General features: G+C 43.4%; 3 protein-coding genes and 1 long non-coding RNA gene across 4 annotated transcripts; all 4 read left to right on the forward strand.

The window, feature by feature from the left end:
• Positions 1-9,432: 9,432 nt before the first annotated feature.
• On the forward strand, positions 9,433-13,745 carry LOC308102028. Its single transcript, XR_013934606.1, has 3 exons — positions 9,433-9,645; positions 12,912-12,999; positions 13,640-13,745. It is a non-coding gene; the product is annotated as an uncharacterized lncRNA (long non-coding RNA).
• An 8,189-nt stretch (positions 13,746-21,934) lies between these two features.
• On the forward strand, positions 21,935-37,432 carry rwdd (RWD domain containing 4; the record flags this gene model as incomplete). Its single annotated transcript, XM_080451013.1, has 6 exons — positions 21,935-22,139; positions 23,459-23,539; positions 27,008-27,117; positions 29,974-30,124; positions 32,366-32,474; positions 37,302-37,432. The coding sequence occupies exons 1-6, from the start codon at positions 22,116-22,118 to the stop codon at positions 37,430-37,432; spliced, it is 606 nt and encodes a 201-aa protein (XP_080307139.1). The 5' UTR covers positions 21,935-22,115.
• Positions 33,179-35,606, forward strand: LOC308102171 (mRNA export factor GLE1-like; the record flags this gene model as incomplete). Its single annotated transcript, XM_080451772.1, has 1 exon — positions 33,179-35,606. One exon carries the CDS (start codon positions 33,179-33,181, stop codon positions 35,594-35,596), a length of 2,418 nt encoding a protein of 805 aa, XP_080307898.1. The 3' UTR covers positions 35,597-35,606.
• A 23,113-nt stretch (positions 37,433-60,545) lies between the features above and the next one.
• Positions 60,546-69,607, forward strand: LOC308101593 (NACHT domain- and WD repeat-containing protein 1; the record flags this gene model as incomplete). The annotated part of the gene is made up of 6 exons (XM_080451014.1): positions 60,546-60,677; positions 62,066-62,336; positions 63,439-63,697; positions 64,892-65,031; positions 67,706-67,834; positions 69,390-69,607. The coding sequence occupies 6 exons, from the start codon at positions 60,546-60,548 to the stop codon at positions 69,605-69,607; spliced, it is 1,149 nt and encodes a 382-aa protein (XP_080307140.1).
• Between the last annotated feature and the right edge of the window lie 2,482 nt (positions 69,608-72,089).

Genomic DNA, 72,089 nt, shown 5'->3' on the forward strand with positions numbered 1-72,089 from the left:
GACATCGTAGAAGAGAAAGAGAACGAGGGCGACGATGATGAGGACGAGGACGATGAAGAGGACGAGGAAGAGGAGACACCAGCAAACGACAAGGTTGTGAGAATAGAGTCGCCAACTCCCCAGTTGTCAATGGGCAGTGTGGTGGGGCTGTTTAGGGAGGAGCGGGCTGTGACAGAGCAGATCCTAACTGCGGAGGAAAAGATCAAACACCTGAAGGACGAAATGAAGGCAACAGAGGTCAATGTGGTACAAATGGAAACAACGATCGCAAACATTAAGCAAGAGAGGAAAGATGAGGAGGACAAATGGGAGGAGGAGAGACTCCAGCTCCAAGAGATGGAGGAAGAGAGGGTGGAGGAGAGGAAGAGATGGGAGGAGGAGGAGTTGGAGAGGCAAACAGAGGCCGGAAGTCAGGTCCTGAGCATCAACCAGATGGAGGCTATCTTCAGTCATTACTGTCCACTCACACTGGACCCTAACACTGCAAACAAACACCTCTTTCTGTCTGAGAACAACACAATGGCGACACATGTGAAAGAGAAGCAGCCGTATCTTGATCATCCAGAAAGATTTGACTACTGGTCACAGGTTCTGTGTCGAGAGGATCTGACTGGACGCTGTTACTGGGAGATAGAGTGGAGAAAGCAGGTGTCTATAGCGGTGGCATACAGAGGAATCATACGGCGAGGACTCAGTGATGACTGTCTGTTTGGACACAATGCCAATTCCTGGAGTTTGGAAGGGTATGATGTCCCAACATCTTTGTATGGTCTCCAGGGTGCAAGGTACATTGTCCGTCACAACAGGAAGAAAACTCAACTCCCTATCTGTCCCTCTGGCTCCAACAGAGTAGGAGTGTATCTGGACTACCCTGCTGGCAATCTGTCCTTCTACAGTGTCTCCTCTGGCACACGGACACACCTGTACACCTTCCAGACCAAATTCAGTGAACCCCTCTATGCTGCGTTCTGGTGCTGGTTGGATGACTCCTCAGTGGCTCTGTGTCCGAAAGAAGACTTAAAGTTGAAATGATAGAGTTATCTGGATGCGTGAATATGTATGCAAGCATGCATGCACACACACACACACACACACACACACACACACACACACACGCACACACACACGCACAAAGTCTCTCTTATACTCTCCGGAAGAGATCGAATACTGAGATAAACTTTCTTTAAATGCAATGATTGCAAAAGAATATTAAATCAATATACACACAGTATCTGATAGATACTTAGGCCATTTGAATTAAGACCTCCTCACAGACCAAGATGAGGCCAAGTCAGCTTCACTTCTCTCAACTGCTGAGAGCCTGAAGTTTGTGGCCCGACAGTAGCATCCCAGACGAAGGGGGGCACAGTTCTTGACCTGGTCAGATGCAGCAGCCAAGCCTGACTCTACACAGGACATGGAGGAGGAAGTGAGAAGCAGACTTGAAGTTCAGCCACCTGTGTGGTTGCTTCTCAAAACAGAGCTCCAGAAGCATCCAGGGGCTGGGTACTGGTATTGAGGACCATTGGTAAGCCGGCCCTCCTTGGACTCCTTGTCTACAAGTGGTTGAAGTGGAGGAACAGGAAGGCAGTTCAAAGCAGTGTCCTCATCCTAAGACAACATGTTCTGCTTAACAGGACAATGACAAGAAAAATACCCCAAGTGCTTTGTTGTGCTTATGTTCTCGTTTTCTAGTTCTTTTCTTTTTTCTTCCTTTTTTATATTATAGTATTTTTGCATTTCTGCGTTACTTCTGCTAGTGTGACCAATGCGAGATATACCGTATACAAAACGCTGGTGAGGTGATGAAATGCATCAATGAGCATTGGGTCAGACTATAATGGAATGAGTATAATGGTGGCCATAGCTGAGTAGAGAGCCCGCCTGGGGTTCCCAGGTTCGATTCCCCCGGGAATGTGTCGAGGTGTCCCTGAGCAAGACACCTAACCCCCCCACCCTGTGCTCCTCTGTGGGCAGCACTCAGTTGGGTGAAGCTCCTCTGTGGGCAGCACTCAGTTCGGTGAAGCTCCTCCGTGGGTAGCACTCAGCTGGGTGAAGCTGAAAACTGAAATTCCCCCACGGGATGTTGAATGGGCCTTTATAAGGTCAGCGTTAAATTTATTTTTTTATCTCCGTCACACGGGGGGGGGGGGGGGGAGCTTTGGCCTGGGACAGAGATGATGTCTCTCCCCGGCTATTCTCATAAAACCCTGCACTGGTCGTCGTCAAGCTTTTTGTGGACACAGCCAGTAGGCCAAGGAAGTCACTCCACATCAAGACTTTTCAAATCGGCCTCATGGTGACACTGTACTAGCCTACTTTAGGTGTTGGCCTATATCTTGAACTGTGCTGTACAGTAGGTCATCAAATTGACATTTCTTTTTCCCTGGATTCCGTGGATCGTGACACTTCTCCCCGTATGTTTAGACCACACCCATTTCCACCGAATTAGATTTACCTCCACCATTTTGCATTTTCTTCAAAGCACACTTTTTGCCGTTAACTCCCACAGGTTTTGTCCAGAGCTCACATAAATCCCTGCACACCATTTTCTCTGGAGTCATGGAGATGAACAAAGTGTGAAACAGACTTTTGATATTGCGTACCGTTTTGGCTATAATTGGCTTCCAGTTTTTTACAGCCCTATTTCACAAAAATAAACAAGCGATCGACCCCACATTAGAATCACATATTGAGGAGCCTCTACACAACACATATCAATTTGACTCAGACCCATGGGGGGGGGGGGTGCTACAAATGCAACAAATGTCACTGTCTGTTGCAAAAACAGGATTTTTTTTTAACCCATTGCCAAATTAGCTAATATATCAGTGGCGTCTGGTCAGTAGAGGGCGCTAGGGTGCCGCCCCCACCGTTCGTGTGTCGTTGCTGTCGGGCAGAAACCTTGTATCTCCATATTTCAACTTTTTAAAACAGTGTCACATTAAAGTTGCAAAAATAGCTGATCTACTGTAGATCGCTTATGACTAAATAATAACTACATTAGATCCATTTAAAGGAAATGGGGGGGAAAAAAATCCATTTTAAGGAAATGAAAAAAAAAAAACATTCCCCCCCATTTCCTTTCAAAGTAATGGTTCTGGACATACATGGTTTCTACCAGCAATAGTGATGATGTAGATTTTAAATGAGCAAACTTGCAAACTGTGGATTGCTACTTAATTATACTGTACCACTATACTATTATCTTTACACTATTATGTATGTATTATTAGTGTTATTGCTACTACTTGTGGTTGCTTGTATCTCCCTCTCTGTCTCATTATTCTCTCTCTCTCTCTCTCTCTCTCTCTCTCTCTCTCTCTCTATCTCTCTCTCCTCTCTCTCTCTCTCTCTCTCTCTCTCTCTCTCTCTCTCTCTCTCTCTCTCTCTCTCTCTCTCTCTCTCTCTCTCTCTTTCCCCCGACACTGTCGAGCAGTGGTGGAAAAAGTACTCAAATGTTCTACTTATTAAGTAAAAGTATCTATACTGCAATGTAGAAATACTCTGTTACAAGTAGAAGTCTGGAAGTCAAAATGTACTTAAGTAACAGTACAAAAGTATTGGTATCAAAATGTACTGAAAGTACCAAAAGTAAAAGTACTAAAATGTTTGGATGTAGCAGATCTACATGCTCTCAACGCGTTGTGAGCTTGAAGATCGGCTATTTTACTTTATAAAATTAATCAATTATGATAAAAATCAATTAATCAAATGTAATTGAATTACTGTCCGTCGCGTGTTTACAGTGTTGGGCGCTCATCTTTGTCCATTGAGTAATAATTTGTACAACTACATAGTTGTCTGTAATTTACATATGTGCACATTAATCTCTCTATTCAGTACAAGAGAAGAGATGGATGTCTCATTTCTGTGGAATGCCAATTAAGTCTCAAGTTTGTACATAGTTTGTGTGCGCACATCCCCAAGGAATGAACTAGCTATAATATACAGTATAACTATTATATTATAAAGCAGGGGTCTTCAACAGGGGGTCCGGGGTCCTCAAGGTTACTACAGGGGGGCCCCCAAATCTTTGTGTGATAGGATCATGTGTTTTTACATTAACCACTTGAACCCTGGCATCGCTATTCTGAGTGAAACATTAGCCAAAAATATCAGATCTACAAGCTCACAACGCCTCACGCTGCGAGGCATTGTGAGCTTGTAGATCTGCTATTTTTGGCAAAGAGGTTTGGTGTGGAGGGGGGGGAAAAAGAGCAGACTAAGTAGTGACGGTTCAAGTGGGTTAAATGTCTGAAAATACACATTAATCCAACATACACTGATGATAGTGCTGTCAAAGTCTATGAAGCTGTCACAATTTTATACAATATGTAGTGGGGGGCCCCTGCTTCATCTCTCTCTCTCAGCTAAGGGGTCCTTGGCCTGAAAACATTGAAGACCCCTGTTGTATTATATACTTTCATTACAACATTCAGCTCAGCAAATACAACTAAAAGCCTTTCGCATTAATTGAAATACACTGGTTATTGCTAGTGACTAGTGTATTTAAACTAATACAGTTTAGTTATTATTTTGTACATGTTCATGAGACAAATCCACCAGGAAGTGGAACTGGAGCAGGACTCCATGTGTATCAGAGGATGATTAGATAGATCGATAGATCGATCGATCTGTTTGATGAGTGTGTGCTGGCATTCAGGCGGTACTACTCTATTTGACGTGTGGGCGCTGGTATTCAGGCAGTACTACTCTATTTGATGTGTGGGCGCTGGTATTCAGGCGGTGCTACTCTATTTGATGTGTGGGCGCTGGTATTCAGGCGGTACTACTCTATTTGATGTGTGGGCGCTGGTATTCAGGCGGTACTACTCTATTTGATGTGTGGGGGCGCTTGTAACTATGAGAGTAATGGTCGATTTGGACACCTGGTGGCCCGCGGACCTTACGCTAAGAACCACTGCAACAAAACAATCTCCAAACTCCCAGTAGAGATACATAACGGAGTATGTTTGATCTCTATTGCCATAGCAACCACAATGTCGTAAAAATAAATACTCCAAACCTATTGGACTTTGGAGAGTTGAGGGACATAAATACATGTGTCAGCGCGTGCACTGAACCATTTGCTCTGGTACCCAAATAGTAGATGTTTTGATTATAGTTTATAGATTATGATGTTTAACGTGAAAGAGGTCGGTGTTGGTGTCGCCTCGGTGGCATCGGCAGTCATGGTCGGTTACTGTTACATGCAAAAGAGAGATAAAAGACAGAAAACCCTCCTGAAGGCCATGGAGGACATTAACCGGGTCTTCACCAAGGAGAAGAATGAATGGGAGGAGACGAAAGACAAAGTGCTTGAGAGGCTCCTCTCGCAAGAAGAGAAGGTTCAAGACATGGAGGAGGAGAGGAAGACCAGAGACGTCAAGCTCCTGGGAATGGAAAAGAGGCTGGAGGAACTGGAAGCAGAGGAGAAAAGGACCTGCCAGGTGATTGCGGCCCTCAAGGAAGAGAGGACGGAGGAAATGAACAAATTGATTGCGTCCCTCCGGGAAGAGCTGAGGAGGGAGAAGAAGGAGAAACAAGAGGAGAGACTCCAACTGCTCCAAGAAAAGGAAGCTTTGGCTGACAAATGGGAGGAGGAGAGACTCCAGCTTATTAGAGACAAGGAGGGTTTGGTGGAACGGTTCCTCTACGCAGAGCGGCAGAATGAAGACATGAGATACCAGGCGAAGATGATGGAGACCCATGCGCTGGAAATGGAAGAGAAGATCAAATGCCTGGAGGACGAGAGGAGCACATGGGAGGAGGAGAGGCTCCACCTGGTCTCTGCAGAGCGCAACGATGAGATGAACACGATGAAGACAACAGAGGACAAGGTCCTCCTGCAAACGGAGAAGATTGAGAATGTTCAACTGGTGAACAACTGGACAACTCAGTTCTGTGAACTCACGCTGGACCCAAATACGGTGAACGGAAACCTCTCTCTGTCTGAGAACAACAGAACTGTGACACGCGTGGAAAGGAATCAGTCGTATCCTGATCACCCAAACAGATTTGACATCTGTAAACAGATTCTGTGCGCAGAGGGTCTGACTGGACGCTGTTACTGGGAGGTCGATTGGAGCGGGTCCATCTCCATAGCGGTGACATACGGTGGAATTAACAGGAGGGGACGGGGTGATGACAGTCTGTTTGGACACTATGACAAGTCCTGGAGTCTGGATTGCTATGAAGTTCCCCAGGGTAGCAGTTGCAAAGTACCCGACAGTCTGAAGGTCTGTCACAACGGGAAGCCAACTATCCTCTGGACTCAGCAGGACTCTGTCCATCCCTGCTCCAACAGAGTAGGAGTGTATCTGGACTGGCCTGCCGGCACTCTGTCCTTCTACCGAGTCTCCGCTGACTCGCGGACACACCTGTACACCTTCCAGTCCAGATTCACTGAGCCGCTCTATGCAGGGTTTGGGTTCAGGCCTTATTCCTGGTGTGACTCCTCAGTGTCTCTGTGTCAGATAGAGGTACAGTAGGTAAAAACAGCAGCATCCAGTGTCCTGGACGAATACATAGTGCTGCTGAAACCATAGTTCACTCTGTATAGGGATTTTAATGCGCCCGTGCGCGCGCACGCGCGCACACACACACACACACACACACACACACACACACACACACACACACACACACACACACACACACACACACACACACACACACACACACACACACACACACACACACGTTTGATAGCTGAAAATGTTATTATTTTTTTTATAAAAACACAAAACAAACCAAACAACAAAAACGATAACTTACGATACCTGACTAAAACAACAAACAGAGGAAATGTCCTTACCTTAGTTTTCATATTTTTCTTCTACAATCTTTGTCACAGTTGGATACGGAATATATCTTCCAATTCCTTTTAGCTGTGCCAGTTTTGCTCTCGCTTGCCCCTGACAAATGTCCCATATCACAAAAGAAGACTAAAATTAACTAATACAAAAGGAAAACCTGCAAACCTTGCACTTCTCATCTCTATTAAACCTGACCTTTTCCACAACATGGCACTACTCAGGGGCCAAGCCGCCTAGAAGAAACGCGGTCCAGGAAGTAACTCCCCAAATATTTTTTTTTCACATATATATTTCACAATAATCATTATTATAATTTTCTTTTTTAGAACTTTCCATTTCATTATGTTTGACTTTACTTTCTGTCTGTCCACGGCTAATGTCGCCGTGGACTCCTAGACCGATCAGCGGCAAATTTCTTGTGCAGTCTGCCAGTCGGTAGGCCAAGGAAATAAATCACCCCACAAATATTGTTGTTTTGTGTGAATTTCTTTATCTATCTCTGAAGTGGCTAAGCTGTCTAAAAGCGGGTTGGTCAGGTGTCTGTCTGTCCTGTCCATCTGTCTGGATCTAATCTCACAAGACGCTGTACCCGTCTGTGCCACATTTTTTGGGTACACTTTTATGACACCTTATTTAACCAGGCAAGAAAAGATTAAGAACCGATTCGTACAAGGCCTTTTGAGGGCAAGGGGAAATAGGGCATAAAACAGGGGTCTTCAACAGGGGGTCCGGGACCCCCAGGGGGTCCTCAGAGTTACTACAGGGGGTCCGCCAAATCATTGTGTGATAGGAACTTATTTTTCCCCCTTTCTTCTTATTTTTTTTTTACAATAACCACTTGAACCCTTTAGCATCTCAATTCTGGGGGTAACATTTGCAGATCTACAAGCTCACAAGCTTGTAGATCTGCTTTTTTCGGCAAAGAGCTTTGGTGTTGAGGGAAGAAAGAGCAGACCAAGTACAGAGTACTGAGGGCTTAAGTGGTTAAATATCTGAAAACACACATTAAAATGAATCCAACAAATGAATAGAAAAGATCATCAAAGCGTGAACAAACAAACAAACAGACAGACAGAAAGCATTAATTTACACAACACTGATGACAGTGCTGTCATACAAGACTATGAAGCTATCTATGACATCTATGAAAAAGTTTAATCTGCAACATAATTTTATACAATATTATGTAAAGGGGGTCCCTGCTTCATCTCTCTCTCAGCCAATTAAGGGGTCCTTGGCCTGAAAAATGTTGAAGACCCTTATAGACAATTGACATTATAGATGACTGATGTCACATGTTGGCACAGATCCACCATTCCACCTAGCTCTGATCCATAGCGTTAAAGAGATAGTTCACAATTATTTTTTTTGGTCTTTGTCGCATTCCTAAGCCAATAATTTGATGACCAGCGGACCGGTAGGCAGCAGTTCCGGTAGGAGACACAAAGGAGACTCTTTGTGTCTCCTACTGGAACCAGAGCTACGTCCCACCCAGGTATTCTCAATACCTTTTTCATTTCAAGGACCCCCAATTTGATACAGTATGCATTAGTCCACAAACCCCCCTTTTAATAAACATGTTTTTATAAATCCCCAGTGTCCCAATTTAACTCTGAGAGAAATACATGGCACCAAAAGGTCCTATTGGTTCCATCTGTAAACTCTCAGAGGTACAGACCAGCTAGGTCCATTTGGTTCCACTTTAAACTGGGTTCCATCTTAAACTTTTTTCCTCTTTATTTTTTTTTATTGTATTGTGATGTATGTGTTTTATACTTCTTACTTTTGTGGATTTTGATCAATAATGGTTATCAGGTTTTTTGTTGTTGTCATACTTCATTAGGAAACAGTTGTAGTTTTTAAACGTAGCCTCAATATTTGAAGATCATTTAGAGCATTTGGTTTTCTTTTTCATCTTTAAATATTAAAGGAATACTACTTAAATTTGATTTGCCTAATGATGTAAAATAAGCCAGGAACAAACTAAGTGGTGTTTTTTTTTGGAAAGAGACAAGATTATGCCATAGAATTTATTTTTTTTGTAGTTTTTTTTATCCTCTTTAAATATTACTAAAAAATTATTTAACCACTTAAACCCCAGCATCGGTATTGTGGGGAAAGCTTTAGCTGAAAATAGCAGATCGACAAGCTCACAACACGACGCGTTGCGTCGCGTTGAGAGCTTGTAGATCGGCTATTTTCAGCAAAAGCATTGCCCACTATATCAGAAAATACACTAGTAGTGAGCCCTGAGGGACTCCAGTTACCCCTATGGGGTTTTTAAGTAGTTAGGTATTATTCCTCTATTTTGCTTATAAATGCATGTTAAATAGATGGGTTTCCGCGCGACGTCATCACAGAGCAGAGTGCGTCATCTGCGCATGCGGGAGGTAGAACGAACCGGAAGCGCCATTGACACTGTTGTTATTTTCGGGATTTAGATAGGCATAATGCTGCTATTTTAGGCATAATAGGCATAATGCTGCTATTATATACAAACAGATCCAACTTCCGACAAATCATTTTTATTGAGTAAAGAAGATATTACAAACTGCATCATTTAATCTACTTTCATTAAACATCTGTTGTTGTGGTCGGGAGTTAAATGCCGTCGCTTCGAAAACAAACATGACAAGAAGTTGTTGTGCAGTAAATTGCGCCAATAAATCAAAAGATGGGTGGAAAATGTTCAATATTCCGAGGGGATCACACCCATTTGCTAAACACAGAAGAATATTATGGCTACAGGTCATTAAAAGGGCGGATTGGGGTTCCAGTGGCTCCAACGATGGTGAGAGTTTGTGCAGCGCCCACTTCATATCTGGTATGTTTGTTTTCTAATATTATCTTAGCTAGGTATGCAATGAGTAAGTTGACACTGTGTGTGATTCATTGAACTGACATATTAAATAATAGCAGGGGTCTTCAACGTTTTCAGCCCAAGGACCCCCTAGCTGAGAGAGAGATGAAGCAGGGACCCCCTAGCTGAGAGAGAGATGAAGCAGTGACCCCCTAGCTGAGAGAGCTATGAAGCAGGGACCCCCTAGCTGAGAGAGAGATGAAGCAGGGACCCCCTAGCTGAGAGACAGATGAAGCAGGGACCCCCTAGCTGAGAGAGCTATGAAGCAGGGACCCCCTAGCTGAGAGAGAGATGAAGCAGGGACCCCATAGCTGAGAGAGAGATGAAGCAGGGACCCCCTAGCTGAGAGACAGATGAAGCAGGGACCCCATAGCTGAGAGAGAGATGAAGCAGGGACCCCCTAGCTGAGAGACAGATGAAGCAGGGACCCCATAGCTGAGAGACAGATGAAGCAGGGACCCCTTAGCTGAGACAGAGATTAAGCAGGGACCCCTAGCTGAGAGACAGATGAAGCAGGGACCCCCTAGCTGAGAGAGAGATGAAGCAGGGACCCCCTAGCTGAGAGACAGATGAAGCAGGGACCCCCTAGCTGAGAGACAGATGAAGCAGGGACCCCATAGCTGAGAGAGAGATGAAGCAGGGACCCCCTAGCTGAGAGACAGATGAAGCAGGGACCCCTTAGCTGAGAGAGAGATTAAGCAGGGACCCCTAGCTGAGAGACAGATGAAGCAGGGACCCCCTAGCTGAGAGAGAGATGAAGCAGGGACCCCCTAGCTGAGAGACAGATGAAGCAGGGACCCCCTAGCTGAGAGACAGATGAAGCAGGGACCCCATAGCTGAGAGAGAGATGAAGCAGGGACCCCCTAGCTGAGAGACAGATGAAGCAGGGACCCCATAGCTGAGAGAGAGATGAAGCAGGGACCCCCTAGCTGAGAGACAGATGAAGCAGGGACCCCTTAGCTGAGAGAGAGATTAAGCAGGGACCCCTAGCTGAGAGACAGATGAAGCAGGGACCCCCTAGCTGAGAGAGAGATGAAGCAGGGACCCCCTAGCTGAGAGACAGATGAAGCAGGGACCCCCTAGCTGAGAGACAGATGAAGCAGGGACCCCCTAGCTGAGAGACAGATGAAGCAGGGACCCCATAGCTGAGAGAGAGAGATGAAGCAGGGACCCCCTAGCTGAGAGACAGATGAAGCAGGGACCCCTTAGCTGAGAGAGAGATTAAGCAGGGACCCCTAGCTGAGAGACAGATGAAGCAGGGACCCCCTAGCTGAGAGAGAGATGAAGCAGGGACCCCCTAGCTGAGAGACAGATGAAGCAGGGACCCCCTAGCTGAGAGACAGATGAAGCAGGGACCCCATAGCTGAGAGAGAGATGAAGCAGGGACCCCCTAGCTGAGAGACAGATGAAGCAGGGACCCCCTAGCTGAGAGACAGATGAAGCAGGGACCCCATAGCTGAGAGAGAGATGAAGCAGGGACCCCCTAGCTGAGAGACAGATGAAGCAGGGACCCCTTAGCTGAGAGAGAGATTAAGCAGGGACCCCTAGCTGAGAGACAGATGAAGCAGGGACCCCCTAGCTGAGAGAGAGATGAAGCAGGGACCCCCTAGCTGAGAGACAGATGAAGCAGGGACCCCCTAGCTGAGAGACAGATGAAGCAGGGACCCCATAGCTGAGAGAGAGATGAAGCAGGGACCCCCTAGCTGAGAGACAGATGAAGCAGGGACCCCTTAGCTGAGAGAGAGATTAAGCAGGGACCCCTAGCTGAGAGACAGATGAAGCAGGGACCCCCTAGCTGAGAGAGAGATGAAGCAGGGACCCCCTAGCTGAGAGACAGATGAAGCAGGGACCCCCTAGCTGAGAGACAGATGAAGCAGGGACCCCCTAGCTGAGAGAGAGATGAAGCAGGGACCCCCTAGCTGAGAGACAGATGAAGCAGGGACCCCTTAGCTGAGAGAGAGATTAAGCAGGGACCCCTAGCTGAGAGACAGATGAAGCAGGGACCCCCTAGCTGAGAGAGAGATGAAGCAGGGACCCCCTAGCTGAGAGACAGATGAAGCAGGGACCCCCTAGCTGAGAGACAGATGAAGCAGGGACCCCCTAGCTGAGAGACAGATGAAGCAGGGACCCCATAGCTGAGAGACAGATGAAGCAGGGACCCCATAGCTGAGAGAGAGATGAAGCAGGGACCCCCTAGCTGAGAGACAGATGAAGCAGGGACCCCTTAGCTGAGAGAGAGATTAAGCAGGGACCCCTAGCTGAGAGACAGATGAAGCAGGGACCCCCTAGCTGAGAGAGAGATGAAGCAGGGACCCCCTAGCTGAGAGACAGATGAAGCAGGGACCCCCTAGCTGAGAGACAGATGAAGCAGGGACCCCCTAGCTGAGAGAGAGATGAAGCAGGGACCCCCTAGCTGAGAGACAGATGAAGCAGGGACCCCCTAGCTGAGAGACAGATGAAGCAGGGACCCCTTAGCTGAGAGAGAGATGAAGCAGGGACCCCCTAGCTGAGAGACAGATGAAGTAGGGACCCCTCAATATTGTATAAAATTGAGTTTCTGCTTTACTTGGTCTGCTCTTTTTTCCGTCTACACCTTTACTTCTTTGACAAAAATAGCTCACAACACCTCGCAGCGCGAGGCGTTGTGAGCTTGCAGATCCGCTATTTTTGGCAAAAGTTCTCCTCAGAAAAGGGATGCTAGGGTTCAAGTGGTTCATGTAAAAAAAAAATCATATCACACAAAGATTTGGCGGACCCCCTGTAGTAGCTTTGAGGACCCCCTAGGGGTCCCAGACCCCCTGTTGAAGACCCCTGAATTATAGGATTGTTCAGTTGGTGATACATGGTACATTTTGGTGGAGTGTCTTCATCAGCTGATATCACATGTGTTGTACAAGCAATGTTCTTAAACTGTGGATAACGTTAACCAGTGTGCAGTTTGAGCTGGCTGAGCTCCTGTTTTTTAAAATGCTGAAAATAGCCGATCTACAAGCTCACGTCTCTTTGAAGTGAAAGTAGTTAAAGGGTCTGTTGGTCTGAGCCTTTCCTGTGAGCCAATTTGCACCGACTCTTTTTGATGTTAATGTTAATTAGTGTCATTGGTAATACCTATGAATGATGCAATGATTGATGCTAATGTGAATTAAGTGTATGTATGTTGTATACACATAGGCTGTCGCTGTGAAAAAGGCCAGTCAGCCAGTGTAATCTGTCCTCTGTCTCTTCATCAGGAGCACCGTCCATGGAGTATGACAGTCCAGATTTTGTTCCATCAATTTTTTCCCACAACACCAGAGACAACACAGCAAAAGTGGCACGGTCAGTGTGATACTGTATATTGTAACAGTTTCAACTGACCAGTCATCAATTGTAATATTGTAATCTGCCTTTGCCCTTTGTTGCTTGTTTAGTATGTGAACAAATAATGTCAGTTTTTGGTCTTGTTTGTTATTGTGTTCTTTAATATGTTGCTAATTATTTAGTACAGGGGTCTTCAACCTTTTCAGGCCAAGGACCCCCTAACAGAGAGAGAGATGAAGCAGGGACCCCCACTATACATTACATAAAATTGTGTTGCAGATTAAAGCTTTTCATAGATGTTGGATTCACGTTAATGTGTATTTTCAGACATGTAACGACTTAAACCGTCAATACTTCAATAATAAACTTTCACTCTGTACTTGGTCTGCTCTTTTTTGCCCTCTTTGCCGAAAATAGCAGATCTACAAGCTCACAACGCCTCGCGCTGCGAGGCGTTGTGGGCTTGTAGATCGTCTATTTTTGGCTAAAGTTGTCCTTACAATAGGGATGCTAGGGTTCAAGTGGTTAATGTAAAAAAAAATGATCCTATCACACAGAGATTTGGCGGACCCCCTGTAGCAACTCTGAGGACCCCCCCTTGAAGACCCCTGATTTAGTACATTAACTTTACCATACTGTACTGTTTTTATTTTTCTAGATATAAAAGAAAAAGAAGTCGGGATGAAAACAAGGGCCCTCTTACAAGACTGGATGAGAATATAGCTCCTGTTCCTAGCCCCACAGGCCAAATGGACACAGATCCTCATGTATCCCCTGAAGGTACGTATGTGCAAGGCAAGCCATAACTGTTTACTTGGTTTTGTTGGTTGGTGGGTGGGTGAGTAATTGTATAGTGTTGTAGAGCAGACCTGCCAACCATTCTGTTTTCACCAGGAGACTCCTGTTCTTCCATTTCTCCTGTTCTTATCCTGTTTTGGGGGATTCCACCCTTTTTATTTTTGTGTCGCCCCTCACTAATATGCAGCCACGGCCATTCATGTTAATTAGCTAGTTCCATGAGTTTTTGATATGCAAATCACAATGGCAGTATGTAGTCCAGGGGCCAACACTGATATTTTCACAAATTGGTACCACCTAAGGTGACCGTAAAGTTTTTGTATTTTTGTCTTCCTACATGTCTCTAGTTTATATTTTGGTATGATAGCCCTTCCAATCTTGTAGCTTAATGGCAGTTATCACTACCTAACGGCTAATGTATCCGGTAGGAGACACAAAGTAGAATCTTTGTGTCTCCTACCCCGGGCATCAAATTATTGCGACAAAAAACAAAATACATCCATGTATTCAAGGCTTCATGGGGTGTGCAATTGATAACTTCTCAGATTTTTTTTTGCAAAAAGACTGCTTTCCATAAGCTTGTAAAAGTTGACCCTCCTTCGGTCTAGGGTGGTCATAGCTGAATGGGTAGAGAGTCCCCCTGGAAAACTTAAAGGAGGAGTTCACCCAAAAAATGATTTATTTTCTATCAATTGCACACCCCATGAAGCCTTGAACACATGGATATATTTTGTTTTTTGTCGCAATAATTTGATGCCCGGGGTAGGAGACACAAAGATTCTACTTTGTGTCTCAAATATAAACTACAGACATGTAGGAAGACAAAAATACAAAAACTTTACGGTCACCTTAGGTGGTACCAAAATATGGCTTGGCCCCTGGACTAATGTGAGTGGGCAAGGTGTGAGTGGGCTCTCTCTCTCTCTCACATTCTGGCACACACACCCCAAAAAAACTCTTTCTGAGAGAATGGGAATGTTACTGTTTTACTGTCGCTTTATGTCTGGATAAACTCCAGTCCAATGCAATTTTAAAGAGATAGTCATTTTTAAGTAATTAGGCTAGTGGTTATTATTAAATATGTCTCTTTTATTACTACTTTTAACTTTTTAATGGATCCTATGTAAGTAAAGGCTGATAAAAGTGTCAAACTCCCAAAATCCACCAGAATACTGGAATTTACATCTACTCTGTTCTGTTTCTACCTATACGTTGTTATACCTTTCAATCCGGATGCCACCTCTGCGTCTCATTAGTTGTTGCTATAATATAGTAACATCATTTGTTATTTTTTATTTTTAGTAAGAATTTTAACATTTTCAGAAAACCATGGTTAGGTTTTAGAAGGCGTTTTTAGAATCGGCCTCAGGTCTAAATGGCTTAAAAACTTCCTGGGGGGGACCCCCAGACCCCCTGCTTGTGGGCGTGGTCAGTATGACCCCCCCCCCCTGGAAAAAAATCTCCTGTTATCGGACGGTCTGAGGTTGGCAGGTATGTTGTATAGACATGTAGATATTCTGTGTGTGAGAGAGATGTGTGCATATCTGACTGGTTCTTGTGATGTGTTGCACAAGAACATCTACTGTATGTAATTGTTATACTTTTATGTTGTAGATAACAGAGTTTTCATGCTCCAAAAAGAGATGGACCAACTGAACCTGCAGTACAACCAGCTCCGTCATGACTGGCAAGCTCTGAAGACAGAACTGGAGGCCACAAAGGAAGAGAATCTGAAACTGAAGGAGCAGCTACAACTGTCCAATTTTGGGTTTGATTCTATTAAGGACTCGGCCTTTAAGGTGCGTTTTTTTACTGGTTTACAGGAATTACAGGTTTTCATTTGGCTGTTGAATATTATACAAAGAAGCTCACTCGTGCTTAAGGGTGGGTTAAGCTGGGAGAACCACTTTCTTTTGGTCCTAATGAAATGTAGACTTGGACTGACCAACAGAGACCTTGCCTACAGATTTGGGCTTTCATTTTCAACTGTATCAAAAATCTTAAGAGAGTGGATACCCCTGTTGTCCGCAATATTGAAGCCCATGATACTATGGCCTAGTAAGGATGCAGTGAGGGCGAACATGCCAAAGAGTTTTAAACCAAAATTTAAGAACTGCCGTTGTATTATAGACTGTACAGAGATTTTTATTGAGAGAACATACAATCTCAAAGCAAGAGCTGAAACCTGGTCAAATTATAAGCACCAAAACACAATGAAATATCTAATTGGAATAACACCAGCAGGAGCTATATCTTTTTTGTCGGATGGGTGGGGAGGCCGTGCCTCTGACAAGTTAATAACTTTAGATTCCAACTTTTTGAGAAAACTTGATTATGGGGATGAGGTTCTTGCAGATAGAGGTTTCCTTGTTAGAGAGGAACTGGCCAGTGTAGGAGCAACGTTAAGAATCCCAAGTTTCACTAAGGGAAAATCTCAGTTGCCTGGTTCTTGTGTTGACACTTCACGGCAGTTATCAAACGTCCGCATACATGTGGAAAGAGTTATAGGTCAGCTTAAAAGATTTCAGATACTTAACACTGTGATACCCATCAGTCAGGTAGATATGTTAGATGACATTGTAACCATATGTGCTGTTCTCACCAACCTTAGGAGGACTGTGGTGGCCCGACGATAATGATTTTTCTCTTTTTTCTTTTTTAAATATACTTTATTTTTTAAGGTTGAAACAAACATGGGACACATTAGAGATACTGCAGCACACTGCATACTGTTTGACTGTACTGTGTGAGTTAAATGCCTCAACTCCTCCAATTCCAAGTGCTTGTCAGGGTGGTGGGGGTCCCCAGAGAGAGAGAGAGAGAGAGACTGAATAAGAAGAGTTTGAAATGATCTAAGACAGACACTGTCGGTACACTCGCAGTAACAAAGTGGAAAGAACTTTAAAAATATGCATATTTTACATGGACAGAATAAATGCTGGTCTCGACACAAACACCTTTATACAGAGAAGATGTACATGAACATAAAACGTTGTGGTTTATGTCTGTTGAAGAAATTATCTATTTTTGATCATTTGATTTATTTGAAAATCTCACTTTAAACCACACCATAAAAAACAACCCTACTATATATGTTTTAAATAACAACAGCTGATCACATTAAATATATTCACAGCCACTCTGTTCAGAAGCAGGTCATTCAGTGTCGCCAGTTCTTATCAAACCACGTGTTGTAACTCTCAGGTGGTCCTTAACTTTCCACTGGGTACAATGACGTGCCCAATATTTGTTGCCAGTGTGCACATGTGTGTGACAGCTATGGGTCCATTTGGTTCCATTTGTACATTCTCAGAGTTCAAATAAAATACGTAGGATTTTACAGTGTAGACTGAGGTCCCAGGGATAAACATCTTATGAAATTTGGGTCTGTGGTTTTATGCATATCAAACTGAGGGTCCTTGAAATTCAAAGGGTTGAGAATGACTGGTGTAGAATACGTAGAATATGTAGAATATGTAGAATATGTAGAATCCCAGACACACTGCATACTGTTACTGTACTTGTGCTGTTTCTGCATTTCTGTCTAATAAAATAATCTATCAAAATTCACCAGGCCTGTGTTTGTCCTGTAATATAAATTCAAAGTCCTCTTTTAATGTGATTCAACACTACAGTATATTTATTTATTTGGGATCTATTTGCAAGATCCACACTTCCATTCTTTGGACTTTCTGGTTATGTTTACACATACATAGTGGAAGTGCTGGCAGCATTTTGTGCATGTGATCATTTTGCCAAAGCTAGGCCTTTTGCAATGCAGACATGAGATCTGTTCAGCCAACTTGGGGTCTTTGCGGCGGCAGAGGAGTTCTGGGAGGAGGTGCTCTGTGAAGAAGACTTCAGCCCTGGGAAGTGTTTGTTGGAGAAAGGCTTCATCTCTCTGCAGCCGGGAAATAACACTCCCTGTTTTGGTCCACACCATGAAGTCACACATGTCCATTTGACTAACATACATTTCGAGTTGAATCTGTGCATAATATGGGTGGGTTGTTCGCAGATCATAGTTTTTATCGAGGCAAAATGATGTGTCCGACTCTGCTCCCTCTAATCCCTCCATGTACTTGAATGGACATTTAATTTCCAGCACACCTGTTCCACAGCAGTCGCAGGAAAATACGCCATCAGGAGAGGCAGCCAGATATGGTTCATCTGCTTTCACAGTTAGACCGACTGATTTGATCTTGAAATTAGCATGGATCTTCCTCATTTCGGTCTCATACATTTGGCGTGCAGTACCTTCCATTTTTCTGCCCCACATGATCGCTGGAACAGTGGAGAGATCCGTGGACTCGTACTGCATTAGCTCTTTAACGAGACTTTCAATTGAGGAATCCTTGCATTTGACAATTTTGTGAAAGGTACTGCCTGTTACACGACCAATTCTATGAATGTTCCAGGTTTCACACTCTGCCTGCTTTTTTGTCACATCCTGTAGATAGTCCAATGTGTTAGTTGTACATTGCCATCTCATTTTGTCATAGCTAGTTTTACACATCTCTTTAAGGTCAGCTGATGACAGGTCTTTAGCATCTGGATCATACATAGCTGTCAGGGGCTCAGGGAGTTCACATTCTGTTTCTGATGCTGTATCTGTGTCTGAGTCTGCAGTTGTGTTGATGGATGTAAACAGGACAGCGCTTGCATATACATTTTCCAAAGCCTGGATGTCTTCTGCTGTTATTGCTGTGTAATATATGTAATATGTAAGAAATATTGGGGGGGGGGGGTAAAGAAAGACAAAGAACATTTTAATCACAATCAAAATTACACAGACATTGATATTGTTCTCAATGTTGAATATCAATGTTGTTCTGCTGACAAATTAGTTGAATTATGTAGAATGTAAACAAAACCAGGCCTCTGATTTTGACTAGAAATACATTACATTGAAAACTATAGAGATATGGCTGGTTTGCAATATCTTGTCTCTGTGCTAAGTGCTATTGATACTCAGAAATGTAATCTGTCTGCAAATGTTCACACCACTGTATGCTCCCTGTAGCCTAATTCATAGCATTTTATTTCATAATTAAGAGTCTGCACAAAGTGCATTAAGGGTAAAATTCAGACCTGCCAACCCTTCTGTTCTCAGGAGACTCCTGCTATTTGACCCCATCCCCTGGACGTCTCCTGTTCTTCCATTTCTCCTGTTCTTATCCTGTTTTGGGGGATTCCACCCTTTTTGTGTGGCCCCTCACTGATATGCAGCCAATGCCATTCATGTTAATTTGCTAGTTCCTTGAGTTTTTGATATGCAAATCAGTAAAATCACAATGGCAGTATTTGATTGTTCTTTTTGTTGGAAGGTGAGTGTTCTCTCTCTCTCTCTCTCTCTCTCTCTCTCTCTCTCTCTCTCTCTCTCTCTCTCTCTCTCTCTCTCTCTCTCTCTCTCTCTCTCCACCCAAAAAAAACTCTTTCTGAGAGAATGGGAATGTTACTCTTTTACTGTCGCTTTATGTCTGGATAAACTCCAGTCCAATGCAATTTTAAAGAGTTAGTCATTTTTAAGTAATTAGTGGTTATTATTAAATATGGCTCTTTTATTGCTACTTTTTAACTTTTTATTGGATCCTAAGTAAAGGCTGATAAAAGTGTCAAACTCCCCAAATCCACCAGAATACTGGAAATTACATCTACTCTGTTAAAAATTTCCTGGGGGGGGCCCCAAGATCCCCCGCTTGGGGGGGGGGGGGGTCAGTATGCCCCCCTGGAAATAATCTCCTGTTATCGGACGGTCTGAGGTTGGCAGGTATGGTAAAATTGGATGCTTCAGTCAAGCTTCGGGTGCGCGTAATGGTTAAGTATCAGCGCGTTACGCACGGAGCTCATCACAGGTGACTGATTCATACCTGGTACATTTTGGGGTGCTGGTGCATGACGGATTAGCGGCAACTCTGTCAGATGCCTCTTTGGTCGGCTGAAATTGATGTCCAACAACTTTTGTGGCTCAACATTTTTCCTGGACATATCCTTCCACTGGTTTGGTTCGGAAGTACAGGCAACCTCCTCCTCGGTGCGTCTCCGTCCTGACATCTCAACTTGGCACATGATGGCTGCAGCATGGCTGCAACAAGAAGCGAGCCTGAAGCCATGGATAGATTATTACTTTTAGCATCCGTGAGTTGAATTATGATCTCAGATGATCTGCTGCTGTGTTTCTTACTTACCCTGCCATACATGTGCAGTTCGCTGTTAGGATGTACCCAAGGCCCTTATGCACGTAAATCCAGGCATCATATGGTTTTGTCTTCTGGCCTTGTCTCTGGCTTGGTAGGACATTCGCCCTCAAAACGCAAAAATCTGATCCTGTGTCATACAACTTTATCTCGTGCACATTACCGCTAAGTACATAATTATATGCATCCAAGGATTTGTATGCACGTAGATTTTCCCTTGTGTACACACTGGGCTTCTGTATGAGATACAGGTAAATCTCGGGCCATGTGATGGGTGGCCATTTGGACATATCTACAATCCAGTCGTTGTCTGGAATGTTGTATGGATCTGGTAATGTCTCTCCATTACTAAGAACCAATTTATTAATATAGTCGGCTCGGTCAGAGTTACTTAATTGTGCAGTGTAATCGGATGCCATCTTCTACCTTCTTCTTCACTGACCACTGACTGATCACTTGTCAAAGATGAAAACAATGAAAAGGTGACGTGACTACAGGTCGCAGCAGGTCGTAAAGTATTGTCATCTGTCATCTGACCACTGATCACTTGTCAAAGTTGAAAAGGTGACGTGACTACAGATGGCAGCAGGTCGTAAAGTATTCTTGTCATAAACATGTTTATTTTGAACAGTGGCGGAAAAAGTACTCAATTTTTTTACTTAAGTAAAAGTACCAATTCTACAATGAAAGTAAAAGTCCGGTATTCAAACAGTACAAAAGTACAACATAGATAGTAACTAGTAACTAAGTTTTCATATAATTGTAGTGGAGTAAAAGTACAATATTTAGATCCAAGATGTAGTGGAGTAGAAGTAAAAGTATTGGAAATAGTAAAGTAAAGTACAAATACCTCAATTGCACTTAAGTACAGTACTTAAGTAAATGTACTTACTTACTTAGTTACTTTACACCACTGATTTGAAAGCCCCTGATATGACCAGGAGCATGATCAAATAACGTGAGGATTGCAAAATTAGGATGGTATATCATTCAATGACGTCTTGAGCATTTTAATTATAGGCATAATGCTGCTATTATATACAAATAAAAGACAAACAGATCCAACTTCCGACATATCATTTTTATTGAGTAAACAAGATATTACAAACTGCATAATTTAATCGACTTTGATTAAACCATAGACTGGATTAAACCCGGTGAAGACCATTTATTTTATAAATGTAGATTTGACCAGAGATGCTGCGGGTAATAGCGCCCTCTACAGGCTCACTCACCCCCACCTGCGCGCGCATCCTCTCTTGTTTACAAACAGGAAACCCATCTATAATCCAGGGTACTCCTAATGTGCTACTAGTATACTCCGGTACAGTAGGCGGCGGTAGGTCAGCAGGTATGCAGTATCTAATATGGTTGCATCCGGCCGAAGCCAAGGAAGTGAACAGCGTTGCCACGTCTGCTTATTATAAGCGACTTAGGGCTTGTTTTTCTGTAAAGTGAAGTTGCTTGTAAATATTTGCGGTTGTGTTTTTTTTGGGGGCTTGTTTCTAAAGTGTAGTTGCTTATTTGGTCTTGTTACTTAATGTTGTTTAAACCAGTGTTTCTCCAACATTTTCATGTTAAGGATGTATTTGTCTACAGGGACCCCCCCATACAAGATTTTTGTTAAAATGTAAAAAAAATACTACTAGTTAAACTAGTTAATATGGCGTCACAATCATTTTAACCACTTTAGCCATTATTTATACTTCGGCCTTTCAAAAATAGCAGATCTACAAGCTCATAGCACGGCACTCGGTGCCGCGCTATGAGCTTGTAGATCTGCTATTTTTGAAAAATCCCTGGCACAAAAATGTTTTTTTTTTAGACAGGAGGTCCGCAGCCAAACATTTTGGGGGTCCTTGACATGAAAAGGTTTGAGAACCCATGTAACATAGACCTTTCTGGTTTGCTTATTTCTCTCGCAGAATCTGGCAACACTGTAGAAGCGAACCAGTACGCATGCGTGGAACGGGCCGTGGCATGGAGGCGCTCTCGGTGAATCAGCTGCGTGTTTGTTAACGTTGATCCATTATGGTTTCATTAAGTTTAATTAAGCGCCTTAATTAATTAACGTTTTTTTAAGTCACAATGACCGTTTAGACACACAAACACACACACTACGACTACACACAGGGACTCATGACGGCCAACGAGGACCAAGAGGTGAGCAGAGAAACAAACTCACTAAAACCACACAAATAACAGCTAGGAGAGTAGACTGGGTCCGAGTTGTTTGCAGGTTGCCGCATCCGGTCTGAGTCTAATACCGGATACGGAAACGTTTCTGGCATATATGTGTGCGGGGCAAATGACCGGATACAGTAGGCGGGCTCTAAACCGGATCACACTGGTTGACTCCTAATCGGAACCAGACTTCCCACAGGGTGCTGCGGGAAGCCTGGTGAAGCGAGGTTTAAATAGCTAGAGATATAGCTGAAAATAGCAGATCTACAAACTCTGAGAGCTTATAGATCTGCTATTTTCCTTTGCCCCATGGTGGTGGTGTCATCATACCACCGCCAAGGAATATAAAATCCTTGTTCTGGGGTAGTGGAAGTAACTAAGTGCATTTACTCAAGTACTGTACATGAGTAAAATAAATTAGGTTCCTTTTACTTTACTTATTACGTATTACTATTTTCAATGTTCTGTACTTTTACTTCTACATCTCGGAGGCAAATATTGTACTTTTACTCCACTACAATTATTTGAAAACTTTAGTTAGTAGTTACTTTGTAGATTTAGATTATTATTACAAAACATACATTAACCACTTCAGCTCTGTATACATTTAGGACGTTTTAAAATAGCAGATCTACAAGCTGACAATGCGACACATTGTGAGCTTGTAGATCTGCTATTTTCATAAGATTTGTATAAATAAGAGCGTACCAAACGCACTCTTCAACAGGTCTGTTTTATCAAGTATAGAGGGTTTAAATTGTACTTAAATTGTATTTGCAGCTCAAACACATGCTAATTCATCCTATATTGTATGACAGAGGACAATTTCACGATAAATTACATCTCTGCGATACGATTATTGTGAGCGTTTTATTATCACGATAAACGACAACGATTGTCGTCCCGTATCCCTAGTCTAGAGCAGTGGTTCTCAAACTTTTTCATGTCAAGGACCCCCAAATTGATACGTATTTGGCCGTGGTGGACCCCCTTCTGACAATGTTTTGTGCCAGGGACCCCCTCAGACGCAAAGATTTGAGTTAAAAATGTTCGCTTATATATTTTAAGATTTGCAAACAAATTCTGGATTTTTCAAAAATGGCAGATCTCCAAGCTCATAGCGCGGCACAAAGTGACGCGCTAGCTTGTAGATCTGCTAACTCTAGCGCTAGCTTGTAGATCTGCTATTTTTGAATAGCCAAAGTATAAACATGGTTAATAGTGGTTAAAATGTGTGTGTGTTTTTCACCAAACCATGTGTTCTTCTTGTAATCTTTGTGTCATATTATCCTCAACAGATGGAGCTGGAGGCTCTGCGTTCCATCTACGAGGGAGACGAGTGTTTCAAGGAGATCAGTCCTGTTTCCTTTCAGTTCAGGGTGAGATTTACACCTTTTATTACACCTTCAAGGGTTGACACTAAGGCAGCGGTGGGGAACTTTGACGATGGAGAGGGCCACTATATTTCCACACTCTCTCCAGAGGGCCACGTTGCACATACTGTCGGACAGACACCTCTTATCTCCGTATTTGCAACTTTTTTTCGTAAATTAATGCTGTACTTTGTCATTCTAGTATGTCACACAAAAGTAGCAAAAATAGCTGATCTGCAAGCTCAAAACACGTCGCAGTATGGCGCGTTTTGAGTTTGTAGACCTGCTATTTTTGCTATTTTGAAATTGGAATCCTGAATTCTATTTTAGTATTTCCTGAAAAGTAACATTTTTATTTAATTTCAAATGCATTTAGCTATACTTATGTTAACTTTATGAACTTAAATACAAATATATTGGACATAAAAAAGTCATTAAGCTACTAATATAGACTGAAGTAATTATAGCGGGTCATGTTTGCATGTGTGGAATTGTAACAGCTGAAATCAATAATATATCACTATTCTGATATTAACCTGCAGGCCGCATTAAGTGAAGGTGAGGGCCTCATGGGGCCCCCCGGCCGCCAGTTGCCCATTTATGCACTAAGGTCTCAGAGGCACTTGCCTGTCGGGCAAGTACAGGTCATGTTCCACTTGCCTAAAAGTCTTGCCCATTATAAAATGATAGGTAAAATTTGAGTTACCGTTCAATTTAACACTTATTTTTATTACCTTCTGGGGCTGTGAGATTAAAACATGTCATACCTCAATTGTTATGCCAAATACCTACATAGCTATGAATGTGACTATGGGTTCACATTTGTTATTTTATATTTTTAAGTGTAGCAACAGTGAAAACAGCACATTATAGGTAAACAAACAGTGCTCTTATTTTACATTCCACAGACCAGAAGACAGAGAGCTCTGGCCACGTTCAGATGTTTTGACAGGTATCTCGTGTTGTGTTTATAGACGGTTGTGTCCCCTCTCAGACGAGCACTTGCCCGGTCGGGCAACCCTTACAGTGTCAACGCCTGACCTTTATTATAACATTCAGTGTTTAAAGGAGATCAGTCCCGTTTCAGTTCAGTTCAAGGTGATATTTACACCTTTTATTACACCTTTATTATAACATTCATTGTTTAAAAGGAGATCAGTCCTGTGTTCTTTCAGTTCAGGGTGAGGAGAACAATTACACCTTTATTATAACAATCATTGTGGATTTGTTTATGTCTAGGTGTTAGTTTAAAGGCATATTTAGTATTTGCATGAACACATAGTACAGAGAAAAGTGGACTCCGGTCCACATAACCGAGTCCTGGAACACCTTGGTAATAGCATCCTCTGTAATAGCATAACTGCAGAGTGGCGACGGTCACTTTGAAAGTCTGAATGAGCACAACTGTTACTTGTAAAACGGTATTATTTGTTCTTTCATGAATATCCAATAATATTTAATGAAGACGGTTGGCTTGCCCATTTCAAGCGCACTTGCCCGTCGGGACACTTAACCCATTAAGACCTGAGATACGATTCTACAAATGTCTTCCAAATCCCAACAGTATTCTGAAAAAACGTATGTTTCTATATCAGTGGTGCTCAAACTTTTTCATGTCAAGGACCCCCAAAATGATATGTATTTGGCCGCCGACCCCCATCTCAAAATATTTTGTTCCAGGGACCCCCAGAAACAAAGATTTTAATAAAAAATGTTTGCTTTAAAAATATATATATTCAAAGATTTGCACACATTTTCACGATTTTTCAAAAATAGCAGATCTACAAGCTCCTAGTGCCGCGCTAGGAGCTTGTAGATCTGCTATTTTTGAATAGCGAAAGTGTAAAATAATGCTTTTTTAGCTCAAATCAAAAAGTGACACAGATGCATTCCAGGTCTCAATGGGTTAAAGCAAACTCCACTTGCCCAAACGTTTTATTTACTTGCCACGGGCAGTCGGGCAACCATTAGTGTCAACCCCTGAAGTAGGACATTCATTTACGAAAGAAACACAAAGTGAGAATATGGAGATAAGAGGTGTCTGCCCAACAGCAACAATATAATGTATTGCACTTTATGTATTACTGATGAATTGAGTACAATGGGCCACAATGGAAGCGAGCCCCCTGGGGCTTTTTGTTGTATCCCTTTTAGCGTAACCTTTGACTGTACTACCTGTACTGTTAACAAACCTGCTAATAAAGTATTCAATCAGTCAGGGACGTGCAGAGGGATTTGGAGAGGCAGGGGCTGGAATTTCAAAAGGGCACCTGTTGCCGGCCGGCTCGAGGCTCGGCCCGAACAGTTACCATACCTTTAGGCCCGAAAACCTGAAAAAAACAGAAAATGTGTCATTGCGTACTTAATGTCCTCAAAGTCACGCATCCAACAAGCTTTGAACTGAGCAGATTGGACCTTTCGTTCCAGAGATAATGGCCAAAACGTCTTGAAAACGACCACTTTCACAGATTTTTGATCGCCGATTTTCGATTGAGTTTTGGCCATTGTCGCCCGTTTTTCTTTAATAACACAGGCTAGGAAGGTCGTACGGCGACAACCTAGATACCTGAGTTAAGTTTACTTTGAGCTGCATCCAACACATCCACTGCCATTTCCATTGGCCTTATTGTTAGGGGCAGTTGACATTTCTTTTTTGGGGGCATGGAGCAGGCAACCTTTATGCTCAAAAGAGACATTTTTGGCACAAAATATTATTAAAAAATCTGTCTGGAGTGGCTTTTTTTTGTGTGCTTTTTCTGGTATTTCAATATAACTTTTTTTTATTGTTTGCTAATTTCTCAAAGCAGATCAAGTATACCGGTAAGCCAGCAACGTTGGTGGTGAAAGCAAACAAACTAAGCATTAATACATTCTTTATTTTCCTTCAATAATTAGTTTTTTATTTTTATCTGGTGTATGGGCGACACTTTTTTCTTTACAATAGAAGAATGTAAGTATAACTTAATGCCTATTACAATAATAAATTATGATTAAAATCAGATAAAAAAAAACTAAAGAGAACCTCTTACTCCTTTGCATACTTCTTTGCCCAAGCAACTGGGAGCCACGGGAGAGGGCCTAAGAGCCTCATGCGGCTCTAGAGCAGCAGGTTGCCTACCCCTGTTTGGGGGGTATATATATATATATATATATATATATATATATATATATATATATATATATATATATTTACCATATATATATATATATATATATATATATATATATATATATATATATATATATATATATATTATTATTTTTTTCTAGTCTGGAGAGAGCACTTTTTTACCGACGGGTAAAAGGGCAGGGGTGTAAAAAATGGGGTTACAAAATTGTGGGATAAAAATTTAAAGAAAAAAGGGGGCTCAAGCCCCCTTTCATGTCTCTGTGTGCACGTGCCTGCAATCGGTCGATCCACATTGCGTGGAGCAGCTGTTCTGAAGTGAACAATGTGGATTTCTTTCATTGCAGATAGGAGAGCTGGAAGACTCCATGGCGTTCATGTTGGACGTGTCGTGGCCAGAGGCGTACCCTGAGTCTGCCCCTCAGATGTCCCTAGACGGCTTCTTTAACAACAGGATGTAAGTCTCGTGTCCGCAGATCAGGGGTCTTCAATGTTTTTTCAGGCCAAGGACGAAGGACCCCCCCTAGCTGAGAGAGAGAGAGAGAGAGAGAGATAGATGAAGCAGGGACCCCCCTCTATAGTGTATAAAATTGTAGAACTTTTATTTTTTACTTGGTCTGCTCTTTTTCCTCTCTACACATACACCTCTTTGCCAAAAATAGCCGATCTACAAGTTCACAACGCCTCGCACTGCGAGGCGTTGTGAACTTGTAGATCTGCTATTTTTGGCTAAAGTTCTCCTCAGAATAGGGATGCTAGTGGTTCAAGTGGTTAATGCAAAAAAATATATATCACACAAAGCTTTGGCGGCCCCCCCTGTAGTAACTCTGAGGACCCCCTAGGGACCCCCTTGAAGACCCCTGCCCTAGATGCCTTCTTTAACAACAGGATGTAAGTTGCCTCTCATAAGTAAGAGATGATGTTCAGTGAGCCCTGTTGGAAAATACACCCAACTGGGCTCCTGTACTGGGCCTGGGAAATATATCAATATTATATTGATATTGTGATATGAGAATAGATTATATCGTCTTGGATTTTGGACATCGTAGCATTGTGACCTAAGTGTTGTCTTTTCCTGGTTTTAACCACTTAATACCCGCCATGGACGCATAAAGTCGTTCTATTAACACATTAACCGCCAAGAACGTAGTCCTACGGTCCGTTAAATCCAACTGTTAAGCGCCGAGACCGTAGCCCTACGGTCCACGGTCTTTTCGCGCTATAAATGTCCGGGTTCACTTTCGGAATTTTTTTGATCCACTTCCGTTTCCGGTTTGATGACCGGAAACGGAATTATTTGGGATCCGGTTTTGACGATCACGTCCGCTCCCATTCTACAGACGAAACTGAAACTCAATTCTCTTCCTGTAGTTTTTTCTCCTCGCATTTCACTGTTTAACGTAATCCGCTCTAACTACAACATGGATACCCCGTTTGACACGTGATTTTCACTGGGAGATACGTTGAGATGTCGCGGATGTAAACAGACTTTGTACGGCTCAATCTTAAGGATTTTAACAAGATCTATGGCGACATGAAAAAAACAAAAAAACAACAAAAACACCTTGGCACTGGTGAGTACATTATGAGATTAACCTCTGGCGGTCGATGTGTTAAAAGAAATTAGGCACACTGTTTTAGGCACCGTAACACAGCTCTGGGATGATCCATCGTCACTCAGAGAAGAAGTGATGTGACATCATTCCAAAAAACATCACATCCATCCGCCCTGACTATGGGATTTTCAGAAAAACACCTCTAACTCAGTTGCTGTTTTTTTGCATTGAAAACCACCGTTTTCAGCGGGCCAAAGACCCAAAATGGCAGATCACGGTTGGAATGTTGTTGTTCCTCTGAATACACAGATCCCTCCGGCTACCCACGGGGACTATTTTTTGTTTTTGTTTTTTGTACACGATGTCGCTTCTACGGCGTTTCAAATATCATCGGATGAAGGTAATTACGCTGGCAAGAGGATAACAAACGATGTTTAATACCTTGGCGGGTGATGTGTTAAGCCGATAACAATAGCCCATCTACAAGCTCAAAATGCGTTGCGATGCAACCCATTGTGAGCTTGTAGATCGTCGCAATATCGATATTAAGGTATTTGATAAAATACAGTGATATTTGGTTCTGTATTCTGTACTGTGAAGCAGGATCTGGGTAGCTTGAGGTTCAACCCTGACTGAGCTTGTAGATCGGCTATTATTGCAACTTTTGTGTGACACTGTAGTGAAGTGTAACAATTTTTATTAGTCTATTAGAGCAGTGGTTTTCAACCTTTTTCATGCCAAGGACCCCTAAATTGATATACATTTGGCCACGGACCCCCATCTGAAAATGTTGTGTTCCAGGGACCCCCAGAAGCAAAGACTTGAGTTCAAAATGTTCGCTTTAAAAAAAAATATATATGTTCAATGATATGCACACATTTTCAAGATTCTTCAAAAAACAGCAGATCTACAAGCTCATAACACGGCACGGAATGCCACGCTATGAGCTTGTATATCTGCTATTTTTTAATAGCCAAAGCTAAGTGATTAAAATTATTGTGACGCCATGTTAACTAATTTTGCTGGGGACCCCCTGGTACCCCTCCCAAGGACCACTGGTGTTCCCCGAACCACTGGTTGAGAACCACTCTATTAGGGGATATTAGAGTCTCATCATTGGGAGTGAGTTATCTGTGTCAGCCTTTGAGCTCTAAAAGAATAAGACGAAAATTGTCATACAGCTTGCAACACATTGATTTAATAGATGACACATGCAATGGGAATAAAAGGGACAAGAACTGACAGACACAGATCTTCATATATGGGCATATCGGTCTCATCGGCGGTGGAACGTACAGTAGGTGTTGAACTCTAGAGGTGAGGGCCGCGTAGATACTATAACACAGAAGAGCCTGTGTTGCTTGAAACATTGGATTAAATCAAATTCTGTAATCTGATCTCTTTTGGATCCAGCACCTATTGTATTGGACATTGGGTCGTGCTTGTCTTTTTTTTATTGTTTTTTAATTCACACAGTGATTATTAGTATAAATGATTTAGACCTGTTGTGACCTTGCATGTTATACTTTATGACTGTGAATACTAATGCAGCGTAGTACCTTTAATACCTTTCATATTAGAGGTATTAAAAGGTCTTAAAAGTCCTTGAATTGTCACTTCAGAAATGTGCAGATACCCTGTTAAACTGTATGTTGGTCTGTTTACTGTTGAGTGAGAAAAATATATTGTACATTTGTGTGTGTGTGTGTGTGTGTGTGTGTGTGTGTGTGTGTGTGTGTGTTCGTTCTCTCGTTCAGAAACCCGGAGACCAAGCAGCTGATCCTGTCCAAGCTGGAGGAGCAGGTAGAGAGCAACCTGGGCACTGCCATGATGTACACCCTGTTTGAGTGGGCTAAAGACAACCAGCACGACCTGATGGAGAACCACCAGCCTGTCAGCACCGCTGTGGTACGTATGACGTACGCTAGTGATGCGCGGGTCAGGTTTTTTTGCCAGACCCAAGGGGTCGGGCTTACATGAGGCTTTGTATCTGTTTCGTCCATACATGGGCAGGGGCCATTTGTCCTCCGGCCCCAGCCAAAAAAAGTCTGTCCCCCTTTCGTCCATACATGGGTATAGATGGGTTTCCGCGCGACGTCATCACAGAGCAGAGTGTGCAATCTGCGCATGCGCGGGGGAGAACGAACCGGAAGCGCCATTCACTCTATTGTTATTTTCGGGATTTAGATAGGCATAATGCTGCTATTATAGGCATAATAGGCATAATGCTGCTATTATATACAAACAGATCCAACTTCCGACAAATCATTTTTATTGAGTAAAGAAGATATTACAAACTGCATCATTTAATCTACTTTCATTAAACCTGGTGAAGACCATTTATTTTATGGGTAATAGGGTATAGGATATTTTTAGGGTAATAGCGCCCTCTACAGGCTCATCCCGCCACTGCGCGCGCATCATCCTCTCATGTTTACAAACAGGAAACCCATCTATACACAGGCTCAGGCTGACACGTCATGTGAAGTCCGGCTTAGCCGTGACCAGTGGTGGAAAGCAACGAAGTACATTTACTTAAGTACTGTACTTAAGTACAATTTTGAGGTATCTGTACTTTACTGGAGTATTTCCAATTTCCAATACTTTTACTTCTACTCCACTACATCTGAGAGGCAAATATTGTACTTTTACTCCACTACAATTATTTGATAACTTTAGTTACTAGTTACTTTTCAGATATAAATTACAATATTATAAAACATACATTACAATATTATAAAACATACATTAACCAAACATACATTAACCACAACGCGTCGCATCGCGACGCGTTGTGAGCTTGTAGCTTGTAATTTTACTTTTGGTACTTTAAAGGGATATTTCACTTTCAAAAAAACTTTTGGTCATTTTATCGTCTACTCAGGCTTTTGTGAGCCCCCCAGACCGTTTTTAAGTTGCTTGATTCAGTATTTAGATATATTATAATCATTTTATCAGACACGCCCCCTTCCTATACAAACCCATTATAACTTCAAACTCCATTTTTAACCTGTTAGATTCATCAAAAACACCCGTCCTTGGTTCTGCTGACTCACCCTGCCCTCCTAATACGTGAGGGGGCCGTGTTTTTTCGATTACTTTTTTCATTTATTTTATTTAATTTTTTGAATGTATTAAATTTTTTTCATTTTCCCAAAAAAATATTAAAAATTAATGAAAAAAGTTATCGAAAAAACTCGGCCCCCTCGCGTATTAGGAGGGCAGGGTGAGTCACCAGAACCAAGGACGGGTGTTTTTGACGAATCTAACATGTTAAAAATGGAGTTTGAAGTTATAATGGGTTTGTATAGGAAGGGGGCGTGTCTGATAAAATGAATATCAAATACCTAAATGCTGAATCAAGCAACGTAAAAACTGTCTGGGGGGCTCACAAAAGCCTGAGTAGATGATAAAATGACCCAAAGTTTTTTTGAAAGTGAAATATCCCTTTGTACCTGTTTCGTCCATACATGGGCAGGGGCCATTTGTCCTCCGGCCCCAGACAAAAAAAAGTTTGTGACGTCCCCTTTCGTCACGAACTATTCATGACATCATGAACTTCAGTTATAAAGTTGTTTGTAGGTGTGTTACATACTAGGACTTCATTTTGGGTCTGGCAGAACCAGGTCTCCTGGTCTTGTTTCATAGCCCGCCCCGCACGGCAGCCCAACCCGTCACGCAAAAATAAATATAAATCAACGACCCACCCAGCCTCACATATATTCAGCAGTCACAGAATATTTATCTACGGTATGATCGATCCCCTGATGGTTGCTAATCACGGAGGGTTTCAAATGTCTTCCAAATCCTAACGGCTGTTGTTTTTGAGAAAACAAAATCTGTTGCTATAATATCAGTGGTTTTCAAACGTTTTTCATGTCAAGGACCCCCAAAATGTATTTGTCCACGAACCCCACCCCCATCTCTCTCTTTTTCAAAGATTTGCACACAAGTTTTTGTTCAAAAATAGCAGATCTACAAGCTCTATGAGCTTGTAGATCTGCTATTTTTTGAATAGCCAAAGAAATAAAAAAAATGCCCTGGGATTCTGCATGCGTAAAGGAGGGTGAGGCAAAAAAATGTGTGGCTATTATTTTCAAATGCTTTGCGTGGGCGTCGCTGACTGGTGACTGACTGTGGTGTTCACAGACCATCTCTGACAACAACAACCTGACCAGTAACGCCCCGGCGGGCAAGAAGAAGGAGAAGAAAGAACAGCTGTCCAAATCACAGAAGAGAAGGATCACCAGCAGAACAGGTGAATGAATACACTATAAAAAGCCCCTGTTTAAAGCTAGATTTATTTTTGTATTCTTTTAATTGTTAAAACAAAACGTTTCTTTGTAAAAAAAAAAATGAAGTTCGGGCCCCTACGCGGGCCTCACCTTTAGAGTTCGACAGCTACTGTACGTTCCACCGCCGATGTGACTGATATGCCCATATATGAAGATCTGTGTCTGTCAGTCCTTGTCCCTTTTATTCCCATTATGGAAATCCCTGATGTCATCAGTATATGCCCAATTGCCCATATAGGGGCATGCTGATATAACTATTAATATGGCCAAAATATCATTTCACAATTTATTTTATGAAAACTCACGCTCTACGATCGCATCCCAATTGATTTTTCATGTTGGGTTTTTCGTCATGATGATGTCATATGTGTTGTTTCACGTCATTGATGATCTAATGACACGTCTGATGTCAACGTTTTGTGACGTCAGCATGTCGTAGAGAAAGACAAGAACACAGTTCATATCCACACTGCATTATTAATCTCCTCACCTCAGAGTAACAGGAATCAGGTTCCCTAATGTTTTTGTTTTGAAAATGTACAAATGTAACGGGGTCCATTTGGTTGGCTTGGTTACATCTGTAACACTATCAAGAGTTACAAATGGACACAGTGATTAATGATCTTTTATTGGTACATTGAATAGTGGGACCGTTATTAATGTACCAATGTATCAAAAGCCAGCACAGGATGACGTTTTCCCTAAGGACGAGTTTTCTTCATCTGCTGCAAGTCTACTGTGGAAAACGTTAGAGGCCTTGAAAATCTCCTCAAAAGGAAAACTCAAATATAACACGCGCTGGGCCGAGAGGGGCGAGGATATTTTCGCCCGTCAGACCCCTCCTGCACCCGCCATTTCTCTGCCGCCTGCCGGAGCGTCGGCAACGGCGGGGTGCCTCCGTGTCCGTGTAGAGAAGCGCCTGGCCGAGCTTAATCCGAGGCGGGAAACGCGAACGTTGGACGCCTTGAAAGACTCGTCAAAAGGACGACTTCAGTACGACGCAGACTGGCTGGAAAGGGGCGAGGATGTTTTAGCCGGTTACAACGAGGCTCCCAGTTTGTTGCCCCTCTCCCGGCTCATCTTGAACAGACTCGGCCCCCGATCTCACCGGAAGAAGGCCTGCTCTCTCAGATCCCTCTCCCGTGACTCGATCCGGCGGGAGGAGATCCCATCTCTATTCTCCGTGTGCTCATTACCCTCTACCGCCCCTCAAAACAATGGTCTTTCAACGCCACCTGTGACCCCTTACGCCAAGACTGACACTGAACACCATGACGATGATGGCGGGGGGAATGGTCCAGGAGAGGGTCTCGGTCCTGTCCGGCAGAGGAATGCCGTTTCCCTGCTGTCTCCCAGTGCGACACGAACGGCGGGCTGCCTCCGCATCTGCGAAGAGAAGCGGCGGGCCGGCGCCCGTGCCGAGCTCAACCGGAGACAGGAAACGCAGCAGCGACTGTCGGCCTCGGAGGCAGACCGCGCGTCGGAGCAGCTCGAACGTTTCGAGGAACTGCTGGAGCTGAAACGGCGACGGGAGCGCCAGAGCACGACGGACGCGACGGACGGTGAGGCGAAAGAGAGCGCCGGGCGTCACGAGAAGCTGAAAGAAGAGCAAAGTCGAAGAATGACGATCCTTAACCAGCGCCTGAAGGAGGCGGAGCAGCAGCAGCGGCTGCGGGAGGAGGCCGAGTCGGAGAGCCGGAGGCAGGCGGACGAGGAGGGCGGAGAGAGGCTGCGGAAACTCAACGCCGTCCAGGAGGAGATCCTGCGACTCAACCGGCTCATGGAACCAAAGACGAGCCCCGGCGGCTCCGCCGTCGCCCCCGACATCCCGTCCTACGTCGCCCGTGGCGAGCAGCTCTGCTCCCAGGTATCCGAGGTGGTGAGTGCGACTAACGCCGGCAAGTTCCCTTCCGAGAAGGACGTGACGACGGCGAAATTGGCCCTGCAAGAGATGAGGGCCTTCGTCAAGATGATGCAGGAGGCCGCCGAAACCCAGGAGACGAAGAGGAGGAAGGAGGAGGCACGGCAGAAGCAGGAGGAGGAGCAGAAGAGGAAGAAAGCGTCCGTTTCAGCCCGAGAGGAAGAAGCACGGGGGAAAGCTCTACAGACCCAGGCTGAAGACGGCACTCTGAGGTGGTACCAGGAGCTGCAGGACAACGCCGCTCGGTGCGCGCGGTCCTTCGAGGACCTGAGCGACCCCAAGGACGTCCGCACGAAGACGCTGAAAAGGGAGCTTCAGAAGGCGGCCACCGTCCCGGTCGGTCAGATCTCCTGCACCTCGGGCTCGCTGCTCCGAGAGATCTACGGCAAGATGGACAAGCTGCTGCGCGGAGGGACCGTGGTGTCGTTGTCGACCGGGACGTCTTTCTCCGCCTCTCAGCACCCCAACGGACCGGAGTACGTCGCCTACACGCTGGCGGAGAAGTTCGTGCGACAAGGGGAAATGGAGGTGGCGTCGCACCACGAGGCCGCCTTCCCCATCGCCGCCGTGGCCTCGGGGCTCTGGGATGCGCACCCCAAGGTGGGCGAGCTCATCCTCGCTCACCTGCACAGGAAGTGCCCGTACGCCGTGCCCCGCTACCCTCCTCCCACGGCGGACGGGACTTCCGTCGAGGAACACCGGAGGCTTCTGGGCTACAGCGTGGACAGCTCTGGCGTCGTGGAGGGCCAGGACGCCTTCCTGAAGAGGATGTCCGGGATGATGCGCCTGTACGCCGCCATCATGCAGCAGAGGTGGCCCTACGGCGGCGCGCCTCCCCCTCATCCGCACGGCTTGAACCACGCCTGGCGCTGGCTGGCTCAGACGCTCAACGCCGAGCCCCTGGCCGACGTCACGGCCACGCTGCTGTTCGACGTCTTGGAGGTGTGCGGCTACGCCCTGGCCAAGCAGTACCAGGGGCAGTTCTGGAAGCTCCTGCTGCTCGTCAAGGAGGAGTACCTGCCCAGGATCGAAGCCGTCACCGGCGGCGAGGCGGGGCAGATGGGCGCGGTCGTCAGGCTCAGGGAGTTCCTGGAGACGTCGTTCGGGAGCAAGCGGATGCTTCTGCCCAAAGGCCAGCTCAGCTCCGCTTTCTGGAAGTCCTGATTAGGGCTGCAACGATGGGATTTTTTTCTTAGCGATTATGCTATCCTTAAATGTCAAGAAAACTGTTTTAATGTGTATCTCTATATGTAACAGGCCTGTTACTGATTCTTTTGAGGTATGAAATTATTGCGGAAATTAGTTGAGTAACATATTTGGGCATTATTTTAATTCATTTGAATACAATTTTAAATATGAAAGACAGGTAAAGCATATGCAGATCAATCTCAGAAAATTTAATATCTAATATATATCTAAAAGTTTTTTAGATATATATATATATATATATTTTTTTTTTTCTTCCGTAATATAATACAAAAAGTGAAACTTTCATATATCTAGATTCATTGTACATAAAGTGAAATATTTGAAACTTTTTTTTTGTTATAATCTTGATTATTATGACACAGCTCATGAAAATCTAAAATCCATATCTCAAAATATTGGAATATTCCATAAGACCGCACCAAAAAAAGCATTTATAATATAGAAATGTCGACCATCTGAAAAGTTTGTCAATTCATGCACTCAATACTTGGCTACTTTTCAACACGTTGCTTCATCAATGGGACATGGAGGTATGGAGGTGATCAGCCTGTGGTACTGCTGAGGTGTTATGGAAGCCTTTGGAAGTTTGCTTTGATGGCAGCCTTAGCGCATCAATCCGGGAACGCATCTGTGTCATTTTAGATTTATATGGCTGTTCAAAAATAGCAGAGCGCTATGAGCTTGTAGATCTGCTTTTGAAGAATCTTGAAACGTTGTGCAAATACATATATATACATATATATATATATATATATATATATATATATATATATATATATATATATATACTCGTGGCGGCTCCAATAGGACAGTGGTTCTCAAACTTTGTCATAATCGAGATGCATATTTTGTTGTACATTATATATACCTGTATATCAATACATTGATTTACCACTTAAGCCAGGGATGGGCAACTGGCGGCCCGCACCGTCACTCAATGCGGCCCCAGGCCAAAATCCAAACTTTTGAAATCACAAAGAAAAACAAAGTAATCTAAACATATCTGAAATGGTGAACTATTGCCTTCAGCTGTTCCAAACATGCAACTTTTAATTTTTAACCATTTTAATTACAACAGTCCACCAGTAGAGCGCGCTCGTTTATTTTAATAGAAGCCTTATTAACTATAATTCTAGTGTTCATTTTTGTATATTTTTAAGCCAAGGTTACAGCAATACTCTGAAAGGCATACTCAGGAATGTGAAGTTTTGTTTAGCAGTACAGCTGTAGTAAGTTGATAGAAGCATTACTAAATGCTAAATAAAAACAAAGTTACAACAAATAATAGTAGTTAATATCCCTTATTTATCACATATGTGACTATTATGGTCTTTTGGGATGGGATACTACTGGCGAGAGTGCCGATAAACAGGGGCGGGCTGGGACCAAAATTCAGCCCTGGCATTTTGGTCGGGGGGGGGGGGGGGGGGGGATTAATTATCCCTGCCGATAATCAATGCGGCCCCCCCAGAGTGAGTGGAAATTTTGTGGCCCTCACCATCTACAAAGTTGCCCACCCTTGACTTAAGCGTATACTTTGTTACACAATGGTGGAATGCAATTTTTTGGGGTGAATATAACCGATCTACAAGCTCACAATGCGTTGTAATCAAATGCCATTTTAACTATCGTTAAAAAATATCTTCTCTTCTCTCATCAGATAACAAAGGGGAGCTGCCCAGAGGCTGGGACTGGGTCGACGTCGTCAAAGTACGTGTCTTCTTCTTCTGCTTGTTCCTCCAGCTCCTGCATTTCTCTTGTTCCCCCACAAGGTGGCAGACATCTAACTAATTTCAATAAGTGCATTGAATGTTCTGATTAACGTTTATTTCTCCTCCCCCCCCCTCCTTCTCTTAATGATCAACAACGATTCATCACTGTCCAGCATGTAAGTCCATCAACTTTATTTCACTTTCTGAGTCATTTGAATGACTACAATAACAAGAATCAAGAAGCTTTCCTTTGTCACTAACTTATACAAGTACAAGCTGTGAAATGTGGATGGGACTAACACGATTTATTTGAGTTAAAGTACAAAAGTATTGGTATCAAAATGTACTTAAAGTACCAAAAGTATAAAGTAGTCATTATGCTGAATGTCCCATTTCACAAGTTTTCAAATGTATAAAAATCTTATGAAAATAGCCGATCTACAAGCTCACAATGCGACGCATTGTGAGCTTGTAGATCGGCTATTTTCAAATGGCCGAATGATGATGATGATTCAATAAAAAGATAAAATAAAAAATATAAAAATAAGTAAGAATAAGTAAGAAAATATACAATAAAATGTCCAATAATGCTACAATACTGGATGTAATGTGCTCAGCAGGGCTCTTGTTTCCCCAGGACTGTATAGAGTTGCTGGTTTAACTCTCTTCTCCGCCTCTGCCATTTCAGCTGAGCAAAACGGGAGGAAAAGACGACGTTTAAGGCGAAGAAGAAGTGCGGAGGTGTAGTTTATCTGGTGTTGCCGTTTCCCAGAGGACACAACGGTGAAGCCCCGCCCCCCCAATGAACTCACCATGGCCAGACGGACCCCCACCACTCCGCTCCCGCTGTCCTCTCAGGCCAACGTTTCTCAAACCTGTGGCTCACGCCTCACAAGAGACGGTCACACACTCACATCAGACCCCCCAGGGGTCCTTGAGGGGGTTTCAGGTGGTCCCCCCCTCACACCCCAGCTAAATTATTGATAGTTAAAAGAACCAAATGGACCCTTAAAGAGTCTGTAACTTACGGGTCCGTTTGGTTCCGTTTGTACGCTCTCCGAGTTAAATGAAGTATTTTTTTTACGATGTGGTCCCAGAGATTTGAAAAATAAATGGTATCAAATGGAGGGTCCGTAGCCTAATGCATATTAAACAGGCGGTCTTTGAATACATAAATAAGTGGTTGAGAATCGCTGATCTAGAGGTTCTACATTATCAAACCTCACCTCACTTAAGATGGCCGCCTTAATGGCTCAGGTGATGAATTGAACACACAACACGACGGTTCTTCTACAAAGTCCAAACAACAAGTCCTCTCTTCTGGACCCGGGTGCCATTTTGTGTCGATTGATGTTGCTTGTGGCCACAGACACACAATTAACGGTAGATTACAATTAATTAAAAAATAAATAACCACCTACCGTATTGTGGACACATGTTTTTGCTTTCGACCTGTGAATCAATCTGCCACGCTTGGCTAAAAAGAAGAAGGAAAGAAAGAAAGAAAAAAAAACGTGAAGAAATGGAGTGTAATGTTGTCTTTAGTGTTGGTGAACATGCATGTGGGTTTTTCAGGATGCACAGTATAAAAGGTGCCTTTTCACACGGGGAGCGACACGACGCCTGCGTTCACACACCTGGAGATGTCGGGGTCTCACTGCGCTCCTTTTGTGTGAAGAGACTTGTTTCTTCTACGCTTTGCATAGAAAAAAAGGTAAACACGATTCAACTCTTGACATGGGCGGGGCACGTGTGTGAGGTGAGCACCAACGCGACAATTTCACATAACAGGATAGCGCCCGCTTGTCGATAACGCCTGTCAAGATCGCCCCCGCACCTCCATGCCTGAACGCTCACCTCTCATTGAAAATGAATGACTAAATGTGTCATTCGCTCCCTGTGGGAAAATCCCTTAAACATCACCCATTTTCTTTTTTTCCAACTATCTTCATATAATTGGTCCTCACTAATTATAGGATAAGTTCATTATAAGATGCCACCGTTTCTGTCTCAGAGGAGGGCTGTGAACGGTTCAGAAACCCGTAGGCAGGTTTTGAAAACAGTGGCTTCTATTTCAACATGCCAACTAACCAGGAAGAGAGAGAGGCTGTAGACAGATATCGTGTCATCTTATGAGCATTAGTGAGGACCAATTATATGGAGATGATGTTGAAAATGGCTGACGTGCTCCTTTAATGTTACTGTACCACTGTTTGCGGTGTTTAAATGAGGTCAGAGTGGTGGGGCATGCTGTAAGATCATTTAGACTCTGTGTGGTTCATTTGGTTTCTACACGACTGTTTTTGTCACTGGGAGAATGTGCATGGGTTCTGTTACACTGACGAGAGCTTAAAGCTTCAATCCGTAACTTAACAGTATTAAGGCAGTCCTACTCTGGATTCAAACTTTAGACTAAAACATCTACCGCTCATTCAACAAATCCCTGCTTTGCCTAGGCTGTAGGGGAGGCGAGCTATGTTGGTGCACTCTGGTTGTGTACCAAGTTGAGAGCCGGGTAAGTCCCGGGAAAGACGCACTGTGATTGGCCAGTAGTCACTTTGAGTGGCAGTTGGGGCAAACGCAGTCCCCACCAACATATTTACGATTCTGTCCCTATCGGTACATAACTCGGGACGGCGTTTAGTCGACTAGCAGACCATCGGCCGGTCGTCGCGGGCACTCGCGCCTGGAGGCGCTCGGGCGCGACTCCTCGGCCTCAAGGTCTGCTGAGTCGGCGCGCCTCCGTCATGGTCCAAAACTATACTTTATCGGCGAAAAAAAGTAGTCCACGGATGTTTGAAAAAGTTTTATCCCGAGCGGGAGTCGAACCCAGACTCCCAGTGGTAGTGGATAGGGAGTCTAATGATTAGCAAGGTGTGTCTTCTATTTTAGAAGAAAGAAGTCCGCGCCCCCGCCCAAAAGGGGGAGAGGGGCGAGGCTCCCCAAACACCGTGCACTTACATATATCGCCTAGGGGAGACATTACCCAGGCAGTACTACTAGTCAACCACTAGGTGTCCTACCAGACTAGCAGACGATGTAAATGTCTATTAAAGAGTCAGTAAAGGGAGACCACCTCCAAACTCCAACCACCGCACATGTAGGCCTACTAGTTGGCAGAGTTTGTAGATCAGCTTTTATTTTTTTTCTTCCTGAAGACGTGTAGTGCGGATGGGGAGAGAGAACCCCAGCAAACTTAGTATGTATAAGATTTAAGGGATTCATACTCCAATAATTAAAACAAGTTCCGGATTGTAGCTTTAAGGTATATGTATACACAAACGGTCACTGTCATTGTAAGGGGAGAGGATGGATGCCAAGCATTGACAAAGAAATAATTATATACACGGTGGGGGGTGTGTGTATGTGTGTGTGTGTCAGTGTGTATATACATGCATACATACACATATACACACACATATGTATATGTTCTACTGTATGTTGGATTACTATCAGTCTAAACATAATTCAGTATGAGGAGTGTGAGTTATCAGACGGTTGTGTTTTTTGACAGTATAGGATATTAATAACCCACCAACTGAATATCTTACTTTTGACTTTTTTCTTATTTAGAAAACAAATGTGATCCTCCCTGTGAGCTGAGAAACAGAGTTTTTATATAAACTATAAATAAATACAAATGTTTGATTTTATTGATTGTATACTATCTGATCATATTCATTGCCTAAGGTGTAATTATCTAAAGCAAAACACATGCGGTTCCCTATTGTTGGGAATGTCCTAGAAAGGGGAAATAAAAAAATAGTGAATTCAATTGTGTAATAATCTTCATAGTTTTATCACAGTTTGACCTTGTGTTACACCAACATTGGTGACCTGTCGAATTGCATTATTGTTGAGGTTGTTATCAACGTTATTTACGTTTAGGTCACATTATTCTAATGGTCAACTGGGTCATGTTTATCATGTCAAGTTACAAAAGGCAAAACGTGCCTTTTTTTGTTTTAGAATTAATCTAAATTTAGACCTAATCTAATGTCATTATGTAAGTTAAGATTGATTTCTTTTTCATATAATCAATGTTTCATAGTGATAAGAACGTCATGCTAATTATTGCAGCTCAGATAAATACTGCATTGCAGCTTTAAGTCCCTCATGGTGTTTCCTCTGTGTATTTTTCATGAGTCACAGAATACGATAGGTCACCACTGGTATCTGTGTGTGTGTCAGTAGCTCCATAAAGAACCTCTCACTCCGCTATACAGCTCCGAGATGAGGTTCTATGTCGTTACCTTCCAGAATCGGGTATACGTCCGCCAAGGCTCCGCTGTTTACCCTTTTGTATACGTCGTATCCCAAAACTAATGGTAGATTCCAAGCCGCACGGATGTTTAAAGTTTGGTCCGGAGCATAACATTTTAGGAACGGAGCGAAACTACCCGTTTAAATCGCTTATTCAGTCAGCCTGTGGCCATGTTTCCCATTGTAGCCAAGCCGGGAGCAGTACTGGCAGCGGACGTAGGGGGGTTTTCCGGTTTGAATGGGAAACATGGCCACAGGCTGACTAAATAAGCGATTTAAACGGGTAGTTTCGCTCCGTTCCTAAAATGTTATGCTCCGGACCAAACTTTAAACATCCGTGCGGCTTGGAATCTACCATTAGTTTTGGGATACGACGTATACAAAAGGGTAAACAGTGGAGCCTTGGCGGACGTATACCCGATTCTGGAAGGTAACGACATAGAACCTCATCTCGGAGCTGTATAGCGGAGTGAGAGGTTCTTTATGGAGCTAGTGTGTCAGTAGCTCTGCTCATAGACTCAACATCCCACTGCCGTTCGAGGTCTAAGTCTTTAATCAAAATAAACACAACTACTTCACAATTCACCGAAACAAATGCTGTTTTGTGTTGTTGAAAGTCTATTCTCCATGGTGGGAAGCCGCTCAGCACCCCACCTTCTCTGTATAATGCACTTTGTGGGCAGAAAATAAAATATGTCCGCCAGACGGAAATTAGTTTATTTGCTCCACTGGCGCCCCCTACATATCTGGTTAATATAAATTACCATTGACCATGATCTGTAGAGGGCGCACTGGAGGAAATACTGCCCAATGTTCTGCCCAAAAAGTCTATTAAACTGAGAATGTGGGGTGCTGAGAGTCTTGCCATCCTGGAGAATAGACTTTCAGCAACTCAAAACGGTCTTTGTCTCGGTGAATAGTGAAGTAGTTTAGTTTATTTTGACTAAAGACGGAGACCTCACACGGCAGTGGGTCTATGAGCAGAGAGCAGCTAGAGAGAAGTCACTACCGCTCTGGAGCAGAGATAGTGTGTCAGCAGCAGCCGCACGATGTGGACCTACTATAGAGGAGGAACTGTTCCCAAGAGGAAAAAGAAGGTAAGAGAACTATTATTTAACTACATTTTACATTTATGTAAATGTTAAAGGTAGGTCAGGTTGGTAGGCGAAGTCAAGTGATATTTCTTGGTTAAAAACTAAACGTTTTTTGGTATTAAAAAAAAGAAAAAAAGAAAGTTAAAGCTCTATATTCTGATAGTTGCTATAGTCCAGTGCTTCTCAAACTTTTCATGCCTGGGAGTCAGTGGTGGAAAAAGTACCCAAATGTTTTACTTAAGTAAAAGTACCAATACTGCAATATAAAAATACTCAGTTACAAGTAAAAGTCCAGAATAAAAAATATACTTGAGTAAAAGTACAAAAGTATTGGCATCAAAATATACTTCAGTACAAAAAGTAAAAGTACTAAAATATTTGAAAATAGCAGATCTATAAGCTCACAACGCGTCGCATCGCGACACGTGAGTTTGTAGATCTGCTATTTTCAAATACCCTAGGTATAAAAATAGGTCTAAAGTGGTTAATGTATGTTTTATAATATCATAATTTATATCTGAAAAGTAACTAGTAAAGTTTTCAGATAATTCAGAATCAGAAATGTAGTGGAGTAGAAGTAAAAGTATTGGAAATTGGAAATACTCAAGTAAAGTACAAATACCTCAAAATTGTACTTAAGTACAGTAGCCTACTTAAGTAAATGTACTTAGTTACTTTCCACCACTGCTGGAAGTACCAAATTGATATGTATTTGGCCGTGGACCCACATCTGAAAATATGTTGTGCCAGGGACCCCCAGAAGCAAAGATTTGGTTAAAATGTTTATTTAAAAAATATATTTTTTTTCCAAAAATTTTCACTAATGTAATGTTCAAGATTTTAGAAAAATAGCAGATCTACAAGCTCCGCACAAAATGACGCGCTGTGAGCTTGTAGATCTGCTAATAGCCAACATAGGCTACAATTGGATGAAGTGATCAAAATGATTGTGTTGCTATATTAACACATTTCGCTGGGGACCCCCTGGAACCTCGCCAAGGACCCCTGGGGGTCCCCGGACCCCACTTTGAGAACCACTGGTATAGGCTACTCAGTGCTTGTTCAGTAACAGGCTGTCTATGTCTCTCCAGGTCTTAAAATGTGGTGGAAAGTAACTAAGTACATTTACTCAAGTACTACTTAATTACTAATTTCAGGAATTTCTACTTTAAAGGACGACTTCACACATTTTCACCTGTCATCATATAATAGGTCCTCACTAATGCTCATGATAAAATGGTACCATTTTTTCCTACTCAGTCCATGTCCTGCCTAACGATGATGTCACTGGTAGACGGGTTTCTGGACTGTCCACAGCCCTCCTATGAGACACAGGCTGAGTAGAAAAAAAGGTACCATTTTATCATGAGCATTAGTGAGGACCAATTATATGAAGATAGGTTGAAAATTGGTGAAGTCGTCCTTTAATGGAGTATTTTAAATGTCCAGTACTTTTACTTTTACTCCATTACATCTTTTACTCCGCTACAATTATTTGAAAACTTTAGTTACTAGTTACTTTGTAGATTTTGATTATTATTACAAAAAATACTTTACCCTCTTAAGCCCTACGTTCACTACATGCATACATCATTAGAAGTGCAATAGTGAAGTGTAGTAACAAAAAAGAACAAATATAATCATGAGATGTTGCAGGTTGACAGAGAGGCAGTGAAATTCCCTGCCATCCCCCGTGGTCCAACAGCTGTGTATCAGGTAATCTGGTTTTGATAGAAACATCTGTATCAATTAATGTCATGTCACACCGGTGCCGCGCTACGAGCTTGTAGATCTGCTATTTTTTGAAAAGTTTTGAACTCCAATCTTTTCTTCTGGGGTCCCTGGAACAAAATATTTTGAGATGGGCGGGTCCGCGGCCAAATACATATGATTTTGGGTGGTCCTTCACATGAAAAAGTTTGAGCACCACTTCTGAAACATACGTTTTTCAGAATAGTGTTGGGATTTAGAAGTCATTATGTAGAATCGTCTTAAGGGGTTAATGTCATTTAGAGATTAGAAACATCTGTGTATCAGGTGATCTCACTTTTTATAGAAACATCAAGGATCGTTTCAGTGGTGAAAAGTACATTTACTCCTTGTGCTTGCAGCTTGAGTACAAAGATACTTTAACCTTGTACTTGAGAAATTGCCATTTTCTGCTACTGTACTTACTGTACTTTACTGATAAATGTCAGTCAACAAATACATGATGATACTGTTATATTAATAAGACTATTGACCAGTGTGGAAATGTGTAAGCTAAAGTAATAGAATATTTAAAAAAATACCGGTAGCTGCAATGTTAAAGTGATGAACACATTTATACATTGATCATTTTAATTCCGTAATATAATGTACTTTTCTAAATAGCCAGTCTCAGTACTTTCACTTTTTGTGATACTATTATATTTTGATGTTTTGCATGTTTTCATGCTTTTGTACTTTTACTAAAGTAAGAGCACAGGACTATCTCTATTTTACCGGTTCTTTAAATAGTTTTTGTGGGGATTGTGGGGGTCAGTGTGATTTATATCTCTGTGTTTTAGGACAACAAGAACAATACGTCCCACAGGCTGCAGCATGTGGTGATCTCCAACTGTTTGCCTGATGATGACCCTGTGATGAAGACTGTCAGCTCTGATAAGGTGATGAGACAGACATACTGACGGACGGACGGGTGGATGGATGTATAGATAGATAGAATGGACGCCGGACAGAGTGAAGGAAGCTGCTGTGAAATTAACTGAAGAGTAAAGTTAACATAGAAAGTATGCATAGAAATGACATAATGTGACATTATCTGCAGCATGTCTGATGTACTAGAAACCAAATCAGACATTACGTCTAATCTAAGAGTAAAGTGAGCAGTTCTTGTTTTACGTCAGACTTGAACAAAGTCGTCCGGAAGTCAGACCGGACGTTTTAACAGGGATCACGATCTTCTGTGCTTTCAGAGTCGTGTGCTGCAGCGTCTTGAAGCTGACATCCATCATCATAGCGTCCGTGAGGAGAGAGGCAACGGTTCACAACAACAACACCACCTGACCACACAAGCTCTCCTACTGAAGGTGAAGTCCTGGTGACTCTAAAAATCTTTTGCCAGGTCTTGAACTGAGACGAACGGCGTAGCTTTTAGAGTTTGAACCTTTTTGTCATAGCAGTGGTTCTCAAACTGGGGTCCAGGAACCAGCAAGGGTCACAAAATAGGGATGCCAAGTTGAAAGTATAAAATGTCACTATTATTTTACCAGCTAGATTAGAAGAAGAAAGACTATTCAGGTCATAGGTTTCACTCTACCCACATAATAGTAAAGACAGCTGTAGAATTCTTTACTAAATAAGATCTTCTTTGGTCCCTGGCTGGCACCAAATCATTTCAAACGGGGGTCTGCAGCCAAATATGTATTTTGGGGGTTGTGTCTTTCCAGTTGTGGCTTCTTGTAGAAGGTCATTTATGTCCTGAACAAAATCCGTTGAGAACGTCAAGTCATTAGAAAATGTGTCGGATGTTTTTGTCACACATGGTTTTGTGTGTTGGTGTTATCTGACATTCATCAATCTGGCCCAAATGATTGGTTCTGACAGGACAAGACCTTCCAGATCTTACCAGACGTGAGCGAACGAGGGAAAGTAACGGAGGACGAGGAGAAGGTACCGAAGAGTCTGGTGGTCCTCGGGGAAAAAGACGAGGACGACTCGAGGAGGGAGGGGACGGAGGAAGACGATGACGGGGACCGCAGCGGCACCGTGACGGGAAGCCGCACGTCTCTGTCTGCTGGGTCTTATCGGGATCCTGTTAAAACCAGACAGGAGGAAGAGGAAGTCATCGTCCCGCCTACAGGAAGCAGTCGCCCCCCGTCGTCCAATGAAACGGCCGCCAGTGTGCGTCGGAAAGAGGAAGTCCTTCCTCCCACGTGTTTTCATAGGAGGAGGTTCATGGTGTACATCTGTGGAGGGTACAAAGGTAAAGGCCTCGTTGTGCTTTTATCCCGCTATGGAATTTATAGAATGCCAATCCGTTAAAAATCATTACTGTTGTATCTGATTGTATTTGGACTGTCACTGTAGAGTGTTTAACTTCACAACAGGGGCTCCTGTGGCTGTCATTAGGGTATGATGGTCACCAGCTGTTCCCCAAGGCTATTTCCACGTCACTATTCTCTTTTTTGGCCCGTTCAGCAACACGTTGATGTTGTTTATAAGTGTAACATGTTTGCACATACAGTAGAATGCTACCATTCAAGAACGGCATCTCTGTGTGAGTGGACGCCTATAAGAATGCTCTGAGATTGCTGCTGTCCTGCTGTTTTTATGCACACGCACGCACGCACGCACGCACGCACGCACGCACGCACGCACGCACGCACGCACACACACACACACACACACACACACACACACAGACAGACAGACAGACAGACAGACAGACAGACAGACAGACAGACAGACAGACAGACAGACAGACAGACAGACAGACAGACAGACAGACAGACAGACAGACAGACAGACGTAAAGTCAGTAGGATTAGACATTTAGGGGGTTGGGGCTGATTTATACTTATGCCTCGGTGCACCGACAATAGAAACCTAAAATGGTGATGTCCTCACAAGTGTAGTAATATAAACGTGTGTGTGTGTGTGTCAGACACGGTAGCAGAGAGGAGTGCCCTGATGGAGGACGTGTATCCCAGACTGTACCTGTACTGTAAACAGAGAGGCTATGACTTCAGGATGCTGGACCTGCGCTCTGGGGTGGGAAACCCCGTGGCGGACAACCACGACACAGCAGCGCTGCATGTGGAGACCCTCGCTCAGTGTCAGGACACCCTGGGGCCAAACTTTATAGTAAGATATTACACTTACTATGTGTGTCATAGAAGAGCTTGTTCGCGTTAGGAAACGTACAATGGATTCTAATGTATCCAATTGTAAAAGTATACTCAGTATCGTTGCTGTCGGATGGAAACGTCAAATCCAAAACTATTACTTTTCAGCACCCAAATTCAAAGATAGCAAAAATATTATATAAATACATTTTTGCAATTTTTGTGTGACACTGAGGTAGGGTGAAGTATAGGGCATTAATTTATGGGAAAAAAGTAAACATTTTAAATATATAGATACAAGGTTTCTGCCCAACAGTGACGATATATCAAGTTACGTCTCGCAATAAGTAACATGTTCTCATTTGTTATTCATTTCATAACTACCGCTCAACATTCAATCGTGAGATTGTATGGTTCTTTTTATTTGTAAATTTTTATATGAACTAAATGCAGTACATTTGCACGTACGTAGAATGTGTCCTGTGCTGATGATGGACCACAATGGAAACAAGCCCCTGGGGATTTTTGTGTTATCCTTTTAGAATAACCTTTGACTGTACTTCCTGTACTGTTAATAACCGTGTTAATAAAGTATTCCTTTAATCAATAAATGATTCCGAAGGTGTAATGTTGTGTTTGCTCAGTTGTTTTTAGGGCAGAAGCACGAGGTCCAGACCCTGCCGTCCACCATGTCCACAGAGGCCTTCCAGGCCATCGCCCGAGTGCTGGAGAGAGACGGACAAAAACTTTCCCAGAAGAAGACACCGCTACAGGAAGTCAGCCCCTCAAACTCACAGTCCAGCATCGCCGCCGCCGTCACCGGCACGTTCACCCGAGAGTCAGTTTACGGGAATTATCTGAGTTTCGGGGAAGAAGAAGAAGAGTCTGTGAGTTCCGGGGCGTCCAGTCACAGTTCTTCTTCCCAGAGTTCCATTTCGTCCCAGGAGGCGGGGCTTAGCCCTGCAGGGGGGAGGAGCATAGCGGAGGACCACGACAGCGAGCTGACTCTTCTACACATGTGGTACAGGCTGGACCAGAACCCTCTTCCTCCTGTGTACCGGCTACTTCCTATCAGGTAAAACCCTCTTCCTCCTCTGTACCGACTACTTTCTATCAGGTAAAACCCACTTCCTCCTGTGTACCGTCTACTTCCTATCAGGTAAAAATCACTTCCTCCTGTGTACCGTCTACTTCCTATCAGGTAAAACCCACTTCCTCCTGTGTACCGGCTACTTCCTATCAGGTAAAAATCACTTCCTCCTGTGTACCGGCTACTTCCTATCAGGTAAAACCCTCTTCCTCCTGTGTACCGACTACTTCCTATCAGGTAAAACCCTCTTCCTCCTGTGTACCGACTACTTTCTATCAGGTAAAACCCTCTTCCTCCTGTGTACCGACTACTTTCTATCAGGTAAAACCCTCTTCCTCCTGTGTACCGACTACTTTCTATCAGGTAAAACCCTCTTCCTCCTGTGTACCGACTACTTTCTATCAGGTAAAACCAAGCCCCCAGAACCCAGTGGTTTCATTGAAGCCAAATGGACATGCTGGCCATTCATGGTACTGCAGCTTAGTACCGTTACATGAACGAGCGAAAACGGTTTCGACCAATGGGCTCGACTCACGAGCATGCGCACGAGCTTGCGCACGAGCTTGCGCACGGGGCTGCGCGCTTCTGTGACGCAAAACGCGTCACTGTGACGCAAAACGCGCCACAGAAGTGACGCGTTTGGAGCCCCAAATAGGCCTCGCCCACCAAATTTCCAACCCGGAAGAAGGGTTGAATTAGGCCCATGCGCTGGGTGAGCAACTCAATGCAAGTGGATGGGAGGAGAATTCGGGTGCCCTCTCTATTATTTTTAACTATGGGTAAAACCCACTTCCTTCTGTGTACCGACTACTTTCTATCAGGTAAAACCCACTTCCTCCTGTGTACCGTCTACTTCCTATCAGGTAAAACCCTCTTCCTCCTGTGTACCGGCTACTTTCTATCAGGTAAAACCCACTTCCTCCTGTCTACCGACTACTTTCTATCAGGTAAAACCCACTTCCTCCTGTGTACCGACTACTTTCTATCAGGTAAAACCCACTTCCTCCTGTGTACCGGCTACTTTCTATCAGGTAAAACCCACTTCCTCCTGTGTACCGACTACTTCCTATCAGGTAAAACCCACTTCCTCCTGTGTACCGGCTACTTCCTATCAGGTAAAATCCTCTTCCTCCTGTGTACCGTCTACTTCCTATCAGGTAAAACCCACTTCCTCCTGTGTACCGTCTACTTCCTATCAGGTAAAGCCCTCTTCCTCCTGTGTACCGTCTACTTCCTATCAGGTAAAACCCTCTTCCTCCTGTGTACTGTCTACTTCCTATCAGGTAAAACCCTCTTCCTCCTGTGTACTGTCTACTTCCTATCAGGTAAAGCCCTCTTCCTCCTGTGTACTGTCTACTTCCTATCAGGTAAAGCCCTCTTCCTCCTGTGTACCGTCTACTTCCTATCAGGTAAAACCCTCTTCCTCCTGTGTACCGACTACTTCCTATCAGGTAAAACCCACTTCCTCCTGTGTACCGTCTACTTCCTATCAGGTAAAACCCTCTTCCTCCTGTGTACCGTCTACTTCCTATCAGGTAAAACCCTCTTCCTCCTGTGTACCGTCTACTTCATATCAGGTAAAACCCTCTTCCTCCTGTGTACCGTCTACTTCCTATCAGGTAAAACCCTCTTCCTCCTGTGTACCGTCTACTTCCTATCAGGTAAAACCCTCTTCCTCCTGTGTACCGTCTACTTCCTATCAGGTAAAACCCTCTTCCTCCTGTGTACCGGCTACTTCCTATCAGGTAAAACCCTCTTCCTCCCGTGTACCGTCTACTTCCTATCAGGTAAAACCCTCTTCCTCCTGTGTACCGTCTACTTCCTATCAGGTAAAACCCTCTTCCTCCTGTGTACCGTCTACTTCATATCAGGTAAAACCCTCTTCCTCCTGTGTACCGTCTACTTCCTATCAGGTAAAACCCTCTTCCTCCTGTGTACCGTCTACTTCCTATCAGGTAAAACCCTCTTCCTCCTGTGTACCGTCTACTTCCTATCAGGTAAAACCCTCTTCCTCCTGTGTACCGGCTACTTCCTATCAGGTAAAACCCTCTTCCTCCCGTGTACCGTCTACTTCCTATCAGGTAAAACCCTCTTCCTCCTGTGTACCGTCTACTTCCTATCAGGTAAAACCCTCTTCCTCCTGTGTACCGTCTACTTCATATCAGGTAAAACCCTCTTCCTCCTGTGTACCGTCTACTTCCTATCAGGTAAAACCCTCTTCCTCCTGTGTACCGTCTACTTCCTATCAGGTAAAACCCTCTTCCTCCTGTGTACCGTCTACTTCCTATCAGGTAAAACCCTCTTCCTCCTGTGTACCGGCTACTTCCTATCAGGTAAAACCCTCTTCCTCCCGTGTACCGTCTACTTCCTATCAGGTAAAACCCTCTTCCTCCTGTGTACCGTCTACTTCCTATCAGGTAAAACCCTCTTCCTCCTGTGTACCGGCTACTTCCTATCAGGTAAAACCCTCTTCCTCCCGTGTACCGTCTACTTCCTATCAGGTAAAACCCTCTTCCTCCTGTGTACCGTCTACTTCCTATCAGGTAAAACCCTCTTCCTCCTGTGTACCGTCTACTTCATATCAGGTAAAACCCTCTTCCTCCTGTGTACCGTCTACTTCCTATCAGGTAAAACCCTCTTCCTCCTGTGTACCGTCTACTTCCTATCAGGTAAAACCCTCTTCCTCCTGTGTACCGTCTACTTCCTATCAGGTAAAACCCTCTTCCTCCTGTGTACCGGCTACTTCCTATCAGGTAAAACCCTCTTCCTCCCGTGTACCGTCTACTTCCTATCAGGTAAAACCCTCTTCCTCCTGTGTACCGTCTACTTCCTATCAGGTAAAACCCTCTTCCTCCTGTGTACCGTCTACTTCCTATCAGGTAAAGCCCTCTTCCTCCTGTGTACCGGCTACTTCATATCAGGTCAAATTAAACTTCCTCCTGTGAACCGCCTACTTCCTATTATCAGGTAACCCTCTCACTTCCGGGTTCTTCCGGGTGCTTCATGCGGTGGTGAGCAACTGGCCCGCCCCTCCGTGAGCGGAAGGGGCGGGGCCGTCCACTCTCTAGATATATTATATCTCTATGGATTTAGCATGTTGTTCAGACACTCTATTTATGTGACCATTTACCTTGTTTTTTATTGACTAGAGTTTATGCATAGTTGCATACGAACTCTGCTTATTCTTACTTGTAAGTCATTAAATTGTGTCTCTTTTACAGCTCTCACTACCCAGACCTCCTGAGCGAGGACAACCAGCGGAAGCAGACGGCCAGGAAGGAGTGGAGCGCTACCCGCCAGCGCCTGTGGAGGGCGCTGCAGCGGAGTGCACAGGAGGCAGTGGGGGAGGAGGGGGCGGAGCTACTGCTCAGAACCGGTAGGTTTGGTTTGAATCTGGAAACTTCTATATTTATGCAAAACTATTGAAAGTTTATGCTTGCAAAGAACTAGAGAAATGGGGAGATGCATCGCAGCGCATTGTGAGCTTGTATATCTGCTATTTTCACTATTTTTTTGAATACTTAAAGGGGAATACCACTCAATTTCAACATTGAACTATGTCATTAATACACCGTAGAGCTGTTAGAAATTAGAAAAAAAGTCCCCCCCCCCTTCTATGTTGCCTAGAACTGGATAATTGATTGTTGAGGTCATGTGATCAGTGACATACGCACGGTGTAATTTGTATCTCCGCCTTCCAGGCTGCTGCATTCACTAGAACGGAGAATCTCACTTCCAGCTGAAACAGTGTGACTTGAATATATAGTTTATTAGAGCCATTTTCAGCCAATTGATCTCTATTATCTACAAGTACTTGTGAAATGTGATATATGACCATAATGCCATTATAAACTACTACACGTTTAAAAAGTTAAGCAAAACACACGTGGCATCAGTGAGTCCATCTAGGCAAATGCCTTGTTGACCCTGTAAGACCTGAAGCCGATTCTACATGTCTCCTAAATCCCAACAGTTTTCTGAAAAACGTATGTTTCTATATCAGTGGTGCTCAAACCTTTTCATGTCAAGGACCCCCAAAATGATATGTATTTGGCCGCGGACCCCCATCAAAATATTTTGTTCCAGGGACCCCCCAGAAGCAAAGATTTGAGTTAAAAATATTCGCTTTAAAAATATATATATTAAAAGATTTGCACACATTTTCACGATTTTTCAAAAATAGCAGATCTACAAGCTCGTAGCGCGGCACTCGGTGCCGCGCTACGAGCTTGTAGATCTGCTATTTTTGAATAGCCAAAATGTAAAATAAAGCTTTTTAGCTCAAAACTAAAAATGACACAGTTCCAGGTCTTAATGGGTTAAAAAGAAGGGTTTTTCTTTTGTCTTGTCTGATGGACTGTGATGGTGCTTTTCTCTCCTCTGTCCACCTGTGATAGTTGTGGACTGGGAGGTGGAGCAGGGCCTGAGGCCCCTGGGGTCCAGGGGTCCGGCGGAGGACCACTGCCACTGCTACAAGAGAGTGATCCCCGACCTCCTGTCCAACCTGCAGAACCACCGGCGGGCCGCCGCCCGCTACGTAGACCTGCTGCCCGGACGCGCGAGCATCGACCCCGCGCTCTGCACCGCTCACCAGCGCTTCATGGAGCGCGTTCATAACAAGGTATGTTATTACACGGTTATTATAGTTTAAATTTAAATTTTTTTAAATTTTTAAATTTTTTTAAATTTTTTAATTTTTTAATTTTTTAATTTTTTAATTTTTTAATTTTTTAATTTTTTAATTTTTTAATTTTTTAATTTTTTAATTTAAATTTTTAAATTTTTACATTTTTACATTTTTACATTTTTACATTTTAAAATTTTTACATTTTTACATTTTTACATTTTTAAATTTTTAAAAATTTGAAAATATATATATATATATTTTAACTCAAATCTTTGCTTCTGGGTGATTCTACAAAATGTTTATAAATCATAACATATTTTTTTGTTTTACGTATGTTGCTATAATATCAATGGTTCTCAAACCTTTTTCATGTCAAGGACCACCCAAAATGATATGGACCCCCCAGATCTCAAAATGTTTTGTTCCAGGGACCCCAGAAGCAAAGATTTGAGTTACACATGTGTATATATATATATATATTCAAATATTTTCACACATTTTCACGGATGCACATACTTTTTTCCAAAAATGGCAGATCTACAAGCTCTATGAGCTTGTAGATCTGCTATTTTTGAATAGCCAAAGAAATGTTAAAATGGCACAGATGTTTTCCCAGTCTTAATGGGTTAAGTGTCGTTTTTTTTGTCATAATATGGGGTAGTCAGAGGCGAGATTGGAATAGATTAAGCCGATAAATGGGTACTCTCTCCTGATTGGATGACATTTTTAACCCACCTGAACATGTATTCTCTGTTTATTAAAGAGCTTGAGAGACTTGTTACTAAACAAAACGGTATATATGCTATAACCTTTTTTCCCCAGTTGCGTCACACCAACATCTACGAGCGTAACGTGGGCTGGGGGAGGAGGGGCCTGAACCCCAAACGCAACCGCTCCCACCGCTTCTACACACAACGCATCTGCGCCCACGTCCAACGCACGCTCACCAGCGCCCTCAACAGGTAGGAGGACCACGCACGCACGCACGCACGCACGCACACACAGACACAGACACAGACACAGACACACACACACACACACACACACACAGACACACAGACACACACCCCTACACTGTCTCACTCCCCAAAAGGCATATTGGGGCTTCTTGACCAAACGTCAAACAGTGACTTGAAGGAGGTACCCTTCCCTTCCAGTCAAACGGTGACGTCCCGGGCACTTCCGCCCTCCAGGAAGTTCAGACGGTCCAATAAAAAACAGTTAAAACGACGGAGGCGTGCCGTCTCACGCGGACATGAGCCAAAATGTATAATTATTATTATTTGTATTATTATTATGATGTTCTACCGATCCTGGTCCAGTGCCATGCAGGTGAGCGTCACCAAAGGTCCCTTTGACGTGGTGAGGAGAGAAGCTGAGAGGGTCAGGGTTCAGGAGGAGATACAACGACACATCCTCTATGGACTGACTCTGTGAGTACATCACCTACTGGTAAACCACTAGGACTTTTTGTTTTTGTTAACAGATAAAGCTCCATTACTCTGATAGTAATCATTGCATATAGAGTGTTTGTTCAGTAACAGTGTTAAATAGCTCTATATTATGATAGTAATCATTGCTATAGAGTGTTTGTTCTGTAACAGGGGTCAGAAAATACAATAATTGTTCAGGTGGGGGATCTAATCAGGAAGGATCATTGTTACGGTGCCACTTTTATCTGCTATTTTGTTTGGATAAAGTTGGTATCCTGACCTGAAAATGCATTTCATGTTTATTACATAGCAATGAGTACTATCACAATATACACTGCTAAAAAAAATAAAGGGAACACTTTGATCCCTTAATTCTTCTGAGCAGTTTTCGTTACCATTATGTACACAGTTCATGAAAAAAATCTAAATAATTAAAGGGATTGTAGGTGATTCAGAGATAAACAAAGAAAAAAACTCCAGCAGTTCGTTTCCCCGACCACCAGGGGGTGACGTAGGGAGGACTTCCATAGAGTTAAGGGGACTTCTAAACGGGCCATGCCGAATATAGGTTACTTTATTCGGATACAATTCGCGGAACTGCCCGCCCCTGCCGGTTCTCTGAATTTTTATTTTTAAATAGGCTCTTTCATGACAAATTGACCACATATATGAGGACAACTAAATTCAATTCAACTAAATTCTATCCAAACGCTATCTGAAAAGTAAATTATGAGCCTCAAAAACGAAGTTTGAGAGCGTTTTCAAACCGAAAGTAAAAAGTTGACACGGACGTGCACGGATGCGCATGCGTGCGTTAATTTACGGCCCGCTACAAACATAAACAGTAGGGAAAATACGATTTCAGAAAGAGGACTGTGTTTCAATGCAGGAAAACACCCCAGCATCATTATATAGTGGCTGATAGAGGGGAAAAAATGCAAAATATATATATATAGATATTTTTCAAATTTAGGCTTAATGTTGCCAACAATCCCTTTAAGGGATCAAAGTGTTCCCTTTTATTTTTTTTGAGCAGTTTAGTTCTATTTAACAGTTATATAGCTGTCCGTCTTATATAGTGGCTGATAGAGGGGAAAAAATGCAAAATATATATATATAGATATTTTTCAAATTTAGGCTTAATGTTGCCAACAATCCCTTTAAGGGATCAAAGTGTTCCCTTTTATTTTTTTGAGCAGTTTAGATCTATTTAACAGTTATATAGCTGTCCGTCTGTCCGTTTATCTATCCATCTGTCTCTTTGTACCTGGGCTGTGTTCACCATGATGCTACAGCTGACTTCTATTCCAACATTGTTGTGTCATGACAGAGAGAAGCAGTGTGTCCTCAGACAGTCCTTCCTGGCTGACGTGAGGAAGGCTATGGTGGGCTCGGGGAGCAGACCCACCCTGGTCCTGGGACCTCCAGGCTGGGGGAAGAGCACCACGCTGGCCAGGGTGGCTCAGCTGGCCCCCCATTGGCTGACAGGGTGAGATGGTGCTCAGGTGTTTAACCCATTGAGACCTGAAGCCGATTCTACCGAGTCTCCTAAATCTCAACAGTTTTCTGAAAAAACGTATGTTTCTATATCAGCGGTGCTCAATCTTTTTCATGTCAAGGACCCCCAAAATTATATGTATTTGGCCGCGGACCCCCATCAAAATATTTTGTTCCAGGGACCCCCAGAAGCAAAGATTTGAGTTAAAAATGTTCGCTTTAAAAATATATTATGTTCAAAGATTTGCACACATTTTCATGATTTTTCAAAAATAGCAGATCTACAAGCTCGTAGCGCGGCACTCGGTGCCGCGCTATGAGCTTGTAGATCTGCTATTTTTGAATAGCCTAAAGTGTAAAATAATGCTTTTTAGCTCAAATCTAAAAATGACACAGTTCCAGGTATTAATGGGCTAACACACATTAACGATGGCGTCTCAATCTTTGGTCTAATTTATATACGTGATCCATGGTGTGTGTGCGTGTGTGTGTGTGTGTGTGTGTTTCAGGTGTGTGAAGGTGGTGGTGTGTTTCGTGGGTCTCAGTGCAGAGAGCAGGAACATCCGTGCGGTTCTACAGAGTGTGTGTGTTCAGCTAGTAGAGACATACCTTCCCCACGCACAGCTCTCTGAGGTACGTTTCTATAACATGAAATCACCGTGTCATAAAGGGCAGTGGTTCTCAAATAGGTCCATGTCAAGGACCCCCAAATTGATTTGTATTTTGCCGCGGACCCCCTATCTGAAAATATTTTGTGACAGGGGGCGGTATTTTGGAACAGGCTGAAGCCTATATACACTCGATGTACACTCGCTGTTTGGCGCTCCAAGCGGCTCGGAGAGCACGCTCACTCTCCGGTCTGGGTTCCTCCAAAAGCAAAGGACCATTTCGGGACACAAACTATTTCCGGGTTAAGCTGGAGGACCGATTGTGGAGTAGTGTTGATTTTGACAGCAAAAGCAGATCTACAAGCTCACAACGCGACGCGTTGTGAGCTTGTAGATCTGCTATTTTCAGAGCGCAACACCTTGAGCGCAACCAAACATGAAATGACTTGTCTTTTAGTTCTACTGGATCTCTTCTCCACTAGATCCCTCACTAACATTTTACTCTAGTTTTTGTTTGTTGACGAAATTGTCAATATATTTAGTTTTAGTTTTAGTCATCGTAGCTTGGTTTTTATTTCGTTTTCATCAGCTAAAAAAGGGGGTCGACCAGCATTTTTCGTCATAGTTTTAGTCGACAAAACCAACACTGGTGTGGAGTGAGTGAGTGAGTGAGCAGAGATTTGGGTGTTTGGAATTTGGCTAAAGTCCTAAATGTGTGTTTCTCCTCCAGGGCGTTCCTCAGCTGGTCAACGAGTTCCAGTCTCTGCTGGAGCGGGTCGATGCCGAGCGGCCCCTGGTCCTGGTGCTGGACGGTCTGGACGAGCTCTCTGAGGAGCACGGAGCCGACCTGTCCTGGCTGTCTGTCCCCCTGCCCCCGCACGTCTACCTGCTGCTGTCTGCAACCACCGAGTCCCCCTGTGCTACCACACTACAGGTCAGTCTGCAACCACCGAGTCCCTCTGTGCAACCACCCAGTCCCCCTGTGCTACCACACTACAGGTCAGCACATACATTCACCTCTAATCTCTGCAACCACCCACAGTCCCCCTGCGCTACCAATTCAATTCAAAGGGCTTTATTGGCATGAGAAGACATACGTTTACATTGCCAAAGCAAAAGTGGAACAATACAATACAAAATAATGTATGTACAATTAAAAGGTAATAGAAATGACGTGTACTGTACACAGAGCTGTTACATTGCAACTGAAGGAAGTCTAACTTACGAAACCATACTGTACGAATTGTGCATTTGCTGTCGGAAATAGTTAGCTTACATATATCCACATAGGAAAGGTTAGCTTGGGATAAGCTTTTGCAACCGGTCGACCTACCCACCCTCTAGGCATGTTTTATATAGGATAAGAACCAAGTGAACCTACAAGCTCACAATGAGTCTCAACTTGTGAGTTGTATTTCTTTTTATTATTATTATTACTATTTTGTATGACGTACCTCCCCTTTCAGGAGTGGATGTGGTTATAATGGAATGAAACAAAAAAAAACATTGTTGTGGAAAGTTGCAGGTTATGGAACGTTCTGGGTTGTTAACCCTTTGTAGTTGAAAACCGCTATAAGATCAATGGATCTCATGTGGTCCGGGGACCCCCAGGGGTCTTCTTTGAGGCGGTTCTCTCTCTCATTCCCTCTCCCCCTATCTCCATGCAGAGTTCCTCTAATGCTCTACCAGCCTCCTCTCAGTACAGATGACATCTCTCTCTGTCTCTCTCTCCTTCCCTCTCTCCAGAGTTCCTCTCATCCTACCGTGCTGGCCCTGCCTCCTCTCAGTACAGATGACATCATCACAGCGTTAGCGTTCAGACTGCAGGCGTCACAGCGCCGTCTCCAGCACCACCAGCAGGAGGCGCTACAGCGGGCCTGTCTGTCCTGTCCCTCCCCACTGTACATGGAGGCCGCTCTGTGGGAGAGCCTGCGCTGGACCTCCTTCAGTCCGGGGTTAATATAGTTTTATCACCCAACTATTTCTTTTGTGCTTTTTATCAGTTTTTTGGGCGGTGTAGCCGCCCCTATAAGTGGGGTTGGGACACCTCATTAGTATTAGTTTCCTGCACTGTGATTGGCCCATTAGTACACCCCTAGCTGTACTGTGATTGGCTGACTCTATTGGCTGACTCTATTCAGCACTGTGATTGGCTAGCGAGACACATGATGACATTAATAACCTATAAATAGGATTATGCACTTCCAAAAATCCATTTTTTACATCACTATGATGACCACTGTGATGACCACACCGCCCACTTCACACTGGGTGTGTTTTTTTTGGGCGGTGAAACCGCCCCTATAAGTGAGGTTTGGATATTTGTACAACAAATCCTGCGCTGTGATTGGCCAAAAACGTACAAAAATGTACAAAAATGTACCCCGCCTAACCCTGCACCGTGATTGGCCAATCACAATCTATTCAGGACTGTGATTGGCCAGTGTCACATGACACATGTGCATAGCCCTATATAAGAAACCATAACTTTAAAAAAAAACATATATATTTTTTTTAAGTTATGGTTTCTTCCATCATAAAGAGTGTTTCAATAAATGTATTAATTTTTTGTACATGATTGGTTGACTCCATTCAGTATTGTGATTAGCTAGCAAGACACCGCCCACTTCACACAGGGTGTGATTTTTTTAAGTTAGGGGTGTTGGTCCACAATATTACTTTTCTTTAAGTGAACTTCCATCACTGTGATGACCACTGTGACCACACCGCCCACTTCACACTGGGTGTGATTTTTTTTCTTCTTTATGCCAATTGATTCCTTTCCACACACATTTCTGTGGGTTGTCACTGCTGTTGTATCCTACTGAGCCCCCACCGGGATGACGTAGAGCAGGCGTGTCAAACTCATTTTGGGGTAAGGGCCACATTGAGCGAAAGGTGACTTGATAAGGGCCGCAACCGCGCAACCAGTCGCGGACGGCATGCATGCTCGCGCACGTTTATATACACAGCTGTCACTTGGCCTTCGTCCTACTCCTCCCACCCAACACTCCCCACTGACAGGTGGGGGGCCTGTAGGAGTATGTGTAGTGACAAATATCGCCCCCCCCCCGCCCGTCTCCCCTCCAAAAGGGCCAAAACTGTAGTTTCTATTAGCTTGGAACCGGTTAAAATGAATAAAAACTCAACTAAAACTAAGCCTTTTCAAAAACTAAAAAAACTAACTGAATTAGCCAAACAAACCTTAAAGGAGAAATCCGGACATTTTAAGTGTTATCTTTGATGTGTCGTTACTCACCTACCGACGTAGAAAGTGGCGTTGTTTTTTTCCAGCGATTCCCCTGTCGTCATTTTTTCGACCCCCTCCGTTGGCATAATGGGAGCGCGTGGCTAAGGGAAATTCGTCTCTTATAACTGATGCAAAGTTATTTTTTTCTCTACAACTACTCATTGTAGAGTCTCATGATACTCAAACATGCACTGAATGTCCCTGAGAAGCTATCGCTAATGCCGAACGAGCTAACGTTGTTTGCTTATTTCTCTCCCTGGCAACACCGAGTTGCCAGGTTCTGGGAGAGAAACAAGCAACCAGCGTTAGCTCGTTCGGCATTAGCGATAGCTTCTCAGGGACATCAAAGATAACACTTAAAATGTCCGGATTTCTCCTTTAAAAACGCATTCAAACTAAACTGAAATTGAAAGAACTAAAAGACAAGGCAAAAGAGAACTTTTGGAAAAACGATTGGAAAAATGCTAATCAGTAATAACGTTGCTTCAGTCCCCAGGACAGCATGGAGCTCCCGGCCAGCATGGAGGGCCTCTACCTGGGCCTGCTGGCCCGCCTGGAGAGGGGACACGGCCGTCACCTGGTGAGGCGGGCGTCCACGCTCATATCTCTGTCACGTGGGGGCGTCACGGAAGAGGTGGGTGGTCACACAGTTACAGGCCAGGCGCCAGGATGAAATGACTGAGGGGGCAGTTGAAGCGCGCACGTGCATGTCGCGGGTTTTGCGGTTAATTCGCGCGGATTGTGACCGTTTTGGGGCGTTTTTTGTTACTTTATTTCGGGTTTAGGGTTAGGGTTAGGTTTTTTTTTTGCCTGATTTTACCGATTCTTTATCAAAAATCATAGTTGAACACTTTATAATTAAAAAAAATATGTTCTTTTTTTTTCTTTTTTTTCCCAAAATAAACTGAGGGGGCACAATTTGAAACTGAGGGGGCAATGCCCCCTCAGGCCCCCCCGTGGTGCCGGGCCTGCACAGTTAGCCCTGTCCTCAGGGTTCCATTTGTTAACAAAACAAACAAACCAAAAAAGGATAGAAGACATTTTAGGCCGGGAAAGCAATCTTGTGTCATTTTTAAGATTTCTTTGGCTATTCAAAAATAGCAGATCTACAAGCTTGTGCTTGTAGATCTGCATTTGTAACTCACAACTGTAGCATTTGTAACTCACATTCTGTAACATTTGTAACTCACATTCTGTAACATTTGTAACTCAAATCTTTGCTTCTGGGGGTCCCTGGAACAACATATTTTGAGATGGGGGTCCGCGACCAAACACATATAATTCTGGGGGTCCTTGACATGAGAAAAGTTTAAGAACCACTGATTTTATAGCAACAGAAGTTATTTAAAAAAAAAACTGTTAGGATTTAGAAGACATTTGTAGAATCTTTGCTTTAAAAAAATATATATATTCAAAGATTTGCACACATTTTCAAAAAATAATAGATCTACAGAGTGCCGTGCTATGAGCTTGTATATCTGCTATTTTTGAAAAGCCAAAGAAATCTAAAAATGACACAGATGCGTTCCCGGTCTTAATGGGTTAAATGTGTCCTGAGTTTGAGCCAGTGGCGTGCACAGACATTTTGAGGGGCAGGTGCTCAAGTAAATTATACTTTTTTCTGTTTACTTGGTCTGCTCTTTTTTCCCTCTACACCTATACCTCTTTGCCAAAAATAGCCGATCTACCAGCCCACAACGCCTCGCGCTGCGAGGCGTTGTGAGCTTGTAGATCTGCTATTTTTGGCTAAAGTTCTCCTCAGAAAAGGGATGCTAGGTTTCGAGTGGTTATGGTAAAAAGAAAAATCATATCACATAAAGATTTGGCGGACCCCCTGTAGTAACTCTGAGGACCCCCTAGGGGTCCCGGACCCCCTGTTGAAGACCCCTGCTGTAAACGGGGCACTTCTGGTCAAGAGGGCAAAGGGCAGGTGCTCTAGCACCACCTAGAGTCTATCTGTGCACGTCCCTGGTTTGAGCCATTGTTTGGGAAACCATTTGTGAACCATTCCATTTCCATCAGGAGTTGCTGGCGCTCCTGTCCAAAGACGAGAAGCTCCTCCAGGAGGCCTCGCCCGGCGCTCCCGGGGTTCCCTACGTCTGCTGGGCGGGTCTCAGACGGGCCCTGGGCCCTCACCTCGGCGAGGTGGAGAGCAACGGGACCTGGGTGCACCGCTGGGCCCACTCCGCTCTGGGCCGGGTCTGCGTCCGGCGCTACCTGAAGAGCCGGGAGTCCCGCATGGCCGTTCACGCCGACTACGCCGACTACTACCGAGACAAGACCCGTCACGGAGGTCTGTTATTATGGACCAACAATTATTACTATCCTCCATACAGAGTGAAGTAAAAGAAGGTTTTATTATAAGCAGATCAGAGCATTAACCCATTAATACCTGGAACGCATCTGTGTCACTTTAGATGTCTTCGGCTATTCAAAAACAGCAGATATACAAGCTCATAGCGCGGCACCGAGTGCCGCGCTACGAGCTTGTAGATCTGCTATTTTTGAAAAATCTTGAAAAAAAAATGTTTTTGATTTTTTTCAAAAAACTGTTAAAATTTAGAAAACATTTTAAAAAATCACCTCAGGTCTTAATGGGTTAAAGGGATAGTTCACCCCCAAAATGACTTTTTTTCTATGGATTAGTCACCCCATGGAGACTTGAATTCATGGATATGTTTTTGCTTTTGTCTCATTCCTAAGGCAGTAATTTGATGACCGGCAGCGGTTCCGGTAGGAGACACAAAGAGACTCCTTTGTGTCTCCTACCGGAACCGCTACCTACCGGTCCGCTGGTAATCAAATTATTGGCTTAGGAATGCGACAAAAACACTTTTTTGGGGTGAACTATCCCTTTAAACAACCAAGAAGGCAGAAGCAGCACAGGCCTCCTGGCCTATAGGCTCTCCCTCCCTGTCCTCCAAACTATCTTTTATACAATCTCACAAAGTGAGGTCAGAGCGTTGGACTAGTCAAGGGTCAAACTAAATGAGTTCGCACAGAGGAGGAGACATTAAAAAGTTCCCCCTGGGTTGGGCAACATTTGAATTCTAGCATGTTTGTAGCTACAGCTTGTTTTAGCTCGGAAACCAGACAAATCTGCCATGATAATAGTCTGGCCATTCCAGGCTAAGCTTGTTTGTAGCTAGCTTGTTTGTAGCTAGCTTGTTTGTAGCTAGCTTGTAGCAAGCCGACAGCTTCGGATGTTAGGGTCTGGACAAAATAATTGACACCTTTCCCTGGGGCTATCTTGGGCTATGTTGGTTGGAATAGTTCACAAACAAACATTCAAATCAAGAACGAGTAAATATAACAGCATATTACAGCCGTATGAAAGGCTTAAAGTAAACCTAATCGTGTACATATTGGTATTTTTCATAATTCTGTCATCACAGGTCACATATTCCAGCCGCTGGCATGGACCCTGGACGATGAGGAAGAGGAGGGTGGTGGTGGTGGCGAGCGCAGGACGAAGAGTCGCGTGTTCAACCTGAGGAAGCTCCACGGGCTGCCCTACCACCTGGTGCAGTCTGGGCAGATCATGCCCATGTTCCATGAGTGTGTGTTCAACTATGAGTTCCTGCTGCACAAGGCCTGGGCTCTGTCTGTACAGGACATAGAGGAGGACCTGAAGAGAGCCGTGCTGCCCGACAGGTAGCTGCTGCAGGCACACCCTATCAGCTTATTGATTGATTAATTGATTGATTGAATACTTTATTAACCCATTAAGCCCTGCAGAGGTTCCGATTCTACAGATGTCTTCTAAATCCTAACAGTTTTCTGAAAAACATATGTTGCTTTATCAGTAGTTCTCAAACTGTTTCATGTCAAGGACCCCCAAAATGATATGTATTTGGCCGCCGACCCCCATCTGAAAATATGTTGTTCCAGGGACCCCCCAGAAGCAAAGATTTGAGTTAAACATGTTCGCTTTAAAGATATATATATTCAAAGATTTGCACCAATTTTCATGTTTTTTCAAAAGATTGCAGATCTACAAGCTCAGTTCTCCTCTCCTCAGGGAGGTGTTAGATGTAGACATGATGTGTTTTCCTCTCCTCAGGGAGGTGTTAGATGTAGACATGATGTGTTCTCCTCTCCTCAGGGAGGTGTTAGATGTAGACATGTTGATGTGAGGTGCTCTCTCCTCTCCTCAGGGAGGTGTTAGATTAGATGTAGACCAATCTGGGAACCCATCGCCAAATAAAAAGGAAAAACAGCGCCCTCTGCTGTTTTTTTACTCTTTCACTTGGCTCTGGGGGGAGCTAAATGGAGCACCCGTGCGCAAGGAAACCGGGGTTTTGGTCTGCCCTCAGCGCTCCACTTCCGGTGGTGCGACTATGTTTTCATTCCCACTAACAATATTTCTACACGGAACACTAACACCACTTCTCCCAGAGAACATGGATCGTTTTGGTTATAAGCCCACTTGTTTCTATGATGAAAGAGCAAGTTAAAATGTGAATATCTTTCCGTGGTTTTGTCTGCTCCGAGGACGCTATTGTTAAATGAGTTTCGGTTTGTTTTCAGTGGGAAGCGAGAGCAGACAGTAAATCCCGCCCACTACATTTGATTGGGTAAAGCGCGGCCTGCTTCCTGATCTGAAGGCACGCCCACTTGTAGGCCAGTGCGTACACGTTATGACGAACCCCCCCGACAGATTCAAGCGGAGAGCAGAATCTGTTCTTGAGAGATTAGATGTAGACATGTTGATGTGCGGTGCTCTCTCCTCTCCTCAGGGAGGTGTTAGATGTAGACATGTTGATGTGCGGTGCTCTCTCCTCTCCTCAGGGAGGTGTTAGATGTAGACATGTTGATGTGAGGTGCTCTCTCCTCTCCTCTCCTCAGGGAGGTGTTAGACGTGGCCATGCTGTGTGGAGCCCTGCAGATGTCCAGACCAGTGCTGGAGCGCGACCCCTGTCAGCTGGCGGGTCAGATCATGGGTCGTCTGGGGCAGATAGTCGCTGAGGACCGCCCTGTGGCCCCAGGTATCAGAAATGCACCCGACACAATTTCACCTCTACACTTAAAAGGGCATTTGACTTCTGGGGTAATTTTCACGTCTGCTCTGACTTTTGTGTTTTTGCACCCCAGACAGTTTTTAAGTTGCTTCATTCAATCGCATTCAACTTAATACTCAATGTTAGACTCCTTTTGAACACACATCTCTGCTTCTGATGATTGATATTGTGCGTCTAATGAATGGGGAGACCTTCATATTTGTTATTTCATGCTTGGACTCCTTGATTCAACATTACATTACGAAAAATATTTACAAAATGAAAAATGAAAGTGTCCCCATTCATTGCAAGGTCAATATCAGTCACCAGAAGCCAGAGACGTACGTGGGTTTTCAATAGGTCTAGCCCAGCCCCAGCCGTTAACGGTCGCTGCATTTTCACTTTTCCCGACAAGAGAAGTAGCCTATCAGACTTCTCGTATGCAGGTATCACTCGATGTCCTGCGTGCGTACGTACGATACATTTCCACCATTTACATTACATTACAGTCATTTAGCAGACGCTTTTATCCAAAGCAACTTACAATAAGTGCATTCAACATAGGTAGGGAACGAAAGCTACTAATCACCAGAAGTCTTAAGTGCATTTTCTGCAAAAACAAGCAACCAAGAGTATAAGTGCAATATATCAGCTACCTATTTTAGACCTGTTGCTACCTATACGTTGTTATACCTTTCAATCCGGATGCCACCTCTGTGTCTCATTAGTTGTTGCTATAATATAGTAACATCAGTTTTTATTTTTTATTTTTAGTAAGGAATTTTACCGTTTTCAGATAACTATGGTTAGGTTTTAGAAGGCGTTTTTAGAATCGGCCTCAGGTCTAAATGGGTTAAACAGATGAGACAAAATAGCAAAATCAAATGAGCAGCGCTAAAACAAATAAGTGTATCGACTAAACAAGATCCAATAAAACAATACAACAATAAAACAAGCGTTCGTGCAACTAGTTAACACATGGAATGCCAGAGTTATTTCAGATTTTTTAGCTGTTTTATGCCAGAGATTTTTCATTGAGAAAAAAAAAGTACTCAGGAGCCGAGATACAGAATTTTTAAGTTTTAAGTTAACAAGATTCTTTTTTTTTTTTTTACGCATAATGCGTTCTTGGCACTCAATGTGTTGTTAACAAGTAGGCCAGGCAAAGAGGAAGGGTAGTGTCTCCTGAAGAGGTGGGTTTTCAGCCTGCACCATGGCTTAGCCGACTAGGACGCTGAGCTTGACGACTCGACTCGTCACTCACTCACCTGGCGGCTTCCTTTACCAAAGAAGGCAGGAGTCCTTGAGGCTTGTTACGTGCCTGCCTTGTTTTCAAGTGATGTAAAAAGTAATGCATGTAAAACCATTCTTTATTAGATAGTTCACCCCCAAAATGACTTTTTTCCTATCGATTACTGGGAGACTTGGAACGTTGATATTTTTTTGTTTTTGTCGCATTCCTAAGCCAATCATTTGATGACGAGCAGTGGGTTCTGGTAGGAGACACAAAGCTTTGTGTCTCCTACCAGAACCCACCGCTCGTCATCAAATGATTGGTTTAGGAATGAGATAAAAACAAAAAATATCAACAAATTCAAGTCTCCATGGGGTGAGTAATCGATAGGAAATAAGTTATTTTTGGGGTGAATTATCCCCTTAAATTAAGGCCTGAGTCCGATTCTTAAAATGTTTTCTAAATCCTAACAGATCTTTGAAAAAAAAATATATATATTTTTTTTTACGATTTTTCAAAAATAGCAGATCTACAAGCTCATAGCGCGGCACTCGGTGCCGCGCTATGAGCTTGTATATCTGCTATTTTTGAATAGCCAAAGAAACCTAAAGTGACACAGATGCGTTCCAGGTCTAAATGGCTTAAAGGGTAAGACCACTTTGGTAGAGGTTTGGGTTGTGTGGTTACCTTGCCATGATGTAACTCCAAAGGTGGGCAAGAAATAAAAAATAATTGCTCCATTGATTAGAAATTGATAATTCAAAATATGCTCCTCATTGACTTACATTGTACGGTAAAACAGCTCTCAAAGTCACTCTTTTAGCACATAAATGAACCCAAACATAGCTGATTCAGACAATATAGAGCATCACCAAACCCAGTACTGTTTGTTTTTTTAATAAAAATGTCAACTTCCTATTGATTTTACTATTTGAAGATCTGGATCCGGATCCGCCGATCCAGTCCGGGTTTTCTACTTATTAAAAATGGCAAAATCAACAGGAAGTTGACATTTTTATTTAAAAAAAAAACAGTACTGGGTTTGGTGATGTTCTATATTGTCTGAATCAACTTTGTTTGCGTTCGTTTTTGTGCTAAAAGAGTGACTTTGAGAGCAGTTTTAACGTACAATGTAAGTCAATGAGGAGCATATTTTGAATTATCAATTTATAATCAATGGAGCAATTATTTTTTATTTCTTGCCCACCTTTGGAGTTACATCATGGCAAGGTAACTACACAACCCAAACCTCTACCAAAGTGGTCTTGCCCTTTAAGTAGAGAGTGAAATAAAACAAGCGCTCCCCCTACCTCCCAGCCTACATAATCCAGCACTAAACGCCTCAGAACATTCTCTCAGAACAGATTTTCCACTTTTCCCCGTGACATACATACTGTTATTCTGTCACTGTTGTCCTCCTGGCTCCAGGTGACCCTCTGAAGTTCAGCTACCTGCACACCCTGCTGGCTCAGTGCCCCCTCTCCTCCCTGCCCGTCCTGGTGCCATCCTCCACCTGTCTACTGCCCCCTGGAGGACTGGCACACACACTGCTGGCCGGTAATGAAGTGCTTTCAAAATGAGTATTGTACTTAAAGGACCACTTCACCCATTTTCAACCTTACCTTCATATAATTGGTCCTCACTAATGCTCGTGATAAAATGGTAAAAAAAAAACATATATATACTCGGTCTGTGTTTCATAGTAGGGCTGTGGACACTTCAGAAACCTGCCTACCAGTGACATCATTGTTAGGCCGTTTTTCTTCTTTTTTTGGGGGGGGTGAACTGGTCCTTTAACTCTTTGACTGCCAATGATTCCTAACTTCCTTGTTATTTGCTTTTGGAAGAATGGCCTTTTCTTTGTTTCTGCTGCTTTTTGGCAAAAACAACCCACTGAATGTAGGCTGTGGGCAGTTGAATACTGCCCACAGCTATGGAACGGAAGATCGCGGCGGCACGCTTTTTTTTTCCGGATACTTTTTTCTGGCAGTCATTGGTTGGTCCACATAGCAGCAGGTATGCACATGAGGCTACACATAAGGTGCAAAAAACTCCAGAGTCGTAGATCCGCTAGTTTCGTGGAATGTTTTCCCCCCAGAATAAGTATGCTAGGGGTTCTTCATGTCGTTAGGTCAGTCTTTTAGTAGACGGAGAGAACGAGCCCAATCGATGGTCTTGAAGGGCGGATCTAAACCCAGCCGCCCGGATTCGTGCGGGGCTTCCTATTGCTTCAAAAATCTATGTCCCCGCCTCCCCCCCCCCTCCCCCCCTCCCCCCCGGCCTGTGCACGGCGCACGCTGACGTCACCAAATTTAGAGCGACGCCCCTCTGCACTCTGATTGGTTAGGAGATAACAAGGTCTTAAAGGGTAAGACCACTTTGGTAGAGGTTTGGGTCGTGTAGTTACCTTGCCATGATGTAACCTCAAAGGTGGGCAAGAAATCAAAAATAATTGCTCCATTGATTAGAAATTGATAATTCAAAATATGCTCCTCATTGACTTACATTGTACGATAAAACAGCTCTCAAAGTCACTCTTTTAGCACGTAAATGAACCCAAACAAAGTTGATTCAGGCAATATAGAGCATCACCAAACCCAGTACTGTTTGTTTCATTTAATAAAAATGTCAACTTCCTGTTGATTTTACTATTTGAAGATCTGGATCCGGATCCGCCGATCCAGTCCGGGTTTTCTACTTATTAAAAATGGCAAAATCAACAGGAAGTTGACATTTTTATATAAAAAAAAAAACAGTACTGGGTTTGGTGATGTTCTATATTGTCTGAATCAACCTTGTTTACGTTCGTTTTTGTGCTAAAAGAGTGACTTTGAGAGCTGTTTTACCATACAATGTAAGTCAATGAGGAGCATATTTTGAATTATCAATTTCTAATCAATGGAGCAATTATTTTTGATTTCTTGCCCACCTTTGGAGTTACATCATGGAAAGGTAACTACACAACCCAAACCTCTAACAAAGTGGTCTTGCCCTTTAAGACCATCGTTCCTGCATGGCTCTCCCAGGCTTTTTTTTCTTTTGTAACAAAAAAAAAAAGCATGGGTTTCCGAGGCTAGTCTTTTAGTGTCACATGTCACGTCTTTCCCCCCAGGTCACTGGTCCTCGTTGACGGCGCTGGGCGGGGCACAGCGGGGGTCCACGGTGGTCAGCGGGGAGGCGGACGGGACCCTGAGGCTCTGGGACGTGCAGCAGAGGCGTGTGCTCGGGACTCTGGGCGGGGCCGAGGGCGTGGTGGCCGACGCCCTCGCCCTGGGGCTGGACGGCACCGTCCTGGTGCTCTGCATGGGGCCCAGACTGCAGGTCAGCTGACTCGGTGCTCCCGGACGCACACATTTCACACAGGGGGGCGGCAGCGGCTCAGGAGGTAGAGCGGCCGGTTCGATCCCGGGCTCCCCAAGAGTTGGTGTCAAAGTGTCCTTGAACAAGACACTGAAACCAGCTTGGTGCCGTGCATAGTTTCCTCTGCCAATTGAGGTTGCCTCTGGTACAATTATTACATCATCGTCTATTCGCAATCATTTGACATAATCGTCATAATCTTTTCCATGTTGACATTTTTTCCCACATTTTCAAATATATAAAAAAACAGAAATAGCAGATCTACAAGCTCTACGAGACGCATGACGAAATAAAATCCTATAAATAGGTGTCACTTCAAAAAGCCATTGATGTATTTGAAGTGAGGTAACATTGGTCAAGTGACACGTGACAATATGTAATATAAATGGGTAAGACAGGATTAATCAGGAACAGTACTGGCGGAGACCGAGGAGCACATGTTCTAGTTTTTAATATTTTTGGGGAAAATGAAAAAAATTCAATACAAAAAATAAATAAAAAAAATCAATGAAAAAAGTCATCGAAAAAACACGTCCCCCTTGCGTATTAGGAGGGCAGGGTGAGTCACCAGATCCAAGGACGGGTGTTTTTGATGAATCTAACATGTTAAAAATGGAGTTTGAAGTTAATAATGGGTTTGTATAGGAAGGGGGCGTGTCGATAAAATGAATATCAAATATCTAAATACTGAATCAAGCAACTTAAAAACGGTCTGGGGGGCTCTCAAAGGCCTGCGTAGACGATAAAATGACCCAAAGTTTTTTTGGAAGTGAAATATCCCTTTAAGTTATTTGTCATATCTGCCCTGTGCATGTTTTTATTATGAAGCCTAAAAGGCTTCATATGTTCCAGTGTTCAACGGCCAAACACATCATTAAATCATTCATCGCAATTATTTGAGTGACAATTAATCATCAGCTTAAATGAGTAATCGTGACAGGCGTGTGTGTGTGTGTGTGTGTGTGTGTGTGTGTGTGTGTGTGTGTGTGTGTGTGTGTGTGTGTGTGTGTGTGTGTGTGTGTGTGTGTGTGTGTGTGTGTGTGTGTGTGTGTGTGTGTGTGTGTGTGTGTGTGTGGATGAATGTAATGCACAATCGTTGTAAAGTGCCTTGGGTAAAGGCACTATATGATGGTGCAAAAGGATAACACAAAAAGCCCTGAGGGTGTCTCCACTGTGGTCCATAAACATTGTGATCTAGTATTTGTCCTTGGCCACCCATCTGAAAATATTTTCTGTTTGTGTTGTTAAAAGGATCCCTGGCTAATAAGCCTTAATACATTATAATTGCCCTCCATCTGTGTACACGCGCGTAAAATGAAAGTCCTTTATGTTTAAGCACGTTGTCTGTGTGTGTGTGTGTGTGTGTGTGTGTGTGCACTTGAGGCAGGCGAGGCAGGCGGCAACAACACTGTAACAGAGTGGGTGTGTGGATTCGACGCATGCACAGTTTGATCTCCCATTGTTTTTTTAAAACGCTAATAAATAAACAGCTGAGATTTGATGAGATTGAGAAACGGGCTTCGCAGTTGCGTTCAGATCGTAATGGTCAATGGCTGTGTGCAAATTCAGACAGTGGTGTAAAGTAACTAAGTACATTTACTTAAGTACTGTACTTAAGTAAAATGTTGAGGTATTTGTACTTTACTTGAGTATTTCCAATTTCCAATACTTTTACTTCTACTCCACTACATGTCAGAGGCAAATATTGTACTTTTACTCCACTACAATTATTTGAAAACTTTAGTTACTAGTTACTTTTCAGATATAAATTATTACGTTATAAAACATACATTAACCAATTTAACCCTATTTTATACCTAGGCTATTTGAAAATAGCAGATCTACAAGCTCACAACGCGTCGCGATGCGACGCGTTGTGAGCTTGTAGATTTGCTATTTTCAAATATTTAGTACTTTTACTTTTGATACTTTAAGTACATTTTGAAGACCATGCTTTTGTACTTTTACTCAAGTAAATTTTGAATTCTGGACTTGTACTTGTAACAGAGTATTTTTATATTGCAGTATTGGTACTTTTACTTAAGTAAAGAATTTGAGTACTTTTTCCACCACTGAATTCAGATCAGTTGCTCCAGCCAGTGAGGAGAACCGGCCTCACATTTTTGCTCTCGCGACGGTTACAGAGGTTTGTCAAATGATAGGAGGATTTACTTAGGCAAGTCAGGAAGTGACTTTAGTTTTACATTGGACAACACTGGTCCCGCCGCCCCCCCCCCCCTAAAGACCAATCAGAAGCTAAGCCGCGGGTCGTTTTCACCCGTGCTGTGCAGTAGCGAGTGAGAAAAAGAAATCCGCCGAACGTAGCGAAGCAGTGTGGATCCCAGGCTAGGCATTGCCCCTATTGAGTGAAAGATTAACTATTTCTAAAATAAATACAATATTTAAGGTGTTTTTAATTTGACAATTTAGTTATAGAGGACAATTATAATTT

Source organism: Gymnoscopelus braueri (genome assembly GCF_963280865.1).
Source record: "Gymnoscopelus braueri genome assembly, chromosome: 15".
Taxonomy (NCBI): domain Eukaryota; kingdom Metazoa; phylum Chordata; class Actinopteri; order Myctophiformes; family Myctophidae; genus Gymnoscopelus; species Gymnoscopelus braueri.